Consider the following 60948-nt stretch of genomic DNA (forward strand, 5'->3'; position numbering starts at 1 on the left):
GACTCCAGGCACTGGAATAAGAACGCGTCTTTGTGACATCTTCATGCTACTCTGTGCAAAATGACAAGAGGGGCCACAGGGAAAGTCAGCTGTCCTTCGTCCTCACTCCATTGCACAGGCCCTTGGGGACAGGCTCTGGGAAAAGCAAAGCTCATGCTTTGGGAAGATGAGCAATAGCAATCGAATACGAGGAGGGTGTTTTGGAGGCTACAGAGAGGAAGGAGGTGCTCTCAAGGAGATTAAATCTAGCAGAATACATAGGTACACAAATCACTTTAAATAAGCACAAAGACAGCCTGACCTGTGGTGGCGCAGTGGATAAAGCGTTGACCTGGAACACTGAGGTCGCCGGTTTGAAACCCTGGGCTTGCCTGGTCAAGGCACATATGGGAGTTGATGCTTCCTGCTCCTCCCCCTTCTCTCTCTCGCTCTCTATTCCTCTTTCCCTCTCTCTCTCTCCTCTCTGAAAAATTAATAAAGTCCTTAAAAAAAGTTATAAAAAAAATAATAATTAAATAAGCACAAAGTCCGCGTGGCCTGTGGTGGTACAATGGATAGAGCCTCGACCTGAAACTCTGAGGTGGCTGGTTGGAAATCCTGGGTTTGCCCAGTCAAGGCACATACAACAACCAACTATGAGTTGATGTTTCTGCTCCCCTCTCTCTCTCTCCCCCCCCTCTCTCTCTCTATTTTTTTTTTTTTTACAGGACAGAGAGAGAGAATCAGAGAGAGGGACAGACAGACAGGAACAGAGAGATGAGAAACATCAATCATTAGTTTTTCGTTGTGCGTTGCGACACCTTAGTTGTTCATTGATTGCTTTCTCATATGTGCATTGACCATGGGCCTTCAGCAGACCAAGTAACCCCTTGCTTGAGCCAGCAACCTTGGGTCCAAGCTGGTGAGCTTTGCTCAAACCAGATGAGCCCACGCTCAAACTGGCAACCTCGGAGTCTTGAACTCAGGTCCTCCGCATCCCAGTCCGACGCTCTATCCACTGCGCGACCGCCCGGTCAGGCTCTCTCCCTTCTCTCTAAAATAAATAAATAAAATCTTTTTTTTTTTTTTTTTGTAATTTTCTGAAGCTGGAAACGGGGAGAGACAGTCAGACAGACTCCCGCATGCACCCAACCGGGATCCACCTGGCACACCCACCAGGGGCGACACTCTGCCCACCAGGGGGTGGTGCTCTGCCCCTCCAGGGCATCGCTCTGCCACAACCAGAGCCACTCTAGCGCCTGGGGCAGAGGTCAAGGAGCCATCCCCAGTGCCCGGGCCATCTTTGCTCCAATGGAGCCTTGGCTGCGGGAGGGAAAGAGAGAGACAGAGAGGAAGGAGGGTGGGGGTGGAGAAGCAAATGGGCGCTTCTCCTATGTGCCCTGGCCGGGAATCGAACCCGGGTCCCCCGCACACCAGGCCGACGCTCTACCGCTGAGCCAACCGGCCAGGGCCAATAAATAAAATCTTGAAAAAAAAAAAACAGAATAGCGTAGGATGACAAAAAGGCAAGAGGCCATCTATGAAAAACTCACAGCTAACATCATACAGTGATGAAGACTGGATGCTTTCTTCCTAGGATCAGGAGCAAAACAGAATGGCCACTCATTGCTTCTACTCAACACTGTACTACAGGTTCTAACCAGAGAAATGAGGCAAGAAAAAGAAATAGGGCATAGGGCATCCAGATTGAAAAGGAAGAAGTAAACTATCTCTAGGCCCAGATGATGTGAGCTCACATATAAAAAATCCTAAGGAATTCATAAAGGAATTATTAGGGAAAAAAAAGTTCAGCTAGGTTGCAAGACATAAGATCAATACACAAGAATCAATGTATCTTTGTATACTAGCAATGAACAAAATGAAATGGAATTAAACAGCTAATCCCATTTACAACAGTATCAAAAAGAGATACTACTTAGGGATACATGTAACAAAAGAAGTGCAAGACTTTTACACTGAAAATTACAAAACATCATTTGAAAAAAATTAAAGGAGACCTAAATAAGTGGAGAGACATCCCATATTCATGGACTGGAAGAGTTAATATTGTTAAGATGGCAGTACCAGCGCAAGCTCTTTCAAAATTCCGGCTGCCTTCCCCCCCCCCACATTTTGTTTTGCAGAAATTGACAAACTAATAATAAAATTCAGGTGGAAATGCAAGGGACCCAGAAGCACCAAGTCAAAATGGAAAAATAACAAAGTTGGAAAACTCATACTTCTTGATTTAAAACCTTACTGCAGAACTACAATAACCAGCCCTGTGTGGCATTAGCATAAGGACAGACATATAAATCTACGTAGCTATACACATCAATGGCGTAAAATTGAGAGCTCAGAAATAAATTCTTGCGTTTGTCGCCAGTTGATCTTTGACAAGAATGCCGGGACAATTCAGAGGAACTGATTGTCTTTTCAACAAACGATGTTGGGACAACTAGACATCCATATGCACAAGGATGGACTTGGACTCCTACCTAATATACAAGAATTGATGCAAAATGAATCATACACTTAAATGTAAGAGCCAAAACAATAAAACTCTTAGAAGAAAACTTAGGAGTAAATCTTCATGGTGTTGGACTAGGCAAAGATCTCTCACAAAGCACGTGTGACACCGCTTCACTTTTACTGAACACCTACACTAGCGCCTGTTTTCACTGACCAAAAGAAATCCCAACAGGATTTTTGCTTTTATGAAAAAAAGCTGTGAACATAATGTCTTTTGTCAAAGCAAAGCAGCCTAACGTGAACTTAGGGAAAGGAAGGGATACCTAGATGCCCAAGAGACCTGAAAACATATATCCACATAAAACCTGTACACAGATACTCGCAGAAGCATTATTCATAATAGCCAAAAAGTGGGAATTATGTCCACCAATTGAGTGAATAAACCAAGGGCGGTACACACCTACAGTTCTCTCCTAAGGAAAGAAGAACTGATACTTGCTACAATATAAACGAGCTTTTGTCTCAACTGGACCTGCAGGATTTTAATTTATGGAGGTGACTGAGTGATGACCCAGAGAGGTCAATGCAATTGAAAGGAGATGGATATCACTTATGGTTCCTGAGGGGAGGGCATACCACTGCCACACAGGGCCACATGGGGACGAGCGAGTTTGTGTCAGGGGGCAGGAGAAGCAAGCCAGAGCCTGTGTTGTGTTTTCTGCAGGAAAACCAAGGCAGGCCCAGGTGAACAGCTTAGGATTGGCCACTCTGAATGATTCTGGCAGGCTTTAGGAAGGGGCTGTCCTAATTACCGAGTACCTAGCCTGGGGTTGATCTAGGACAGGGGAATACTGGCATGGTATGGAAGAGTTTGATAAAAGGATGGTTGTTTGGGAGGTGAGCTCTGGACCAGGTCATCTGCACAGGAAAAGTGTGCTCCAGGGTGAGCCCTCTGCTGTCTTTTAAGAACTGGCCAGCCTGGGAGGGCAGTTCCTGCCAGTCAAGGAGGCCACAAATGCCAGAGCATCAAGAACAGAGAAAATTGCCTGACCAGGCGGTGGCGCAGTGGATAGAGCATCAGACTGGGATGTCGAGGACCCACCTGAGGTTGCCAGCTTGAGCGCGGGCTCATCTGGCTTAAGCAAAAAGCTCACCAGCTTGGACCCAACATCGCTGGCTCGAGCAAGAGGTTACTCGGTCTGCTGAAGGCCCACGGTCAAGGCACATATGAGAAAGCAATCAATGAACAACTAAAGTGTCGCAAAGAAAAACTGATGATTGATGCTTCTCATCTCTCTCCATTCCTGTCTGTCTGTCCCTATCTACCCTCTCTCTGACTCTCTCTCTCTGTCCCTGTAAAAACAAAACAAAACAAAACAAACAAACAAAAAAAAGAACAGGAAAATTAACCCGAGGCAGTAGCGCAGTGGATAGAGCATTAGCCTGGGATGCCGAGGGCACAGGTTCAAAACCCCAAGGTCGCTGACTTGAGTGAGGGGTCACTGGCTTGATCATGGGATCATAGACATGACCCCATGGTTGCTGGCTTGAGCCCAAGGTCACTGGCTTGAGCAAGAGGTCACTGGCTCAGCTAGAGCCTCCTGGTCAAGGCACGAATGATAAGCAATCAATGAACAACTAAAGTGCTGCAACTACAAGTTAATACTTCTCATTTCTCTCCCTTTCTGTCTGTCTCTGTCTCTTTCTCTCTCGCAAAAATATATAAATAAATAAATAAAAATATAATGAACAAAGTTCGCCCTCTGATGAATGGATGCCAAGTAGACAAATACAGAATCTAAGAAAACTCAGAACATTCTTGGAAACAGTCTGCTAAGTGAAAGCAGCCAATCACAAAAGACCACGTTGCGCCTGACCAGGCGGTGGTGCAGTGGATAGAGCGTCAGACTGGGATGCAGAGGACCCAGGTTCAAGACCCCGAGGTCGCCAGCTTGAGCGCAGGCTCATCTGGTTTGAGCAAAAATTCACCAGCTTGGACCCAAGGTCACTGGCTCAAGCAAGGGGTTACTCGGTCTGCTGAAGGCCCATGGTCAAGGCACATATGAGAAAGCAATCAATGAACAACTAAGGTGTCGCAATGCGCTAAGAAAAACTGATGATTGATGCTTCTCATCACTCTCCGTTCCTGTCTGTCTGTCCCTGTCTATCCCTCACTCTGACTCTCTGTCTCTGTAAAAAAAAAAAAAAAAAAAAAAAAAAAAAAAAAGACCACATTGCATGATTCCATTAATATGAAATGTCCTGAATAGGCTGGTCCATGGAAACAGGATGTAAATCAGTAGTTGCCTGGAGCTGAGGAGACAGGAACGGAGAGTGACTGTTGATGGGTGTGAGGTTCCTTTTGGGGGTGATGAGAATGTTCTAGATGGTAGTAACAAGTACAGAACTCTTGGAAATATCCCTAAAACCACTGCACACTTTAACTAGTTGACTTGTTCGGTATGTGCAAACTATATCTCAATAAAGTTATTTTAAAAAAAAGACAAGGGGATGCCTGACCTGTGGTGGCACAGTGGGTAGAGCAACGACCTGGAACGCTGAGGTCGCCGGTTCAAAGCCCCGGGCTTGCCTGGTCAAGGCACATATGGGAGTTGATGCTTCCTGCTCCTCTCTCCTCTTTCACTCTCTCTTTCTCTCTCTCTCCTCTCTCTCTAAAAAAATTAATAAATAAAAAAAATTAAAAAAAAAAGACTAGGGAAGAGAGGTGTTCAATACTGTCACTAATATCAGTGGAAGAGAAGTGTCGCCACTGCTTACGCTCGGATCTCTGGTCTCCCAGATTTTCTAGCTAGAGATGAGAATTCATGCAAGAGATCCAACGGATGCCAGTAAACAAGAGTCACCGACCGGTCATGGCTGAGCAGAACACCACCACAAGCACTCTGCTTAGCAACAGTATTCTAACGGCTGACTGGAGCAGGACAAGACTGGCGTGAATAGATCAGGTAGAGGAAGGGGCTTACTCATCAAAACGAGAGATGCATTGGAAAGGAAAGAATCAGCAACACCTGGAGGCTGACTACAGGGAGAGGGGGAAAGATGTGTCACAAATGATCCTGAGAGCTGTGAGCCTGGGGGGGGGGGGGAAAGGCTCTCCTTAACTGTCAGTGGTGATGGAGTTACCATTGACAGTTATGGAGACACCAGAGAGTGTGAGAAAGTATGGCCAAGTCGAGGACTCGTGGTTCAGTAATGAGAAGGCTACTTAATGAATAAGAATCTAAATATGCCTTTTGAATGGTCAAAGGTCACTCAAAAATATTTCAAGCAGTGTGTGACACAAAGAGCACAAGGAAAGTTATATGGGTAGTGGGTTTGCAGAGTTGGAGAATGAGTAACACATTGAGACTAAAGATAAAATATTTGGTAGTCATCTGTAGGTTTTGGGAAAACGTGAGCTTTCTGAAGGAGGTATCGAAAGTCGAACAGAGGAAATTAAACATTAATTAAGTCCTACTTTCCACCTACCAGCCCCGCTATGAGAAGACTGTTCAATAATGATTAGAAGACAGCACTGACTTTCTAGAGTTTCGTAGATGGGTTGAAGACAAGGCTAAAAAGAGATGCTGAACAAGAGTCTCAGAAACACAAGATGAAACGATTTTGTTTAGAGGGTTTTCTGGGGATTGAGAACTAGAAGGAAAAGGGGAAATTAAATTGAAGAGAACAGTAGCGTTCAAAGGATGAGAAGCTAGTCAACAGGAAAGAACTGGGCTACCCGATGGGATCAGAAATCAGCAGCTGGGACAACCATCTCAATACAACTTAAGATTGGAAACTTGGCCCTAGCCGGTTAGCTCAGTGGTAGAGTGACAGCCTGGCGTGCAGGAGTCCCGGGTTCAATTCCCGGCCAGAGCACACAGGAGAGGTGCCTATTTGCTTCTCCACCCCTCCCCCTCTCCTTCCTCTCTCTCTCTTCCCCTCCCGCAGCCAAGGCTCCATTGGAGCAAAGATGGCCCGGGCGCTGGGGATGGCTCTGTGGCCTCTGCCTCAAGCGCTAGAATGGCTCTGGATGCAACAGAGCGACGCCCCAGAGGGGCAAAGCATCGCCCCCTGGTGGGCGTGCCGGGTGGATCCCCGTTGGGCGCATGCAGGAGTCTGTCTGACTGCCTCCCCGTTTCCAGCTTCGGAAAAATGAAAGAAAAAAAAAGATTGGAAACTTTAAAAGCTGAAAGGGAGGTACTGAAGTTGTCTTTGAATATACTAGGAGAAAACATATATCCGTGTTGCTTCAGAAGGAAGAATTAGGTCCAATGGAAGACTTTCTAGGGAGATTTTCCCTCGGTGGGAGAACAGAGTTTCTAACAATTAGAGCTATTCCACAATAGAATGGTCTCACAGGGGAGAGTGTACTCGGTCTCTGGAAGAGTCCATTTCCAAGTGCAGGTCCAGGTCATGCCTGCATGTCAGGATGACACAAAAGAATTCACACTGTGGGGAGGAGGAAGAGTAAGTTCCCTGTAGCGCTAACCTCCATAATTCAAAGATGGAGTCCAGATTAGCAAAGGAATAGTTGGTGAATAAACCATCCAGATTCATATGGGTAGAGCATCTGGGTTTTCATAGGTACACATCCAGGTTTGTATGGGTAGACCACCCAGTTGGCATGGGTAGACCACCCGGCTTGGCATGGGTAGACTATCTAGGTTTGCATAGTTAGACCATCCGGGTTTGCATGGCTAGACCACCTGGGTTTGCAGAGATAGATCACCCAGTTTGCATGTGTAGACCATGTAAGTTTTCAAAAGTACACATCCAGGGCTGTATGGGTAGACCATGCATTTGGAGAATCTGTTCACTGTTCACAGCAGAAGGAATGGTAGCAGCAAGTCATGGAGGGGGTGGTTAAAGTCTCAATTGAGAAACCTGCAGTTTAAAGATTGGGGGGTAGGGAAACGGTAGAGAGAGAAAAATCAAAGGGAGTGGGATTTAGAGTGAAGTTAATTCCTCTGAGAGTGAAAACTGTCCAAGTGGAGAAACTCCAAATATTCTTGATCTTTTGGAAAAAACAGGCCTCATCAGTCATCACGGGTGATAGGAGGCCCAGGACAGGGGGAACTGAGAACTTCAACAAGAATAACTAGCCAGGAGGGTTTCAAAACAAACAGAAAGTAATCATGAAATAAAGAACATGTGGCACTGTCTGGTGCTGCAAGCGGAGCAGCCAAGGTCTTTGCAGCTCTGTCTCCCCCTGCTGAGTCACAGAGGGACAAGCGCTGGGGATACGGGGAAGGGCTTAACAGTGAGCTATTACTTTTGGAGGGGAGGAGGAGGAAAGCATTCATGTTGCTATAAAAATCTTACAAATTAGAATCACCATGATCCTGCCGCATTAAATGGGCTGGTTACCAGACTGTGCCCAAGCCAAAGAACAGGTGGATGTGGGTATGGATGTGGATGGAAGATGGGAGTGGAGGGCAGAATTGTGTCCTGCTTTTGGGCCATTCTTGCTAAAAGGCTCTTCTCTTAACTAGCCCATCCCCTTACCCACAGGCTGTTTCAACAGCCAATAAATAAGTGATGGCTGAGTCCAGGGCAGGGGGTGTACAGGAGGGGTTTGGGTCTCACTTTAACTGAATGAGGGACTTCCCCTTCAGCCATGACACAGGCTTGCTTCTCAAAAGTTCTGATCAATGACAATTTGGATGATTACACAGAACTTTTATAAAAAAAAAAAACCCACAAGTTTGTGCACAGATTCAGGTTCTATGTGAACCCATATAATAGTGCCCATTTCACACTACGGGCCTTTGGGGAAGGCTCTCTCTGTTACTCCACCCCCCGGCCCTACCCTCTTGGCTCCACATGGGTTGTTCTGTCTTTACTCCATTCGCCCTTTTAACATCTTTACTCTGTGAAACAAAGGCAGGTCATGTATGCTATTCATTAGGTACAATTTTTAAAAAATATTTTTAATTAATTTATTTTTTTCTTTTTACAGAGACAGAGAGTCAGAGAGAGGGATAGACAGGGACAGACAGACAAAAACGGAGAGATGAGAAGCAAAAACCATTAATTTTTTGTTGCGCATTGCGACACCTTAGTTGTTCATTGATTGCTTTCTCATATGTGCCTTGACTGTGGGCCTTCAGCAGACTGAGTAACCAGCGACTTTGGGTCCAAGCTGGTGAACTTTGCTCAAACCAGATGAGCCCGCGCTCAAGCTGGCGACCTTGGGGTCTCGAACCTGGGTCCTCAGCATCCCAGTCCGATGCTTTATCCACTGCGCCACCGCCTGGTCAGGCCAATTTTTTTTTTTTTAATGGAAATCAACTGCAAAACTGTTAGGTTCATGGAAACTTCCTATGGTGAAGTTATGAAAACAAACACAATGCTAAATAAATAAGCAAATGCACAGACACACACAAAATCTGAGACTATGGTATCCTGATGTCATTCTTTAGGGCACAGTAGTAACGATTAAACAAGGTGAAGGGCTTTAAAGTCCTCAGATGAAAGGTTTTACCTAAATACAATTATCCCATTAAAATCCACAACATTCCCATCAAACTGGGTGGCCCCTTTCATAAGCATTTCACTGAGGATAAAGTTCTGAGATAACAACTTCTTCATGAGAAAGGGGATTTAAAATGGTCTTTGAGTGATCCTGCTACTTCTTATCTACTTTCTAAAAGGACAAACAGAAAAAGCTACTTCTTTAATCAGAGGGCAAGAGCGGCAGTAAAAGGTTGACTAATGACATTTTAGAAGCTAGAGCCTCATTCCAAGTGAATTAGACATTCACTGGAAGGAAGGGGAAGAGCCAGGGCCATGGTCAAGAGGAGAGAGGCAGACCTGGCTACGGTGAGACCATGAGATAATCACACCTGGCCTGGCCTGTGGCAATGCAGTGCATAAAGCATCAACGTGGAATGCTGAGGTCGCTGGTTCAAAACCCTGGGCTTGTCTGGTCAAGGCACATATGGGAGTTGATGCTTCCTGCCCCTCTCCCCCTTCTTTTTCTCTCCCCTCTCTAAAATGAATAAATAAAACCTTTTTTTAAAAAAAAAAAATCACACCTGCCCTATCCAGGGGCCCAGAAGGAAGAGATGACAACACACTCCTCCCAGAGCCGCAGACCGAAGGACCAGGAACAAGAAGGAAGACATGCTCTTTAAAAAGCAAACCTGGGCCTGACCTGTGGTAGCGCAGTGGATAAAGCGTCGACCTGGAAATGCTGAGGTTGCCGGTTCGAAACCCTGGGCTTGCCTGGTCAAGGCACATATGGGAGTTGATGCTTCCAGCTCCTCCCCCCTTCTTCTCTCTCTGTCTCTCCTCTCTCTGTCTCTCCCTCTCCTCTATAAAATGAATAAATAAATAAATTAAAAAGCAAACCTGGAGCAGAAGGCACTGGGGAGAGGCTCCGGTGCAGTGCCAGGGACTCTGAGGGGCTCTGGAGGGCACTCAGTCAACAGCTGTGAGGCCCGGGACAGTTTATACACAAAGCCCTGCTATGTTGGATGGGCCCCAGGAAACTGGCCCTCGGGGATAGGGAGAGCTGCTGACTGCCCTTTATAGCTCGGAAGTCGACCTAGGGTAGTGTAAAGCCAGTGGCCGTGGCTACCATCACAGCCACCTGGCCCATGCAGGTTCGCACTGGATTTGGACAGTCGGTAAAGAAACAACGGAGCCAAGAACTGATGGGCCATAGTCTTTAATCCTAGCTTGCATCCGGCGGGCAAGTAAAAATACACACTGGACTCCAAAACCCACTCACATTCAGTGCTCACAAAGCCACTGACTTATCCGAGTTTCCTAGAATCAAAGGTTTCTAGCTCACCAGACTTATTCTCCTCTGTTCCCCAACTCCTTCCTTATCCCTGCACAAACTCTGCACAGACTGGCTTCTCACTCAACACTCCACCATCTTGGCTGCTTCTCCTGGCCTCCTCCACGTGGCCTTTCTCTGTTCTCTCTCTGCTCACTAATGCTAATCTCAGGAACCAAGAGCACAAGCTCCCATTCTGCCCCCCACTTTATAGTGTAGAAATCAAAACCTTTAATCCAATATACAAAATAGGGAAGTCTCTAATACAAAGTCACTTACCTGAGGCATGATGGGATTGTACCACCCCACATCAAAAAGGATGGGAAAGGCTTAGTCCTAAAACCAAACCCTAGGCTACAAGGATCCTGCCTGCCCACAACCCGCCCCCAACACACATTAATATCACCTGGGTAACGGTTTCCACGTGGGCAGCGCCATCTTTAACAAAGTGATCATAATATATTTTATCTGCCCAACAGATAGGATTAAGTTACAGGAGAAGAGGCCACATGGCATAAAGGAGAAAACACTGGAGTTAAGTCAAAAGGCCCGGGTTATGACACAGTCCCTGTTCTGTCACTTACCTGATTGTGTGACCCTGGGCAGACCACTCTGAACCTCTCTGAGCTGCCCTGCCTACCTTACAAAGCTGTGGTCTCAATGCTGATGGGAGGCCCACAGCACTGGGTGCTCACGTACGGAATTCCTTCCCAGGTATCAGACTTGAGATAAATGTATATGTGTGTCTGTGTGTGTCCGTGTGCACACACATGTATACTTATATACCTGAAGTTACATGTCAAGTTACATAAGTTACCTATAACATATAATCACGAGTTACATATAATACACATATATAAACATTTAAGTGATTTGTATCATTGTATTAATAAACATCTATATTTCATATTTAACGTGACTTATTTTGAATACATGCTGAAACAAACTGGTCACCAGAAATGCTCAGGGCATTTAATGAAAAGCAAAAGGAAAGATGACCCTGAATCTAAAAGTCCCAGAGGCCAGGTGGATGGGAAAGCTGCCATCTTGATTAAACAGCCACAGCGTCTCTGGACGTGGAACCGGCTCTTGCACTCACAACGTACCTGAGGAAATGACAACTTGTACAGACACAACCTGAGAATGAAATCAGGCAGTGAGATCAGTCAGCCTGGGGCAGACCGTGTGGTCTACCTGTCACAGCTGTAGCACTGTGCCCTGGGGATAAGGACAGACAGCAACCAAGCCATTTAGGCCAGGAGGCCGTGTCCCATGTCATGCAAGGCGAAGAAGGGTCGTTTGCAGGGTCAGGAAGTCACAGCCTGCTTTGCCCACCCTCCATGCTCTCATTTTCTCTCCACCTTTTCCAGCGGGATCAACATTTCCTCAGGACCGCAGGGACTGGAGAATAAGAACAGCTTTCTCCCCGGGGGAGTCAGATATAAAACTGGGAAAGACAGAAACCGCTAAGCACCAAATAAGTAATAGTGGTACTGTTAGCACAGGCAGGCGAGAGCAGGGAGGGCTAACGCGGCTGGCGGGGAAAGGTCTCCCGGGTGAGACGGTGGTTGGCCAAGCCTCGAAAGAAAATTAACATTCAGAAAGTGGTGTGTTAAAGAGGGGTGTTGCAGACCAGAAGTGTGAATCAAGACAAGAAGGATGCCTGACCTGTGGTGGCGCAGTGGATAAAGCGTCGACCTGGAAATGCTGAGGTTGCCGGTTCGAAACCCTGGGCTTGCCTGGTCAAGGCACATATGGGAGTTGATACTTCCAGCTCCTCCCCCCTTCTCTGTCTCTCCTTCTCCTCTCTAAAATGAACAACAACAACAAAAAAAAGACAAGAAGGTACACCACAACGTGAACAGTACTCAACTGTACCCTTAAAAGGGTTAAGGCCCTGGCTGGCTGGCTCAGTGGTAGAGCGTCAGCCTGGTGTGCAGGAGCCCCGGGTTCAATTCCCGGCCAGGGCACACAGGAGAAGCACCCATCTGCTTCTCTTCCCCTCCCCCCTCCTTCCTCTGTCTCTCTCTTCCCCTCCCACAGCCGGGGCTCCATTGGAGCAAAGTTGGCCCAGGAGCTGAGGATGGCTCTGTGGCCTCTGCCTCAGGTGCTAGAATGGCTCTGGTTGCAACAGAGTGACGCTCCAGATGGGCAGAGCATCGCCCCCTGGTGGATCCCGGTCGGGCGCATGTGGGAGTCTGTCTGACTGCCTCCCTGTTTCCAACTTCAGAAAAATAAAAATAAAAATTTAAAAGGGTTAAGGCCTGACCTGTGGTGGAGCAGTGGATAAAGCGTTGACCTGGAATGCTGAGATCACCGGTTCAAAACCCTGGGCTTGCCTGGTCAAGGCATAAATGGGAGTTGATGCTTCCTGCTCCTCCCCCCTTTCTCTCTCTCTCTCTCTCCTCTCTAAAATGAATAAATAGGCCCTGGTCGGTTGGCTCAACGGTAGAGTGTCGGCCTGGCGTGCGGAGGACCCGGGTTCGATTCCCAGCCAGGGCACATAGGAGAGGCGCCCATTTGCTTCTCCACCCCCCTCCCTTCCTCTCTCTCTCTTCCCCTCCCGCAGCCAAGGCTCCATTGGAGCAAGGATGGCCCAGGCGCTGGGGATGGCTCCTTGGCCTCTGCCCCAGGCGCTGGAGTGGCTCTGGTCGCGGCAGAGCAACGTCCCCGGAGGCGCAGAACATCGCCCCCTGGTGGGCAGAGCGTCGCCCCTGGTGGGCGTGCCGGGTGGATCCCGGTCGGGCGCATGCGGGAGTCTGTCTGACTGTCTCTCCCCGTTTCCAGCTTCAGAAAAATACAAAATAAATAAATAAATAAATAAATAAATGAAAATAAATAAAATAAAATGAATAAATAAATAAATAAATAATTTTTAAAAAAGGGTTAAGTTGGTAAGATTTATCACAATTTAAAAATTTTGTTTTTGAGAAAGGAAGGGAGAGAAAGGGGGGGAGAGACGGAAACCAACTTGTTCCACTTAGTTGTGCCATTGATTGCTTCTCATATGTATTCTGACCAGGGCTCAAACCGGCAACCTCAGAGGTCAAGCCGGGCCCTCGGGATCAGTGACCCCAGAATAGAACCGGCAACCTCAGCACTCCAGGATGACGTTCTGTACACTGCGCTACCCACTAGGAAACCACCACTTTTTAAATTAAAAAAAAAATTATTAAAAATAGGAAGATAAGAATACACACTCTACTGGTAGCCGGTAATATGCCAACCAGCTTGATTTTGTAGAGGGGTCACGTAAAGTGATGGGGAATCTTGTAAAGAAGTAGACTGATTGATGCAGGACTGAAACATCTCACGCCAGGTGGCTCCCTACTCTCTCTCCAAGGTTTCTAACTGCACAAGTCTAAGGACGGGCTTCACGTTTTTGGACCACGAACCCCCTATAATAAACTCCAAATGTCTGTGCACGTGCGAATGTTGATCTAGGGGGGAGAGTAAATGGCTTTCAGATTCTCAGAAGGGTTTATGGCTCAGAAAGCGTGAAAACCCTCACGCAGGCAATCAGCAGAGTGGTCTGCTGAGTTGGTACAAGCTGAGCCCCTTTCCGTCGGGATCCACTGTTCACTCAGTACCAGGGAGGATTTAACAAACGGATGCCAACTAAGTATGTCACAGAGCTATTATTGGCAGGTTATGGGAACAGCTCGACAGGGATAGTTGGCGATGCCTATCGGAGAAGGGCACTAGCAGAGGGTGAGCAGAGAAGAGAGCCCAGGAAAGGAACAGGAAGTAAGAAGCCTCAATAAATTAAAATGCCGTATAAGTCAAAGGAAAAATGCCCCGGGGAAGATGGAGTAGCTCCCAGCATCAAGTTCAGGAAAAGGATTAAAACAGAAGAAAATGTCAAAAAAAAAGAGAAAGGGGCGGGAGTCTTCAAATTCTATGACCTTCAGATGCACAGTTTCTGTCGGGTGATGAGGTAAGACATCAGAGGTTAAGGATAAGGTGTCCAAATTGGGACACTTGAAAAGGGAAGTGCTGTTAATAATTATGTCAGAACATTAGGCATAAGCCAGAACTGTCCCAGCAAACAGAGCTACCTAGTTACCTAGTTGAGGAGGAAGTGGGTAGTACAGCCAGGAAGGCAGCAGACAGCAACTGCAAGGACTCGGCTGTGAAAAGATAAATAGGACATGAGTCAGAAGAACCAGCAGAGATAAGAGGTTTTATCAGTTACTTATACAGTGGGCGGTAGGGAGGACTTCTGGAGGTTTTAAAAGGGAAGGGAAGGCCTGACCAGGCGGTGGCGCAGTGGATAGAGTGTCAGACTGGGACATTGAGGACCCAGGTTCAAGACACTGAGGTCGCCAGCTTGAGTGCAGGTTCATCTTGTTTGAGCAGAGCTCACCAGTTTGGACCCAAGGTCGCTAACTTGAGTAAGGGGTTACTCGGTCTGCTGAAGGCCCGCGGTCAAGGCACATATGAGAAAGCAATCAATGAACAACTAAGGTGTCGCAACAAAAAACTAATGATTGGTGCTTCTCATCTCTCTCCGTTCCTGTCTGTCTGTCCCTGTCTATCCTCTCTGACTCTCTCCCTGTCTCTGTTAAAAAAAAAAAAAAAGGGAAGGGAAGGAGTAGATGAGAGCATCCTGCATCCTCCCTCCCCTGGGACATCACGATGCACACAGAAGGCCCTCAGACATTTCCTGCATGAATGTTGACTCTGGTCCTCCAGCAAGCAGGAAGGAACAGAACAAGCAGGAAGCGGGAGGGGCCTTTCTTCCTTTGAATCTGTACTGAAGGGGAAAAGAAAATGCATAACAAGAAAAGGCCAGCCAGAGCATTTAATGTCTACCTAGTGAGCATCGGAGATCGAGCTGTCAGAGAAGAACGCAAGTCCATTTCCAAATGACCCTCATATGAGAAAAAAAATCAGTGAGAAAGTAATGTTACCTCTTGGGAGTTAACACTAATTCCTATGGAGAGCATCAGAATGAGAACAGTAAGGAGATACAAGCGTAGTGCAGCACACGTCATTCAGTGCGGGGCAGTTATTTATACTTTCATTTCAGATACACCTACGTTTCAAGTGGGTGAGAAAACTGTAGTAGGCGCTGGGATACGGAGGTGTGACCACACTGACTCGGGGAGGTGGAGGCCACACGCTGGAGGGAAGATGGAGACCAGGCTGCGGAGGAGACTGTGAACAGTGCAGAAGAGTCTATAGAACGTGCCCTCGGTGGCGGCAACGTTCGGCACAGCAAAGTGAGTCTGCGCCCCAAGTGCAGTAGATCAAACTTCAAGCCAGATCACCAAGCTCAGAAAGCCACCGAAATACACTGTGACCTGTGTAATCACGCAGAAGCATGGAGCGGGGAGGACTCTCGCAGCAAGTTCTTGCTTCCAGGACAGCTCTCAGCTGCCGGGGGCTGCACTGGGCGACAGGAGAACAAGACCGTGACCTTGCATGGTCAGCACACTGGACTGTCCATCGAACTGCCCCGTCCACCCAGGCTTTCTCTGTTTGTCTCAACATTTCTCTTCCATCTTCTACCGACAGCCATGAAGTCAGTGAACATGTTTCCCATTCTCTCTGTATTTTGTGTTCCTCTCAAAACGTAGAGAAAAAAAAACAAATGACCACACTGTTCTATAATCAGATACCCTGGGCCAGAGGAACGGTTCAACTGAGGCTGTCGGAAGCCTGGATCGCTGCTTGACTTCACTCTGAATATTTCCGTTCAAAGACGCTAAAAACTCCAATCTGCTAGGAGTGAACCTTTCTCTATGAAATGATTCAAACACAAGTTTTCCATACGTTGTACTTTCGTTAGAATAAATTATTCCAAAAAAAAAAAAGATGTGACCACACTGACCATGTGGAGGGAGGCAAAACTCTCAGCCAGATGCCAGGAAGAGGGAAAATAATCAAAACAGGGCTCAGCTACAGACAATCCTCAAATTACAACCAGGCCACGCATCCCAACGCAGCATCACCTCACACAAAGGGGGAGGGAGGGCCGACCCAGCCCCCGGAGGGGAGAAGCCTCCGGCGACACTGCAGGGCTGTGAACAGTCAGCAGGGAACACTCCATAGCGGAAGATCAGAGGGCAGGAACCACATTCTAAAACGGGGAGCTCAGACTATGCATTTAAATAACCAGATGGACAGACATTTATTACAAAAAGTCAGTTTATTTTCCCTCCTGTGTTTCATATTTTCCCTTTTTGTCAGTAATAAGCAATTAATTGATTAGAAATCTGCTTGATTAAATACCAATAACAAGTTTACAAACATACCACATTTCATATAAAGCAGGTTAAAAAATATTCCCTAATGCAAATTAGTCCTCAAAATTGCACATTTATCCCCTAGTTTGCTTACATAATTTAAAATATTTATACAGAATGGCGTTAAAATATTGCTAATTAGTATAGAATTCACAGCCTTGAAGATGGCTCTACAAACTTCTAAAGACTAGATACCTAAACACCCTCAGGCCCTAGTGGTCCATCAATGTGACTCAATGTCACATGCCTAATGCTTACTAGGACGGAGGGCTCTTCTTTTCCTCTAACTCTAGTGTTCTGCTGAGGTAACTCAAGGAACCCGGTTGTGACAGAGACCAATCCTCTGAAAACAGGGCTGAGCACATTAGCTTCCCAGGAGACCCCAGAAAGCAAGTCTGGGGCTGGTGCTTCAGTTGTGGGATATACGCTGTAAAGCTCACAACTGATGCACTTTCCAGTCCTTGAAAGGGTGACTCACCCTTCTGGGAGTCAGAGTTAGTTCTGCATGAAGATGGAGAGCCAGCAGACAATAACCTGGAGAGACCTCTGCTTCTGCGTGTAGTGTGGTTTTTCCCACCGAGGTTAACAAAGGCATTCCTGGTCCAAGGCAGGCTGCAGCTGGATCCAGCTGGGACCCTGGGTTAGGTTCTGATGCTTCAAAGGTGAGCCACTCTCTGCAGACTCGTTTCCGCAGCAAAATGCAACGAGCCTTTCTGTAAACGGGGCCCAACCGGGACATAATCCACACACAGCAGCCTCGTAGTCACTCAGCTTTCCCAGCTGGAGAACAACGGTCCAAATCCAATCTAGCCTTAAAGGTTGAAGAGATAAACCTCAACGGGCCCAACGAAAACGCTGGCAGGTTCACAGGCCATCTGTACATTCATGATACATCACTAAAATTCATCAGCATGATCCCGTAGTGTAGCAAAGCAGCCCAGCCTCCCTCCGGTCAGCGCCGCCAGCAGCTGACCCAGTGGACAGAGACTTGGCAGTCTGAGGTGACGCTGGAGCTCTCAACCCCAAAATAAAATGAATTAAAAGAAGTAAAAAAAAGTCCTGATGAGTCTCTATTATTTCTTGTCCGTGTGTGCCACGAGTCACTCCCTCAGTAGGTGGCCTTGTTGTCTTTGCATAAGAGAGCGTATTTCCCTCACTATTAACGGTGAAATAAACAGAATGGTACAACTTGTCTGTGAAGAGAAGAAGAGCATTAAATGTGCGGTAACTATTTAATTCTGTCAGAGCATCACATTTTGAACATAATAATGACTTCGGACAATTACATTCATTCTGACTTTGTACAAAAATAACTCTAATCTTCAATAAATTAGAACATAATTTTGAAAATTACGGTTAATACTACAAAATACTTAATGTTATATAGAGTCTCTTAAAGAAAAAAAAGGTACACAAATTAAATAATTTGCGACAGGTGGAACAGAACGTCGAATTCTGGGGCTCGGACTACAAACAGTGCTTCTCATAGATCCGGTTTCCTTCTATTACGATTTCTAGTATGATCGTAACAGCAAGCTCATCAAGAGGCATTTCCTGCTATTTGGCATGGACATCAGAAGCGGAGCAGAGACAGCAGGCAGGAGGCAGAAGACAGCATCCTTCGTGACAGCAGAGTACGTGAGCCTAGGGTAGCACCAGGGTACTCCAGGTGCTGAACTGCTCACGTTCCATGGACAAGACTGTAGTGTCAGGCCCTTGGACGACTGCAGCGACCTCCACTCAGGACGCCCTCGACTCAGGGACAGCAAATGATGCAAACCCTGGAGGATGAAGTGGCTGCTAGCTTCTCATGGAGACCTGTCTTGAGCACCAGCTCTCCAGCAATGGGACCATCTGCATCACGTGCTTATTCAACAGAAAACAACACTTCAAAAGCAAAAGGCCTTATTCTATATCGGTTATTTACCAGAAAGTACAAAATTCCAGCCAAGAATGTCTAAGGCCCAACATATATTTTCTCAAGAGACTTAAGGTTCCTTCTAGAACCTGCACACCACAGTGTTAATCAGAGAAATTCTTCCCTTTTAACTCTATGTGGCTCAGCGCACGCTGTAATTTCCACCAGAATTCCCAAATTCTATTTAGCAGACAGAGAGTACCCTGGAAGAGTACATTGATTAATGGCTGGTGAGACTTTAAATAAATTTTGTCATTTCTTTCTGGTTTTATAAATGACAGTACTCATTAGACTTGGGTCAAGGGCAAACTAAGGGCCCTTCCCCTCCTTGAAAAAAGAATATCTTTTAGACTAATACAATGTTACTTATCACAAAAGCAGCTTTAAAAGAAATCAGCAATTTTATTGGTTTAAGCAGTGATTTAAGTAAATGTTACAAACTAAATTAAAAAGAAAGCCTACCAGTTCAAAAACAAGGGGGCACACACTTACCATGAGAATGAAGAAGTAGAAAACCCACATCCATCCTAGGTTGTCCTGGATCAAAGACACTAAGTACTAAAAGGGAGAAGAAGAAATTACAATATAACCCTTCATACAGTACTCAAATGAAGTCGCTAAAAGTAGATTAAACATGGCTCTTCCAGAAAATGGAGAGAGTTAGGCTTTATATAACATTTTGCAGCTTATATAGCTTGTTCACACACATTTTCATGTATGCTGTTTGCGGTCTCTACTCTATAAGCTGGCAGAGTCCAAATACAAAAACTGCCTTACACGAGACCTGAGTTCAGAAGATTTATTTCTATTGACTTTGCTATTAAGAGAGGAAGAGGAGCCTGACCTGTGGTGGCGCAGTGGGATAAAGCGTCGACCTGGAACACTGAGGTTGCCGGTTCAAAACCCTGGGCTTGCCTGGTCAAGGCACATATGGGAGTTGATGCTTCCTGCTCCTCCCCCTTCTCTCTCTCTCCCCTCTCTCTATTTTTTTATTTTTATTTTTTTCTTCATTTTTCTGAAGCTGGAAACAGGGAGAGACAGTCAGACAGACTCCCGCATGCGCCCGACCGGGATCCACCCGGCACGCCCACCAGGGGCGGTGCTCTGCCCCCCAGGGGGCGATGCTCTGCCCATCCTGGGCGTCGCCATATTGCGACCAGAGCCACTCTAGCGCCTGAGGCAGAGGCCACAGAGCCATGCCCAGCGCCCGGGCCATCTTTGCTCCAATGGAGCCTTGGCTGCAGGAGGGGAAGAGAGAGACAGAGAGGAAAGCGCGGCGGAGGGGTGGAGAAGCAAATGGGCGCTTCTCCTATGTGCCCTGGCCGGGAATCGAACCCGGGTCCTCCGCACGCTAGGCCGACACTCTACCGCTGAGCCAACCGGCCAGGGCCTCTCCCCTCTCTCTAAAAATCAATTAAAAAATCAATCAATAAAAAAAATAAAAAAATAAAAAAAAATAAAAAAAAAAAAGAGAGGAAGAGGAACTTCCTCAAGTCACTTCTGTTTAATCATTCTTTCTTCCAATGAAAGGTACATATAATTGATGCTTTCAAAAATGATTTGTCTTGCCTGCCCAGGCAGTGGCACAGTGGCTAGAGCATTGGACTGGGCCGTGGAGGACCCAGGTTCAAAACTCCAAGGTTGCCAGCTTGAGCGCGGGCTCATCTGGTTTGAGCAAAAGCTCACCAGCTTGGACCCAAGGCCACTGGCTTGAGCAAGGAGTTACTCGGCCTTCTATAGCCCCCCTTCCATCAAGGCACATATGAGAAAGCAATCAATGAACAACTAAGGTGCTGCAACAAAGAATTAATGCTTCTCATATCTCTCCCATCCTGTCTGTCCCTCTCTCTGTCTCTGTCACCAAAAAAAAAAAAAATTTGTCGCCTGACCTGTGGTGGTGTAGTGGATCAAGCATCGACCTGGAATACTGAGGTCGCTGGTTCAAAACCCTGGGCTTGCCTGGTCAAGGCACATATGGGAGTTGATCTTTCCTGTTCCTCCCTCCCTTCTCCTTCTCTGTGTCTCTCTTCTCTAAAATGAATAAATAAAAATAATTAAAAAAAAAAAAATTTGTCTTTTATAAGTGTACCGCTCAATTTACAATTACGCTCTGTCCTTCCTGGCTCCTTCTGCCCTCTCTGCATCTGTGATCTGACTGATACCTCCTCAAATTCTGGCTTCCCATTTCTTTGACCACCGGGCATCCCTGAGGTTTTTGCCTATATTCATTCTCCTTTCCCACTTAAAACCTCATCACTTCCACGGTTGCAACTATTTTCTCCATACAGATGATCCTCAAATCCTTACTTCTGCAAAATCAAAACTCAGTGACCTGATGTGGTACACCCCTGGGAGAGGCATGACTCATGACCGCCCCAGACAAGAAACACCTTTCTGAGATAAGGCAGCATTTAAGCAAAAAACATCGATCTGAGTAGTTCTAACTACCTACCAGCTGGCCAATGTCAGCCTATCCGGCCAGGGCCTTACACTTCAGCATACAGCAGAATCAGCAGTGAGGCTTACGGAAATCCAGACCCCTAGGCTCTCTCTCAACTCAGCAAGTCCGTGGTAAGCTTCTGTTCTGTACTTCTAATGACGACCCCAGACGACTCTGATACAGACATTTATCAGCTGCCTTGGGACACAGCTGTAGGAAGCCAAGACGACGGCTCAGAGCAGCTGCAGAGCCCTGGCCCTTTGGGGGGGGGGGGATTCATGTGATATAAGAGAGAGAGAGAGAGAGAGAGAGAGAGAGAGTGTGTGTGTGTGTGTGTGTGTGTGTGTGTGTGGTGCAGGGTTTGCACATCAGGGGGATGATGAGAAGCATGTGTCTCATGGCCTCCTTCAGTGCCAAGTACAGGCTGGAGAGCAGGGGTGGTGGGCTGGGACTGAAGGCTGTATCTGATGAGGTGTGAACTTACTCCTGACAGGAAGACTCTGAGAGTCCAAGTGGAGAAAAGGAACTAAAAATGTAGAGGCAACCTCCATATCAGGTCGCATCAGCTGGACCTTAAAGCAGTGGTTTTCAGCCTTTTTACACTTGGGGACCAGTAAAAACAATTATTTTGGGGACTGCTAAGATAGAAACCACCCTGAGCATAAGTCAAGTCAACTAAGATCACTGGGTCTATAATCTTCATATTACATCAGGGTGGTGAACTCTTTTGCGACTAGCACAAAATTTCTGGCAGACTGGTTCGTGGACTGGCTGTTGAAAACCCTGCCTTCACACACTAAACCCCAGGCTGAGTACAGCACACGACAGCACGAGAGCGCCCCCTACTGTGGCCCAGGAGGCAGGTGTATCGATAGATTCTTCACCAGCTGAAGAACCACTGCACCCTCGACTCCAGTCCCGCCCCTCCCCACTCACCTGGCCCACCGCAGCACCGATGCTCCCGGTCCCATCGACAATCCCCGTGACCGTCGCCAGAGCCTCACTGCTCCCTTGGATCACTTCTTGACGACCCAGGTCGGCAGAAATAGCAGAGCTGATCATGTTAGAAGGCCCACCAATAAAAAATCCTAAAGTCAAACAGAACAAGTTCTTATCAAAACACTACTCACAACTCCACTAGGAATCTACTCAGGAAGGGAAACCCTGATCCCCCCATCTTAATCCATATATTGAAGAGAAACAGAAAAAATGGGGAAAATAATGACTAAAAATGGAAACTCCTAGGTAGTATCATCTTCAAAATAGATATCATCCACTTTTCTGAACTCCCTTCTCAAATTATGTGACATGCTAGTATATTTTATAGAAACCAACAATATGAAAAAAATATAGTGAACACATAGCCTTTCTAATTCTGTGAAGTGTGCATTCATTAATAGCTAATTGCATGAGCTTGTCAACTTCTGTCATTAGGCATCACTGAGCACATGACTACCAAATTCAACCAGACATAATAAACAAGTAGAGGGGAGGAAAAGCTATTGAACGGTGTGCTGGTCCTGTATGCCCCACTCTCAGGGGGGCTGGCCGAGGGGCGGGCAGGAGCTGGACCCGAATCAGCCAACATGACCCAAGAACTCCACGAGCTTCAGGCAGCCCAAGCAGCTCCCACCACGCTGAGTGCGATCTGACATTTAAAAGTAAGGAATTTGCCTGACCAGGTGGTGGCGCAGTGGATAGAGCGTCGGACTGGGATGCCGAGGAACCAGGTTCGAGACCCTGAGGTCACCAGCTTGAGCGTGGGCTCATCTGGTTTGAGCAAAAATTCACCAGCTTGGACTCAAGGTCGCTGGCTCAAGCAAGGGGTTACTTGGTCTGCTGAAGGCCCATGGTCAAGGCACATATGAGAAAGCAATCAATGAACAACTAAGTTGTTGCAATGCGCAACGAAAAACTAATGATTGATGCTTCTCATCTCTCCGTTCCTGTCTGTCCGTCCCTGTCTATCCCTCACTCTGACTCTCTGTCTCTGTAAAAACAAATTAAATTAAATTAGAAAAAAATAAAAGTAAGGAATTTTTCTGTAACGTGGTCCTGACTACACACAACTGTTTCATCGGGGGCTGGAGGGAAGACACACTGACCAACTCCAAGGCAGCAGGAAAGACTAGCTGCACTGGACCGTGGGAAAGCAGGTGAGCGGGTTCCCACTGTGGCGTCCTCCTAGGCCATTCCTAGAGTGCTAGGAGAAGCTGTTAGGACACCTCTGTCAGAGGGGCCGACTCTGTAACAAAACAGCAGAGGTCACAAAAGAGCAGAGAACAGGATCCAGGGGCGGTGGCTTTCCTTGTACCCTGACCTCTGCAATTAAGGGTCTAGTGTCACTCAAGCCGAGGAAAAACCAGTTCCCTTTCCCTCTTACTTCTACAGGAGAGAGCATGGTGAGACCGGGCCAGGTGACATACCTGTCACGGCCATCAGCAAGGCGTTAATGGACTTATTGTTCGGGGAACCTGTGAAGAAAGACACAAACATCAAGAAAGTGCATTACGTGAGCCTCCCTGGACGGTCCACACAGACCTGGGTCTCTGTGACCTCACAGATCATGCCCAGACACAACAAAGGGACACAACTCTTTCCCAGCCTCTTCCAACTTTTATTTGCAATGTCTGCCTCTCGCTGAGCTAATGGGACTTCTAAATGCTACAGGAAAAAACCTACTCCCATCTCAGCAGCGTCTTAAGGGACATACACCAAACTGACTAATTACCATCTTGCCTCTTCTGAAACCTTTTCCCTTTTATTGTTTTATTGGCTCTAATGCTGCCCCTCTGGAGCCTCCCTCACAGAAAGCATGCACACTCTCAAGCAAGCTTTTAAACAAATCAACAAAGCACCAGCAATGCCAGTTTCCTCCCCAACACAAATAAAACTCTGTGATGACACTTTTACCAGGTATTCACAGGACAACACAAAGGTCCCACGTCATGCCTTTGTAACCAATCTCAAGGATCCCCCCACCCTGGGCAAATGTCTTAGTCCTAAGAGATCAGGAAAGTAATTTAACTGCACAGGAATACTCACGACTGTATCCAACCAGGGACCCAACCGCCAGAAGCAGACTCAGAGCAAGAACGGGTGCCCGCCTCTGTAGCACATCCGAGATGAAGCCTTGCAGGGTCCCGCCTTTGAGCACAGAGAGCGCATCACAATCAGAATCATTCACAACTTAGCTCGGTGACCTGAAACTTGCTCACCAGCTAACTTCCACCTGCTATCTGGATCCGAGCACTGGTCTATCCAGAAAGATGGCTGCCTCTCCTAAAAAGTTTCCTCCACAGTTTCCTTTTAGGAAGATAACTGATAGCTAATCATCAAGAGGGCTGATTGGGGAAGGACATGGCAAATCAGACACCAAAATAAGTAAAAAGAGAAAATCAACCAAAACCACTCCACTGTCCCTGTTGTTTTCCCTTCTCAAAGCAGCTGTGGAGGCTTTTCCGGATTTTTCTGCTTTTTTACTTAAAAAATGATTAAGGACCATCCATGTTTTATAGACTATTAGTAGCAGCCAATAAATATTCACTAGAATTAAGCAGCAGTTATGGGTTTAAAATAATTAATAGGTCCTAATGTTTAAAGAGATGATATGAACCCTTCAAGCAACACAGTCACATTTAGACACAGCCCCATGTTAAGTTCTAGGGGCCAGGAGGCTGCTGGTGCAGCGTCATCAGACAGAAGGCCCCAGAAGTATGGTCAGCGCTAAGGTGGCAACCTCACCTTGGACTCTGGACGTAAAAAGAAGGGCAAACAAGTTCAAATACAACAGGAGGATACACTGGGTCCTTTCACGGGCTCAGGGTAGTTTAGTCTTACCACAAGTCAACATGAAAACATTGCAGAAAGGACAGTAAGGTCTTGTCATAGCTATTTATGTCATAGCCACTAAAATGCATTGTGCATCTGTCTTATTTAAAAGTTTCTTACTTCCCTGTTTATACTTCCAGCTTTAACAAAAAGTCACTACTGAAATCTGCTGTGTACAAAGCAGCTACAAAATAGTCACACAAAGTAATCCCTGCTCTTATTTCTACCAGTGTGATCTGACAATCCACACTCAGCTGTCAGGGACAGTGGACGCAAGGGTTCCATTAAGAGCAGGGGTCCCCAAACTTTTTACACAGGGGGCCAGTTCACTGTCCCTCAGATCATTGGAGGGTCAGACTATAAAAAAAAAACTATGGCCTGACTGGGCGGTGGCACAGTGGATAGAACATCGGACTGGGATGCAGAAGACCCAGGTTCGAGACCCTGAGGTCTCCAGCTTGAGCGCGGGCTCATCTGCTTTGAGCAAGGCTCACCAGCTTGGACCCAAGGTCACTGGCTCGAGCAAGGGGTTACTTGGTCTGCTGAAGGCCCACAGTCAAGGCACATATGAGAAAGCAATCAATGAACAATTAAAGTGTTGCAACGCGCAATGAAAAACTAATGATTGATGCTTCTCATCTCTCCGTTCCTGTCTGTCTTTCCCTCTCTCTGACTCTCTCTCTGCCTCTGTTAAAAAAACAAACAAAAAAAAAAAAACAAAAAAAACAAAACCAAAAAAACCCATGAACAAATCCCTATGCACACTGCACATATCTTATTCTAAAGTAAAAAAACAAAACGGGAACAAATACAATATTTAAAATAAAGAACAAGTAAATTTAAATCAACAAACTGACCAGTATTTCAATGGGAACTATGCTCCTCTCACTGACCACCAATGAAAGAGGTGACCCTTCCGGAAGTACAGCGGGGGCCGGATAAATGGCCTCAGGGGGCTGCATGCGGCCCGCGGGCCATAGTTTGGGGACCCCTGGTTAAGGGAGATCACAAAGGGAAATGTCCCAAGACAAAAGGACTGAGAAACAAAAGCCCATGAATCACAGACTGCCACAGGCTGACTCTTCTTTTCTAGAGATGTGGGTTTTAAGTGTTTGGCTGTTCACTGGTAGGACAGTTTAGGAAAAATGGCTGTGGAATAAATAATGAAACTTGAAATGATGTCAGATGTCATAACCCAGTAAAAGATGACGAGTGACTATCACAGAAGGAGACACATCACGGGCGTTACCTATAATTCCTCCCACGTCGTACCAGATGGACAGCTTGTCAGCTTCGGCCTCCTTCCATCCAAAGTTGTTGCTCAGGTAAAAGGGAAGCCAGAAGAAAAAGGAGTAATTCACTAACTTCAAGCAGGCGTAGGCCAGGGAGTACTGGAAGGAAAACATTCAACTATCAACAAAGAACAAATTGTTCAGGACCACAATTTCTAATGCAATTAAAAAGCAAAACAAAACAGAGGACTCTGGATGAACACTACTTGACTGTAAAATTAAACATTTCTACAAATTCCCACTGGGCTGACTTCACCTAGCCTCCCTCTTCTCTCTACCCCATGAGCTTCTAGAAAGGCTCACAAGCAGGCCTTTGCGACAGAAAACAACGGACAACCACTTCCCAACTCCCCCCCAATCTCTTCTCCTGCCAGTCCCCAGGTAGAAGCAAACCAGTGTTTGTACAAGGCAGGGCACATACTCATAAAGTATTTGTTTATTTAGACAAAGATTAAAGGTATTCACGCCACTAGCACGAACCATAAGCAAATACACCCAGTAAATATCACAGCTTCTATTACAAGCAGCCAAACTATTTTGGTTCTACTTCCTGCAAAGTTAATACTGTGAATGACAGAGAGCAACATGACTAAACTATAGTTTCAAGATCTAAGAAAAGCATCAGTGTTACAACCACTTTCACATTAGTTTCCAAAAGCTTTCTATTCCCACATCCAGGGGGAAGGCAAAGAATATCTTTGGTGTCTCAAAGGAAAGGACATGATTGTCACAGCCTCGTGGCTCTACTTGAGGCCAGCAGTGGCGCTAAGACTCCTATATTCAACACGTTATTACCAGGAAATCCTGCAGCATCAAAGGAAAAAGGGGAGGAACAGACAGACTGACTTCAAAGGGTGTCTGGCTAGTATATTCTTCTCCCTGGGGCCGCCAGTTACTCCCTGGTATCACTTGTTTTCACACCGCTTCCTGGGCCAGGCAGCACCACCCCGCAGTGCCGGGTCCCAATCAGGAGTGCATTCTGCCCAGACAGTCTGCCACACAGACAGAGGAACGAGGCTTTCCCTCTACATCCCTACACAGATTTCCCTCTACATCCCTACACGTCAGGGAACAACAACTCAGGAAATACAAAGGAATAGTGAAAGATTCTGTACTGAGTCACAACAAATTTAAGTTCTGTCTCAAAAGTACTCCATTACCAGCGGAATATTTTAATAACTGGCTAAAATACTAATCCTTAGCATAAGAACAGGCCTAAAGGAACTTGCATTCCTCTTATACATCATCCTTTAAAGAATTGTGGAAACCTGCATTTTAACTCACACTTAACTATATGTTTGCAAATGTCAGTTCCTTAGCTCGGGGCAAAGGCAGAAGGGGAGTGACAAGCATGAACTAGACAACCTGCAGCCTGAATCTAGCTCAGGGGCTACACTCAAAAAACACGACTGCAGAGTAAAATAAAATCAGGTGCATGTTCACCATACGATCACCCAGTGTTCTAGACCCCAGGCAAGACTGGTACGCTTTCTAGTCCACAGGGAGGGGAACCGAGACACAAGGATGGGCTGGTGACTTAGCCCAGGCCTCCCACAGAGTTAGTGAGCAAGCTGGAAACATAACCTAGGCCTCTTAACTTCCACTCCCGCACTAGAGCACCAGAAACATCAAGACAGAAAAACTGCAGCAGAAGGGATTTAGTTGAGATGTTAGAGAAGTTCTCATGACTGTTAAGGCTATGGCAACACTGGGACGCACTACCCAGACACACTGGAGTATTCTGCTCTGGATCTTGTCATAAAAGGGCAAACCACTCGCTTCCTAGAATAAGACTACCAGCAAACAGGGCAGATTTAATGACCCATTCAAAACCCCTCTTGGCTGACATCTAATCGTATAATACTGCAACAGGCCAAAAAGAATATATTTTAAAATGCCAACCTTGGCCCTGGCTGGTTCACTCAGCGGTAGAGCGTGAGCCCGGCGTGTGGAAGTCCCGGGTTCGATTCCTGGCCAGGGCACACAGGAGAAGCACCCATCCGCTTCTCCACCCTTCCCCCCTCCTTCCTCTCTGTCTCTCTCTTCCCCTCCCGCAGCCAAGGCTCCATTGGAGCAAAGCTGGCTGGGGTGCTGAGGACGGCTCCATGGCCTCCACCTCAGGCGCTAGAATGGCTCAGGCCGCAGTGGAGCAACACCCCAGAGGGGCCGAGCATCACCCCCTGGTGGGCATGCTGAGTGGATCCTGGTCCGGCGCATGTCTCCCTTCCCAGCTTCTCACTTCAGAAAAATATATATAAAAAAAATGCCAACCTTGCTTCATACTCAAATGCTAGGTCAGGGTCAGCACACTGGGGTGTGCAGCTGAATCTGTACACCCACCCATTCCATGCGTACACGGTTTCTTTGCTCTAGAGTTAAGTAGTTGTGGCAGAGACTATGTCCCCCCCACTCCAAAGCTGAAAACACTATCTGGCTCTTTATAGAAAAAATCTGCCCACGTCTGCATTAGATATCAAAAATTTCAAGTGGCACCAACATAAACATAAGCAGAGGGGCACTATCCAGCATTCCTCTGAACAGATCTTTCTAAAGTAAAGTATCAAAGAGAAGCTAGATACCTAAAGCCGCCCTATCCTAGGTAGAGTGGACCCCGGGCTCTGGGAACGCTGGCTACACCCTGGGGACCCGCAGGCTCCTTACCGGAATGACGCCAGGCAGGCAGCACGCCTGGGAGAAGCCTATTGCCTTAACTTCGGCCACGGCGCTGCCTTCCTGGACAGAGTAATTGGGCTCACAGGCATCTTCGCTCTCAGCACCACTGATTAACGGCCTGTGTGTGTCTTCTTCAAAAGTTTCTTCTACCTCAATCCCTGGGAGACCTGGAACAACAGGGATGGCCACCACTCACAGACCACCCTCAAGGTGTCTGGCCCTATGCTTCGAGTGGATCATTATTTACGAGGCTGACATTATTTTAGTTCCATTTTATGGATGAAGCAACAAGGTTCAGAGGCCAAGGTCAATGACTGTTAATTAAGGTCACATAGCAACAAACCCTGGGTTCTAATTCTCCTTTACTGGCTTCAGTGCAACGTGTTTTCAACTAAACAACACAAGCTCCCTTATGTACAAGAAGTTAACTACCCACTAATAAACTGACATGCCCCTTTAATAATACTGAAAAGACAGAATCATACATCTACTGTCTTATGTGGTTTTGCTTATATGAATTCTGTATTTAACCAGAGATAAGTTTCACACTAAATTATCTTTATGGAGGAAAATAATCTGGCTCAAGAAGTGAAATCAGAAGCACATCCGTGCTAATTTCTAACCAGTGTCTCAAATATAAAACTCATTCCATATCTGAGAATTCCCTGAATCTGCCAACGGTGAGCGTCACTCCCTCACACGCGCATGGCTGCACTGGGCTTAGCTGGACACAGGACACGACCCTGCTCTTTTAAGCCACTGACAGGAGCATCCAGTGCTCCCGAGAAAGAAGAGACTCACTGTTCTGGCCTAACATTTCTCTCGGCCTATAATAGGAAGGCGTTCTGAACTGCAGCAACAGCGTGTCCTTACCAATTTCTTCAGGTGACACCAGGAGTCCAAAGAAGATGATGATCCCACCAGCAAACTGCACAGCCGCTGTCACCAAAAAGGCATACTGGAGGAGAGAGGGCGGGGCTCTTACACATCTGGGGTGTCTGTCAGGTCAGAGGCACAGTGAGAGGTGGGGCAGGGTTGGGGAAGGGACAGGGTGGGAGGAGCTTAACGAATACTAACGGGATAAAGGTATAAGTGGAATTTCTTTTCATACATTCATAAGCTGTTTCTATTGACTTTCATCAACTACACACTCAAGTTCTTTAACTTTCTTCTGCGCTGTTGGTCTTTTTATCAATTTGTAGGTGCTTTTTTAAAGATTTTATTTACTGATTTTAGAGAGAGGAAAGAGAAAGGGAGAGAGAGGAGCAGGAAGCATCAACTCGCAGTAGTTGCTTCTCGTATAATGGGGCAAGTCCAGGGTTTTGAACCAACAACCTCAGTGCTACAGGTTGACACTTGATCCACTGCACCACCACATGTCAGGCTTCCGTTTTTTTGTTTTTTTTTTAAGATTTGTGGGTGCTTTTTCATATTAGGAAGATTAGCTCTTTATCCATAACATGAGTTGTAAATACCTTTTCCCAATGGATTGTCTTTAGGCTTAGGTGTTTTCCAGAAATAATGTTCTGTGATCCGATTTTGTCAAAAGTATGTTTACTTTTAACAGAAGCCTTGCCATACCCAGGCACAGTTCAGTTCAAGGTGGTTTTAAATGGCCACAGTGTTATTTCCATGTATGTGCATGTGTGTGTATGTACACACATATGTACATACTTGAGAAGCTAGAAATAAACACCTACCTCATAGCCATACTGGAGGACAGAGGAGGCCAGGCACGCGCCCAGAATGTTGCCCACAGAGGCACAGGCACTCCAGAGCCCGAACACAACTCCCCGTCTAGGAAGGAGACGGTGGAAACACAAGACAACAGAATAGGAAGGGATTAGATCTGCAGTTTAAATACAAAATGGCCCAAACAATGAAGGTTCACATTACAGAGAATCAACACTCTATTTTAGGATTTTTTAAGTCACCCAAACGGCAAACCATTGGGTCTCTTCTAACTCTAAGAGGTTTTTTTATACTAAAGTTTAATTTGGGGTTCATCAAAAGAAACTATTAAGAGAATTTAAAGACAAGGCACAGACTGGGAGAAAATACTGCATATCACTGATCTGATAAGACTTGTAACTGGGATATAAAAAACTCTCAAAACTCAATATTAAAAAAACAGATAATGCAATAAAATGTTAAAGAGTATGAATCTATAATATCTCAAAATAAGAAATTCTTGTAAAGGCAGCAAAAGATCTTGATACTTCACATATAAACAATATGACGCAAACAAGCACACGAAAAGATGCTCCACATCACCAGACATCAGGGAAATGCAAATTAAAACCACAATGAGGTATTACTATACAGCTACAAAACAGCCAAAATAAAAGACCAAGCATGTCAAGTGTTGGCAAAGGTATACAGCAACTAGAACCCTTTACACTCTGCTAGCAGAAATGTACAATGGTACAACCACGTGGAAGAAACTGGCAATTTCTTAAAGAGATACAAACACACCTATCATGTGACCCAGCCATCCTACTCCCAGGAATAACCCAAGGGGAATGAGAGCATATGTCCATACAAGGATTCGTACACAAATGTTCACAGTGGCATTGTTTGTAACAGCCAAAAACTGAAACAACCCAGATGTTCATCAACAGGTGGACAGACCAATAAACTGTGACACAAGGGGTTACTATTCAGCTATCAGTAAAAAAAGGAACGGACTATCAATACACTACATGAAGGAATCTCTAATTATGCTGACTGAAAGAAAACAAAAAGAAGTACAGACTGTATGATCCTGTGTACATAAAGTTTTAGAAAATAACTGAAGTGACAGAAAGCAGATCAGGAGTTGCCTGGAGAAGGCAGTGGGAAGGACAGGGATGGAGCTGGGAGGGAGAAGGATGGAGCCAGGAGGGGTGGATGATGGAGCTTGGAGGGGTAGGGAATGAAGCCAGGAGGAGTAGGGGATGGAGCCGGGAGGGGGGCGATGGAGCAGGGAGGGAACTGAGAGGGAGGAGGGGGGAGTCAGGAGGGAGGGGATAGAGCCAGGAGGGGTGGAGGATGGAGCTGGGAGGGGTAGGGAATGAAGCCAGGAGGGGTAGGGGATGGAGCCGGGAGGGGGGCGATGGAGCAGGGAGGGAACTGAGAGGGAGGAGGGGGGAGTCAGGAGGGAGGGGGATAGAGCCTGGAGGGGTGGGAAGGAACTGCTGTCTCTGTGTTACCGAGCATAAGGGGGTGATAGACTGTCTATTATCTTAACCATGCCTGACCAGGTGGTGGCGCAGTGGATAGAGCGTCGGACTGGGATGCGGAAGGACCCAGGTTCGAGACCCCGAGGTCGCCAGCTTGAGCGCGGGCTCATCTGGCTTGAGCAAAGAGCCCACCAGTTTGGACCCAAGGTCGCTAGCTCCAGCAGGGGGTTACTCGGTCTGCTGAAGGCCCACGGTCAAGGCACATGTGAGAAAGCAATCAATGAACAACTAAGAAGTCGCAATGCGCAACGAGAAACTGATGATTGATGCTTCTCATCTCTCTCCTTTCCTGTCTGTCTGTCCCTGTCTATCTCTGCCTCTGTTAAAAATAAATAAATAAATAAAGTTTTATTATCTTAACCATGACGACGGTTTTATGGGTGTACTCATGCTATAACCCATCATACATGTTAAACGTGGGCAGCTTACTGTATACCTCAATAAAGCCATTTTTAAAAGATGGACGGGTCGAGGAAGAGTCTGGTGGAAGGGAAACTAGCTTTTACAACAGCCTTGGAGAAAAAGAGATTAGCTCTGAACATTAGCAATGGCAGTAAGGCTGGTATAAGAAAAAGAGGCTAAGAAAGTTAACTCTTTTTTAAAGATTTTAATTATTATTATTTTTGGCAGAGACAGAGAGAGTCAGAGAGAGGGACAGACAGGGCCAGAAAGACAGGAAAGGAGAGAGATGAGAAATATCAATTCTTTGTTGTGGTTCCTTAGTTGTTCATTGACTGATTTCTCATATGTGCCTTGACAGGAATGGGGGGGTGGCTACAGCAGACCGAGTGACCAATTGCTCGAGCCAGAGACCTTGGGCTCAAGCTGGCGACCTCGGGGTCTCAAACCTGGGTCCTCCACATCCCAGTCCAACGCTCTATCCATTGCGCCACCACCTGGTCAGGCAAAGATTTTAATTATTGATTTAAAGAGAGGAGAGCAAGAGAAAGAAAGAGAGAGAGAAAGGCAGGGGAGCGGGGGAACAGGAAGCATCAACTGGTAGACGTTGCTTCCGGTATGTTCCTTGACTGGGCAAGCCCATGGCCTAGACTGACCGGGGACCTCAGCACTCCAGGTTGCCGCTTTACCTACTGCGCCACCACAGGTCAGGCAAAAAGTTCACACTTGTATTTTATCTATTTGAAACATATTTAATAACACACTGTGGTTTGGTCTAGATTATCTAGCTCTTGAAACATTTTTTTTTTTTTTCCATTTTTCTGAAGCTGGAAATAGGGAGAGACAGTCAGACAGACTCCCGCATGCGCCCGACTGGGATCCACCCGGCACGCCCACCAGGGGCGATGCTCTGCCCATCCTGGGCGTCGCCATGTTGCGACCAGAGCCACTCTAGCGCCTGAGGCAGAGGCCACAGAGCCATCCCCAGCGCCCGGGCCATCTTTGCTCCAATGGAGCCTTGGCTGCGGGAGGGGAAGAGAGAAACAGAGAGGAAAGCGCGGCGGAGGGGTGGAGAAGCAAATGGGCGCTTCTCCTGTGTGCCCTGGCCAGGAATCGAACCCAGGTCCTCCGCACGCTAGGCCGATGCTCTACCGCTGAGCCAACCGGCCAGGGCTTGAAACATTTTTATAACCTCAAGACAGAAGGAATCTTAGATAGGAACAGGGAGTCTGGGGCTGCTACCTCCAGCTGTGTGGTTACACACAAGTCACCGCTGGGGCTCAGTGTTCCCAGCAGGGACAGTCTGCGCCCCCAGGGCACGTGCAGCCAAACAGGAAAGGGTTGGGCGCTGCGCAAGTGTTCATATTGTGCTCCTGAGCCTCCTCGATTGAACAAACTCTGACCCTAGCAACCAGAGGGAGGGGACTGGCTCATCCAAGGTCACAACCTTTTGAGGGCACTGTCCTCAGTGAATCAGTGCATGCCCCAGAGCCCAACTTCTTTCACCTGGAAAACAAATGATTTGAACAAGCTCATCTCTAATCCCCACTGCTGAAACACCCCGTTCCTCTAAATTATGTAAGATCTGTCCAGAGGGTTCTGGAGGAGAGTCAGAAGGCCAGGCTCTCAAGAACACTCGCTAGACAAAGACATGCTCTTACAAGAAACTGGCTGAAATAACTATGGTTTGAGTTGTCACCATCCTAATGGCACTTTGTGGTTTATTGTCACGTTAACAGGAAGTCACCTCTCAACAGTTCATAGGGAATTTCAGTCATTGGTGTTACTTATGGCTTTCTTGAATTCTTCTCTCATTGGAACTGACCCACAGAAATAAGAAAGTGGTCAGCCTGCCCAGTCACTGCCATTAAATACCCAGTGTCACCCAATTTCTAAAAACCTATAAAAATAATCTCAAAATGATCCATGTCAAAGTAATTTCCTTTTAGCGATAGATTTCCGGTGGTGCTGCATTTCTCTTTGCTCATTTATATTATCTAGTTTGTCCACAATAAACGAGTCACTTTTGTACAATTTTCAAGAATCATGAGTGGAAAAAATTACCTTAAATCTTAAAAATAAGCAGCACGTCAGCATCACCCACTCCAGAAGAAAATGAGAGTATGACAGGGGACAGTGCCTCTGAACACCCACTCTGTCACACCAGAGGTGCCACAGGCACAGCAAAGGAGAAATGGCCAGCACACTGAAGTCTACTCCGGAGTGTGCTGGAGAGGGGTAGCTTCCTCTGACCACAGACATTTTATACACGAACTCTCTGAATGTCACAGATCAACAGTCAGCCAGCATCACTGCCAGCCACTGTGAAACCCGGAGCAGGACCCCGAGCAGAGCTGGTCAGAGCATGCCCCGCCCCTGTGCTGGGGGGACAGTGGTGCGGACGCAGCCCGGTGTAAAAGTGCAAACAAACAAAAAAGACAGAGCCATAGATAAAATAAATGTGCATCTCACAACACACAGATATTTGCCTACGAGAAATGATAGAAATTCAATGTAATAATATTCCTAAAATTGGAGGATCGCAAATAATAATAAACAACAAAGCCAATTCTTTGGGTATCTCGGCTTATTTCATCCTGTAAATTCAGTATGGCTATTCCTCCCGGTGGCCTATAGATTCTCTAGCAGGTGCCCGTCCTCACATCTCGGCCCACACCACAACTCAAAACACAATCGAATAATGACTTAAAGGTTTAGGGGGAAACACCCCAAAGTTTGGCATTCTCACCTGCATCTCATTGGAGCCTTTGTTAGGTGACTTACGGCAAGCCCTATGGGTCACTTTTGGCCTCAGTTTCCTTATCTTAATAGAAGAAGGCTAAAAAAGGCCACCAAATCTCAAAAGGGAGAGGAAGGCCAACCCCACAGGAAGATACAGGATGGGATGGCACATGAGGTGCCTGCTCTCGAAAGGGGAAGATAAAACCTGGGGCGTGCTGCCTTAGGCGCACTCAGAACCTGACCCAGAACCAGCCTGCGGCCAGAGCACGCTGTCAAAGCGACGAGCCCACACCACTCCCAGTGTACTCTGGTGTGAAACCTCTCCCTGAACCAGCCTAACTTTCTTTAACGAAAGGAGGACGTGGTCGTGTCAAGGGCTCGAGTCCACTGACAGACAAGTCTGGATAACCCGATACTACAACCACTTAAAAAGAAAAGCAGAAGAGGAGGGATGCGCATACCCAGCTTTCCCGAACCAGTTGCCCATGACGGCAACCACGCAGGGCCAGCCGGTGGACTGTAGCAGGCCGTTCACAATCCACAGACCGCAGTACAGCCACTTGTTGTAGAAGTGCAGCCACTCCGTGACAGTGCCAAAGACAAACACCTTCGAGAAGGGAGAGAGAGGGACATATGACATCCACACAGACCCTGGGGGACGCTCACTGCCCAGCACACATACATCTCTGCGGGAAGAGACTACAGGGAGGGGATATTCAGGGTCCAGACCTATGCGACATGGGCTGACCTTGCGATGTGCCTGCTCCAAGCAGCACGGGGTGAGTGAGACAGCCACCAATCCGCCACCAACCAAACAGGCACAGAGGTCAGACAGCATAAAATTCATAGCGATCATCCCTCCAACAAAGTCTCCAACTCCTTGACCTTTTTTTATATCTATAGTTGACCCCTGAATGACATGGAGGCTAGAGGTGCTGACCCCCAAGCAGTCAAAAACCCACATGACTTTTCAATTCTCTAAACTTAACTTCCAATAGCCCACTGAATGGAAGCCTTACCAATGATACTTTGTATGTTTATGTATTATATGTTGTATTCTTACAATAAAGTAAGCTAGAGAAAAGAAAATGTTATTACGAAAAGCTTAAGAGAAAATATATTTATAGCATCTACTGAAAACAGTCCCCATGTAAGTGGACCCGGCGGTGTAAACCCATGTTGTTCAAGGGTCACCCTCATTTCCGTTTCCTCTTCCTCGGGCCCTTGCTTGTGGAGGACTGTTATGGGGACTGAGTTCAGGTGGGTAAGTCAAGTTCGAGCCAGGCCAGGTACATCGTGGGAACTGGGAAGTGCCAGCTATACTGTTATTACCACTACTGGGTGAATCAGAGATTTGTGGGCTCAATGATTCGGTAGCACACACGTGACTACTCTTCTAAAGGGATTTTTCTCGAGTAGGCATTCATTTGTAGTTAAAGACTCTTTGGGAATATTGGCATGGGTACATATAGTACTGTAAGATTCCAGTTATATGACACAGTGAACTGAGCAAAACAATCAGCACAGAAATGGCCAGTGGTCGCCGGGCCCTAGGGGAAGGAGACGTGGCGGTTACATGACTATACTCGCTCGTCAAATTCAGAACTCTACCCTAGAAAGTTTACGTACATTAATTTTTCCAAAAAAAATCTTTTCAAAGTATGTTTTAAAAACAGGTTTTGAGCCCCGGCCCAATAGCTTGGTTAGTTAGAGCATCGTCCCGATATGCAAAGGTTGCAGGTTCAATCCTTCATCAGGGTACATACAGGATCAAATCAGTGTTTCTGTCTCTCTCTCCCTTTCTCGCTCTTTAAGATCAATAAATTTTAAAATTAAGTATATAAATAAAGCAGGTTTTGAAATTGAATGTACATACATGTGGGTGAGCAGCTTGTGAATAAAATAGTTCAATCTCTAAAATGTCAAAGAAAACACTTTTCCCTATATACAAATGGCAGACATTGAAAACTAATAATAGAGTCTACTAAACTCCATGCCTTCATTCCATCAACAGAAAAATTTCTCGCCCAACCCCTGTAAACAAGTAGAGCTGACTCAGACCTGGACGTGGCCCCTATACTGTGCCAGGCACTGCTCCAAGCGCCTCACACAAACCTCACCAAACCCTCACCACAGCCCCAGGGGCTGGGCACGGCTGGGGAAGCTGGAGCAGAGACCACAGCTAGGGGACTGCAGGGGATGGGCGGACACCCGGCTGCTGTCTCAGTGTTGAAACACTGTGCTCCAGCCTCCCGGGGAGAGCAAGGCTGGTGCCGACGCATGCAGGCCAAGCAGCAGACAACATTCATGCCTTCAAAGACATGCAGGCGTGGGAGTGCGGAAGGGGGACGGTGACTCTGGGAGGGGTGTCAGTGAAGGAAGGCTCTATGAGAGAATGTCATGGCCGGTGACTTGAAGAAGACGTTGAGGGAGGCAGACTTTGGAGAGCTGGAGAGAGGGCCGTGAGAGGCAGGGAGAGCAGCAAGGACTGGACGTGTTCGTGCCATGGGATGTGTTTGTAAAGGCGGCTGGGACCTGGTTCTGGAGAGCACGGAACCCCATGCTGTTCACTCTGACCTTGTTGGTGACTGAGAGTCAAGGAAGGAGCATGATCCAAATGACACTTTTAAGAGACTCCCCTAACTGAAAAGGCAGGCCAGGGATTCAAGAACCAGAGATTAATTTGACTTTTCTACATACAGAAGTAGAGGGATTGCTGGGATTCTGAAACACCTGATGATAATCATCATCATCAATTTTTTAGAGCTTCCAAACTTACCACTAATGCAGAAGAGCACATGCCAAAGGACAGGACGCATCGTAAGTTGAGCCGGTCCCCGACAATACCGCTGATGAAGAGGCCCTGGAAACAAAGCATTTTATTTTACAGCCCTGAAAAACAGCACAGCCCGAGAAAGGAGGCCTGCAGAACAAATGGGCAAGCAGTGCACTGGCACCACCTAAAACTGAACCTCAGCCTCATGCCAAGACAGCTGTCTCTACCCGTCTCATAAATGTTCCATGAAACTGGGCTTCTGCACACTTCACGCACACAGACATCCTACGTCAATGCAAAGTTATGTTCTAGTTGATCCCCTAACTGCCTAAAAGGAGATAGGGAAGAAAACATAAAGACTTATTCCAGTAAAACAAGGACACAAATACATTTCATTTTCTAGTTATCTAGAAAAGGATCCCTCTTTGCCATCCGCATGCTGAATTAGGCTGCACTCCAGCGTGTTCTATAGGACAGGCTTCTGCCTGATCAGTCTGACCCCTGCGTTTCATGACGCCACAACGCAAGGGGGGAAGGCAGAGGCAACAATCAGCTGACCGCAGGTACAGGTGTTCTGCCTTCTGCTCTCATGGACTAGCAGGAATTAAAATGCTCAGCTCAGCCCTGATCGAATAGCTCGGTTGGTTAGAGCATCATCCCAATATGTCAAGGTTGCAGGTTCAATCCCCAGGCAGGGCACATACAGGAGCAGATCGATGTTTCTGTCTCTCTCCCTCTCTCCCTTCCTCTCTCTCTAAAACCAATAAAATAAAAATTTTTTTAAATGCTCAGATCATCCTGATCAGGCAGTGGCACAGTGGATAGAGCATCGGACTAGGATGCAGAGAACCCAGGTTCGAGACCTCGAGGTTGCCAGCTTGAGCACAGGCTCATCTGGTTTGAGCAAGGCTCACCAGCTTGAGGTCACTGGCTCAAGCAAGGTTCACTCAGTCTGCTGTAGTCCCCCCACCCCCCATCCCCCTACCCTGTCAAGGCACGTATGAGAAAGCAATCAATGAACAACTAAGGTACCGCAACAAAGAATTGATGCTTCTCATCTCTCTCCCTTCCTGTCTGTCCCTATCTGTTCCTCTCTCTGACTCTCTCCATCTCTGTCACAAAAAAATAAATACAAAGTAAAAAAGCTCAGATCATGGCAGCAAGCAGACTAAATAGTCTGCTTTCTTCCATAAATATGTAAAATGTACAGAAGTCCTTCCTAAAAACATAACTTGTGATACAAGTGTTCCTAATAAATTGACTATATTACAATCTAAATGATAAACGTCATAATAAATGTTTCTCTGTCATTATCGACAAGCCTGCAAGCACTGAAGATCTCTGCTCTAAAGCTGCCGTCCACACAGTCCTACACCACACACAACAAAAGGGTGAAGGAAATGGCCCAGGTATGTTTCAGACTAGGGAATCAATTTACTCTGTGCCGCTCCAACCGCCTGCCCAGCACCTGGAAGCTACAGAGAAACGCACAGCTCAGCAGAAAGAACCACACCACCACTGACTTTTTACCCCCAACCCTATGTGACCCTGTGGGCAGGTATTAGCATCACAACTCTATACATGAGGAAATTAATAACAAAAAGGTTAAAAGTGTGAACCCAAGTTTAACACTGCTAGCTGGCGTGGTAGAACTGGTTTTTCCACTTGACTCCTGCTGCTTCTTAAAATACCTCACAAAAGGCTCAAAGAGCAGCCCCGCTGGGAGTGCCCAAGACTCTGGGCTGAATGGCCACATGCTGGGACCTTGTACCCAAATCACCTGGGGGGAGGAGCTGGGCTACAGGATCTAAGGCCTGTTCCAACCTGTAACTTACTTCCTTATAGAGAAGATACTTCAATAATTACCCAAATAAACATTCTGAGACGGCTCGGATTCACCCAGTGTTTCACATCACCTGCACTTTCAAGCTTATCACTGGCCATAGTTACAGGGCAGGACACAGATGCTGGGGGACAAGGCAGCCTGTTCCCACTGTGCCCGGGAGCCACTGCTCCTGGTCCCCACAAGCGACATTGGCTGCCTGGTCAAAGAAAACAACCTCAGAGGGTGGCAGCTCCGCCATCCCACTAGTTGTCGGGACTCCGCCCTCTCCTGGGGCTCCGCTCCCCTTGCTCCGTCCAGCCCCCTGCCCACTGCTCTTCCCTACCTCTACACACAGGAAAACCCCAGCCCAGTCTGCACACCTCCTCTTTGTCCTCACCAGCTCTCTTGATGACCTCACCCAGTCTCATAATTTTTTTAATTATTTTTATTTATAGATTTTATTTATTCATTTTAGAGAGAGGAGACGGGAGGAGGGGGGAGGGAGAGACAGACAGACAGACAGACAGAGAAGGGAGGGAGGACCAGAAAGCATCAACTCCCATATGTGCCTTGACCAGGGAAGCCCAGGGTTTCGAACCGGCGACCTCAGTGTACCAGGCCGATGTTTTTACCCACTGCGCCACTGCAGGTCAGGCCAGTCTCATAACTTTAAAAATCACCTTCAAGAGGACTCTGAAATCTTTACCTCCACCTGTACGTCTAGATACACCGACCTCACTTGCCCACAGCGGGGCTCAGTTCAAACACCCACTTCCTTGTGAGGTTTTCCCGGGCACCCTATTTAAATGACACCCCCCACCAGAGCTAGCTAGTCCCTGTCCCAACTTACTTTCCTCCACAGCACTTACCACTTTTAAACATACTTTATAATTTACTTGTTTATACAATTTTCACTGTTTCTCTGTCAGCTTCCACTCCAAGAATACAAGCTTTATAATGGCAGGAATTTTTCCTGTGTTGCCCACTGGTGATCTCACTGATGGGAAAAGTGCCTGGCCCATGCTAGGAGCTCAATACTATTTGTCGAAAGAATGAATGGATGAGCCTGACCAGGCGGTGGCGCAGTAGATAGAGCATTGAACTGGGATGCGGAGGACACAGGTTCAAGACCTCGAGGTCGCCAGCTTGAGCACGGGCTCATCTGATTTGAGCAAGGCTCGCCAGCTTGGACCCAAGGTCACTGGCTTGAGCAAGGGGTTACTTGGTCTGCTGAAGGCCCATGGTCAAGACACATATGAGAAAGCAATCAATGAACAACTAAGGTGTCGCAACGAAAAACTGATGATTGATGCTTGTCATCTCTCTTTGTTCCTGTCTGTCTGTCTCTATCTATCCCTCTCTCTGACTCTCAGTCTGTCTCTGGAAAAAAAAAATGGATGGATGAAAGGATACAGCCTGACCTCTGGTGGCACAGTGGATAAAGCATCGACCTGGGAACACAGGTTGCTGGTTCAAAACCCTATACTTGTCTGGTCAAGGCATATATGGGAGTTGATGCTTCCTGCTCCTCCTCTCTCTCTCTCTCCTCTCTAAAAATGAATAAATAAAAAAATAAAAATAAATTTTTTTTTTAAAATAATACAGCCCTGGCCGGTTGGCTCAGTGGTAGAGCGTCGGCCTGGCGTGCGGAAGTCCCGGGTTCGATTCCCAGCCAGGGCACACAGGAGAGGCGCCCATCTGCTTCTCCACCCCTCCTCCTCTCCTTCCTCTCTGTCTCTCTCTTCCCCTTCCACAGCCAAGGCTCCATTGGAGCAAAGTTGGCCCGGGCGCTGAGTATGGCTCTGTGGCCTCTGCCTCAGGTGCTAGAGTGGCTCTGGTTGCAACAGAGCAACGCCCCAGATGAGCGAGCATCGGCCCCTGGTGGGTGTGCCGGGTGGATCCCAGTTGGGTGCATGCGGGAGTCTGTCTGACTGCCTCCCCATTTCCAGCTTCAGAAAAATACAAAAAAAAAAAAAGAATAATACAAAATAGAAATGTCAGCCAATGCTGAGTGCTCCTAGGTCAGCAAATTCAAAATGTCTGACGGACCTCATGGACTCTGGTGTCACTTCCTCTGACATTGTTTTTCAGAAGCCCTGTGAGGCTGCCACTTACCACGGCATAGGAGAAGAGAAAGATGGTGTCCAGTGTTCCCAGGAAGAGCGTGGCTTCCTCCGCACTGGGGAACAAGTGGTTGCGGCTCCAGATCTGCAGCAACAACAAGAATGTGTCAGTCCTGCTGGTACCTATCCATGCTCTGTTCCCCAGAGCACCTGCACACACCGTTCGGCCCGCTCCCACAGAAACCCGCTGATGCTGAAAGGGTGAGGCGGTTTTCAGGGCTGGGAACACAGGCGAAGTCAACGCCATCTGCGTGGTACAGCAGCCCCACCCTTATCCACTGTTTTACTTTCCAGTTTCAGTTACTTGAGGTCAACTGAGGTCCAAAATATACAGTATTTAGAGGAGAAAGCACCTGAGCCCATATTCACATAGCTTTTATTACAATATATTGCTGTATGTTCTGTTTTACAACTAGTTGTTGTTAATCTCCTAGCGTGCCTAATTTATAACTTAAGCTTTTTAGAGGTATGCTCGTATAGGAAAAAGCGTATAGTACACAGGGCTTGGTACTGTCCATCTTTTCATACCTCCACTGGGGTCTTGGAACATATCTGCTGGGGACAAGGGGGGACAATTGTACTAAAAAGTTTTCTTTTTCCCTTTAATTTTTCCATTGCTGGTACAAAAGCTGTGGTGGGTCAGACCGCTGTGTCATGGCACGAGCCAAGCTGTATTACATTAATCACTGTATCCTGTATTGCCACACTCAGTTTCACTTATGAATGTCCTTGGTAAAGCAGTAAAAACTACTGACTGTATTAAATCTGACTCCTGAGCACTTTGTTCTATCCTGGGTGACAGAAGTGAAAATCTACACATAGCGTCCTACAGACCAGCCTGAGATGGTTGTCCTGGGGAAAAGGCTTGGCCAACTGTGGGAGCTGCAAGGGGGGACGTCAGTTTGACTTGAGAGAAAGACTGACAGACACAGGGCCCAGTTCTGAGCATGCAGCAGATCTGAGTATCTGGCAGACATTTCCTCAAAACAAAAATGAAACCAGCCTGTCACTTCACGATTCATTCAGGGTACAAGGTAGACAAATGGATCTTAATGTAAGATTATCATTTTATTTATTTATTTTTATTTTTTTTTTACAGAGAGAGAGAGAGATAGGGACAGACAGATAAGAACGGAGAGAGATGAGAAGCATCAATCATTAGTTTTTTGTTGTGACACATTAGTTGTTCATTGATTGCTTTCTCATATGTGCCTTGACTGTGGGGCTACAGCAGACAGAGTGACCTCCTGCTCAAGCCAGCAACCTTGGGTCCAAGCTGGTGAGCTTTGCTCAAACCAGATGAGCTCGCGCTCAAGCTGGCGAGCTCCGGGTCTCGAACCTGGGTCCTCCGCATCCCAGTCCAACACTCTATCCACTGTGCTACCACCTGGTCAGGCCTTAATGTAAGATTATAAAAAGTTAATTAATACAGTTTCAGATTCCACATGCAACCTGTAAGAAACTGCCACTTGCCTATAAGAAACTGCCACTTGCCAAATTCAGGTATTGTATCAAAAACAAATACCCACAATTAATTGAAAAGGCTGGAAAAATACTTCCCTCTTTTCCAACATGGATCTGTGGGAGCCAAACTCTCCTCAGAGACCTGAAAGGATCATGTTGCAAGAGACGGAAGTCAGCAGCAGACAGGAAAGCCCACCGTCTTCTATTCCGCCACACATGAAGAGATTTACAAAAATGTGTCAATCAATGCTACTCTCCTCATTAACTGAATATTTTGGTCTTGAAAAAGTCGTTTTTCATTAAATGTCATTCATATTAACATGTTGTGGGTTGTTTTGAAAATAACTTAAAAATTAATGTATTTTTTCAATTTCTCAGTTTGAATTTCTAAAACAGTACATATCTATAAATATAAACCCACATAACCGAAAAGTTCAAGAACTGTTAGACTAAATGATTTCTGGGATGTATTGTTAAAGAAGAAAAATTTTGGCCCTGGACGGTTGGCTCAGTGGTACAGCATCAGCCCAGATGTCCTGGGTTTGATTCCCAGTCAGGGCACACAGGAGAAGCACTCATCTGCTTCTCCACCCTTTCCCCCTCTCACTTCTCTCTCCACCTCTCTCTTCTCCTCTCCTCCCACAGCCATGGCTCAACTGAAGCGAGTTGGCCCCAGGCACTAAGGATGGTTCCATGGCCTCCGCCATCAGGCACTAAAAAATGGCTAGGTTGCAAAAGAGCAAGGGCCCCAGATGGGCAGAGCATTGCCCCCTAGTGGGCATGCCAGGTGGATCCCGGTCATGGCTCATGTGGGAGTCTTGTCTCTGACTCCCCTCCTCTAACTAAAATTTTTTTAAAAAGGGAAATTTTGCCCTGGGCAGTTGGCTCAGTGGTCGAGCGTCGGCCTGGTGTGCAGGAGTCCTGGGTTCAATTCCCGGCCAGGGCACACAGGAGAAGCACCCATCTGCTTCTCCACCCCTCCCCCTCTCCTTCCTCTCTGTCTCTCTCTTCCCCTCCCGCAGCCAAGGCTCCATTGGAGCAAAGCTGGTCCAGGTGCTGAGGATGGCTCTGTGGCCTCTGCCTCAGGCGCTAGAATGGCTCTGGTTGCAACAGAGCTAAGCCCCAGATGGGCAGAGCATCACCCCCTGGTGGGCATGCTGGGGGGGGGGGGAGAGGGTCCCGGTCAGGCGCATGCGGAAGTCTGTCTGACTGCCTCCCCATTTCCAACTTCAGGGAGAAAAAAAGGGGGGGGGGATTTTGACTTAAGAATAGTAAAAAAAAAAATCACAATTAAGAATGAATACACAGCCTGACCAGGCAGTGGCACAGTGGATAGAGCATCGGACTGGGATGCAGAGGACCCAGGTTCGAGACTCTGAGGTCACCAGCTTGAGCACGGGCTCATCTGGTTTGAGCAAAGCTCTCCAGCTTGGACCCAAGGTCACTGGCTCAAGCAAGGGGTTACTCAGTCTGATGTAGCCCCATGGTCAAGGAACATATGGGAATGCAATCAATGAATAGCTTAGGTGTCACAACGAAAAACTAATGATGGATGCTTCTCATCTCTCTCCGTTCCTGTCTGTTTGTCCCTATCTATCCCTCTCGCTGACTCTCTCTTTGTCTCTGTAAAAAAATAAATTAAAAAAAAAAAAAAAAAAAGAATGAATACACACACACACACACACACCGGTACATATCTTTAAAAGAAAGTAAAACCTCAAATTATAAGAGCACATACAAAGTATTATTCTAATGTATTGCAACTCGTTTCTGGGTGGCTGATGGCACTAGAGTTTTATTTTAACAGCACATCACATGCTGCTCTCCTGATCGATAAGAAAGCAGCTAACACAGCTATTTCAATCAGTAATTCAGCATGCCAATCAGGCCCTAAATATCTCCAATTAGTGATTTTGCCACATTTTTCCTCTAACCACAATCTTCGATCCTGATGCTGTCTGGACTGAGTAGGACCCAGGATTAAGTCCTGTTGGGCACACACCCTTGTGACCTAGAAACCCAGGGCCTTAAATAGCTGCTGCAAGTTTCAAGGTTTCTTTATTCTTGCAAGAAGCCACCCAAACTCCCACAGGTGTGGCTTTCCCAGGAACTGACAGATGGCAAACAGCTTTCTTCTGTCTCGACGACAGAATTCAGCTGAAATACACTTCTGCTTGCCCACTTTAACAAGCACAAACAGAACAGAACCAAAAACTAAAACAACAAAGTAGGACTAAAAAAGAAAAAAAAAAGATTCAGAAAATAAGATAAAACAGAAAAAAGCCTGGTGAAGAAAGTTTATGTCAGTAACGCGGCTCCGGTCAAGATGTCATACCAGCGGGTCAGAACTGGTCCAAGTCCATACTTGTAATGAAAGTCATCGACAAAGGGGCTGAAACGCTCCGCGGTTCAGCTGGCCTGCGAGCCTGTGCATTACCATGTGACGGTACCGGCCGTGTGTACCTCGGGCTTTCTGTGCTGCAGGGGCAGGGGCTGCACTAAGCCACGACACTGCTACATGTCAGGACACTTCCTGGAAGCGTGAAATTGTGGGCGCACTCGAAAGGTCACAGTGAGGATGTTTGTCACAGAGTAAGGGCTGTGCGCGGAGGTGGGGGAACTACCAACACGAACAAGCATCCTGGTGTGCAGAGGGTGACCTCCAGAGACCTGTGATGGGGTGGGGAGGGTGCTCGCCGCCGTCTAAGCTGAGACCCTAAGAAGCAAGGCGGTGGCTGAGGAGGGGAACTGGGACCCCGCTCCCCTCTCCAGAACAGGACTTCGGACTCTCTCGTACTATTCTCAGGGCAGGACTGCACTGTGTAGACAGGTTACCACTTTTTAATTTAATAGAATAGAACAAATTTTTGTTTACAATTTTCAGGCAAGTTGTCCTCAAATATTAGATTTAACCGTTATCTCTTTATTATCTATAAACATAGATTTCATGCTATTTTCATTTAATATTTCCAAAGTTTGTCCACATCAGTGGATTCATTATAAATTCTAAAGATACAGAGACTGTGTACCTAAAATAGCTACGTATAAAAACACAAGTTATACTAAGTACATTTTGAGAATGCTAGTTAGGGAATTTCAAAAGGGTTTCATAATGTATCTGAACCACGTATTTTCTAGAGTTCAGACTCATTTTGCATATACCATGGGGCCTTCCCACCCTGGACAGGGGTCTCAGAGGGGAGCTAGGGCAAAGGCGTTACCAAGCCCCGAGCACAGGAGGGCAGGGGACGCTGTCCCGGCCTCTGCACCCCCAGCAGCAGGCGTCAGGGAAACCACCCTGCACCTGGGAGACTAAGAAAGAACGCACAGTCTGCACTGCTCTGTGCGAGGGCTGGCACACATGTACACAGCTCCTGGTTAAGTCAGCATTTGACTCCTACACAACCAATCCTTCCAGACCACTTACTGCATAGTTCTAACACACCAGAACGGTGAAACCTATTTTAGCAGCAGAGTAAATAAATACCTAAGCAGAAAAATGAATGCAAGTTAAAACACGCTAATAATGTAACGGTTCCTGGCAGGAAAGAGTTAACATGGCTGGCCTGAGATTGCTAACCTTCAAAAGACGGACCTGCAAGGCTGGCCCTTGCCTAGCACCTGGAAACTTGGACCCCAAGAGGGTTCCCAGGATCCCCTGCTAAGACTGGCTCGCTGTGCCTACGTGTTCAAACAATGGGGTTTATGCTCACCACCTGCTTGCCTTCTGGGAGCATGGAATTTCCATATGTGCCAGGCAGAGTGGCTACAGGAGGAGCCCCAATAAAAACTGGGCACTGAGCCTCTAATGGGCATCCCTGGAGGACACGTTCCAGCTACTGTCACACCTGTGCTGGAAGAATTAAGCACATCCTGTGTGATGACTGGGAAAGGACTCTGGAGCCCTGTGCCTGGTTTCCTGCAGGCCTCACGCTGTGCTTCGCCCTTGGCTGACTCTGCTCTGCAGCCTCTCTCCATAATAAACCACAGCTCTGAGGACAACTCTATGTAGAGTCCTGTCAGTCCTAGTGAATCATCAAACCAGTTACCGAAAACCCAAAGGCAGCCTTCGGTGGTACAACCAGAAATCTAGTGCTTAAACCAAATGCTACTGTTCTGTGTCTCAGTCAGACTCTACCTGAAATACCTCCTTTAGTGCTCAGTGTCACTGAACTGCAGGGAAGGAGACAGGGATGTTTTACCCTAAACAAGAAAAGCTCAGGGAGACAGGTTTTCTTCAGCTATTCAACAGGCCATTGTGCAGTGGGAACAGACAGCATACACGGCTCCAAACTAAACAACAAAACACTTTTACCTCAATGGAAATACTTCAAAAGAACTTCCTAGTAATGAGAAAGGAAGAAGTGTAATTGTCCACCTCAGAAAACAAGCAGCCGCTTCTCCCTACAAGTTTTAACACAGAAGCTTGGCAGTCACCTTGCAACAACCACAAAGAAAGATTCAGTACCAGCTGGAGGTTAGGGAGCAGGACCTCCCAACGGCCAGTCCATCCTGAAGGTTTGTGATGAGTCAGCTGGTCATTTACAGGTACTCACTGCGCACACGACACTAGTCAAGATCAGTCGGAAATCTAGCCCTCTCTTTTTAACGTCTTTCTTTCAAAAGCTCCTGATAAGTTAAAGTGATGGAAAAATTGTTCAGGAGTACTCTACTAGAATGTCCGCTCCATGAGGACAGGGGCTTTTTTTTTAATGTTTATTTCATTGATTTTAGAGAGAGAAGAAGGGAGAAAGAGAGAGAGACAGGAACATTGATCTGTTTCTGCATCTGCCCTGACCGGGGATCGAACTGGTAACCTTGCCAGAATGGTAAGAAATAAGCTGGTCAGAATGGTGCTGACCCAGGGCAAGCTAAGAAATCAGGCCGAAGAGTCTGGATTTTATGCCATAGGAAACAGTAAGTCATTTCAGAGTCCTAAGCCAATGAATGGAACAAAACAGAAGACCTTAGGAAGAATTCAGCGGTGGGCACGGTTCCCGTCTTAAATTCATCCCAGCCCTTTGGTCTACTTACCTCTGCAGGTTCAATCGATTTGTTAAAAGCACTTGGAGTCCACTGCTTAGAGATGCTGACTTTAACATTGCTAAATGTTTTTCTGGATGCATGAAGCAATGAGTAACTACAAAGGAGAAAAATTCAGCTGAATGAATAGCAAAGAAAATGGCATTCAATAATATCACAGGTATATTCCTATTTGTTTTGCTCAATTTTAGAATTTTCTTCAAAAAAAGAGAAAGGAAATACAGCTTTACAAACTGCTTTATCAACTGAAACAGTCCCTGCCAAACAGAATAAATAATTAACTGGTCGTCTTCAATATGAGCCCCCATGTGCACTCATAACTTATCCCTGTACCTAGAAGAAGATGGGGATGTGGCTGAGCCCAATATGCTTTAAGTTATGGTTGCAGTTTTGTAAAAAAAAGTTTAAGTCTTTAGAAAACACTGGCTGCTCACTGCCCTAGCCATTTGGAAGCTTTTTCTTTGGGTCCTGACTTTTCCTCGTACTGCAGCTTCCCCCCACCCCTTACAAATGGATATCCCCTAAACCAAGCATCCAAAACTCCCTATCAGTTCTTACATAGAGAACTGTCTTCCTACTTTCTACCTTAAAATAAAACATAAAAAAACCAATCTACTCCATTTATGGTACCTTCAATAAAGAAGAAAATCTATTCAGAAGAAATAATCAAAGCAGCTGAGTCACAGCATTAAGTTTATGCCATCAACAGACCACTAGGGAGGGCCACAGACTCATCAACACGTCTCTTTAGCCAGGCTGACCAGTCAGGGACCGCACACGAGTTACCCAAGTTCTGCATGACTTGGTCTCACACCCTGTTTCCTGCTCCAAGGGGCACAGGGTGGCCCTGAATATGCACACCCTTTGTTCTCAGGCTCCTGGTTTTTACAAATAAAGGGCTCTATATTAGATCTGGGTTACTCAACCACAACACCTTCGCTATTTTGGGTCCCCCAAATTCTCTAGCGTGGGGCTGTCTTGTGCATTGTTGGATGTTTGGCAGCATTCCTGGTCTCTACCCACTAGATTCAACTAGCATGACAACCAAACATGTCTTCAGACATTGCCAAATATAGGCAAAACAGCCCCAGAACGACTCTGTCAGAGCTACCAAAAGGTACAAGAGGAATAACCAGCCTCCTCCACAATAAGCACTTGCCATGCAATTGGTATCTCCCTGAAAAGAGAAGCAGCAGAACACCTGTGGCCGCCCCTCACCTGAAGAAGGTGAGCAGGAACACAGCGACGTGATGGTGGCTGAAGCGGGACAGCAGAGCTCCTCTCTGAAACCCATCTGGCCAGGCCATGTTCTCCTCGACCTCCCTTCCAGCCTCTGACCTTCAAGCCTGCGACAAGAATGATTTACACCATTTCTTCTTTCTGGAAAGGCAAAACACATTATTAACATTACTCCAAATGGGCAAATGATTAAAAAATGAAATTATTCAGGTTTATAACCACTCAGCATAAAACCAGGCCTGGAAAGAAAAAGCACGTGGGCTAGCTGACACCAGAAGACCAGGTGGGTAGTTATGTTCATAGCGGTTAGCTAGCTCTTTAAAATAAAAAAAGGAACAGCCTGACCTGTGGTGGCGCAGTGGATAAAGCATTGATCTAGAACGCTGAGGTCACCAGTTCGAAACCCTGCATTTGTCTGGTCAAGGCACATACAGGAGGGGAGTTGATGCTTCCTGCTCCCCCTCCTTTCTCTCTCTCCCTCCTCTCTAAAATGAATAAATAAAAGTTGATTCTGACTTTTTTTTTAATAAATATATAAATAAAAAAGGTACCCTGGACCAACGATTACATCCTAACAGACAGAATTCTCATACAACCTGATAAGGAAATCACTAATTTTAACAGAGGGAAAATGAACAAAGGAAATAAACAGGTAACTCAGAAGAAATGAAATGGCTATTAAACTTAACAAATAAAAGTTCCAGTCTCACTAGGAATATAAGAAATGCTAATAAAGGCAAGAAAATGTTTGCAGAGTTATAACAGGCTGTGGCCAATGCAGCTCAAGGTCCAATGGTTTTTGACATCACACGTGATGCTGATGAAAGGGAAATTAGTATGGTACTACAGAAAGACAATCGCCAAGGTCACCAGAGCCTTTCACACAAAAGTGTCATTTCCAGGGTTCTATTCCTAAAGAAATACAAGATGCATTCAGGTCTAATAAACACAGTTAGTTTTCACAGAGAGTCAAAGGAGCATTTCCATTTTACAGAAATAAACTTGTGTCAGTCGTAAGGGACTTGGGGAAGGAGGCAGGGCCGCTCCTCACCGATCTCCCTCCAACCTTCCAAAGACGGTCCTCTCTGAAGGCCGCATCCACGCTCTGACGGCCCAGAATAATGAAGCCTAACGTAAGCATCTAAACTTGACATCTCTACTTACGAGTCTGCAAAAACAACCTAACTATGCAATAAGGGTGGAACGATTAAATAAATTATGATATATCCATAAGGCCAAATACTTCATCATTTAACATAACGAACTAATGTTTTAATAACGAGAAAATGTCAAATGAAAAAACTAGAACATAAAATAAGTATAATCAACTCTATGTTTACATACTATTGACAAATAAAAAAGGAATATACTGCCTGACCAGGCTGTGGCGCAGTGGATAGAGCGTCAGACTGGGATGCAGAGGACCCAGGTTCGAGACCCCGAGCTCGCCAGCTTGAGCGCGGGCTCATCTGGTTTGAGCAAAAAGCCCACCAGCTTGAACCCAAGATCGCTAGCTCCAGCAAGGGGTTACTTGCTCTGCTGAAGGCCCATGGTCAAGGCACATATGAGAAAACAATCAATGAACAACTAAGGTGTTGCAACGCGCAATGAAAAACTAATGATTGATGCTTCTCTTCTCTCTCCGTTCCTGTCTATCCCTCTCTCTGACTCACTCTCTGTCTCTGTAAAAAATAAAAAAATAAAAAAAGGAATATACTAGTTTTCCTTAGGTAGCAGGATTATGGGTAATTTTTAAAAAATTTTATTGATTGATTTTATTGAGAGAGGAAGGGAGAGAGAGAATGAGAAAGAGACAAGAACATCAGGTCTGTTCCTGTATGTGCCCTGACCAGGGATCAAACCGGTAACCTCTGTAACCTCTGTATCCTCTGCAGCCTCTGTGCAAGACAAAGCTTTAACCATCCGAGCTATCTGGCCAAGGCAGGATTAAGGGTAATTTTAATTTTCTAGATCCTTTCCTAAAAATTCTGCAATAAATGTGTATATTACTTTTATTATCAAGAGAGGAATATCCAGAGCACTGTAAAAGCCCTATTACTCATCTGCATAATAGGAAAAATTAAACTAACAAAATGACTTACATGTCGACAATCAAGGTAGGAGACAACTCAACACTAAAATTAGCAAATCGGCCTGACCTGCGGTGGTGCAATGGGTAAAAGCATCGACCTGGAACGCTGAGGTCGCTGGTTCAAAACCCCAGGCTTGCCTGGTTAAGGCACATTGGGAGTTGATGATTTTTGCTCCTCCCCTCTTCTCTCTCTCTGTCTCTCTCTCTGTTTCCTCTCTCTAAAAAATGAATAGGCCCTGGCCAGTAGGCTCAGTGGTAGAGCATCGGCCTGGCATGTGGAAGTCCCGGGTTTGATTCCCGGCCAGGGCACACTGGAGAAGTGCCCATCTGCTTCTCCACCCCTCCCCCTCTCCTTCCTCTCTGTCTCTCTCTTCCTCTCCCGCAGCTGAGGCTCCATTGGAGCAAAGTTGGCCCGGGCGCTGAGGATGGCTCTGTGGCCTCTGCCTCAGGTGCTAGAGTGGCTCTGGTTGCAACAGAGCTACGCCCCAGATGGGCAGAGCATCGCCCCCTGGTGGGCATGCCGGGTGGATCCTGGTCGGGCGCATGCGGGAGTCTGTCTGACTGCCTCCCTGTTTCCAGCTTCAGAAAAATACAAAAAAAAAAAATAATAAAAAATAAATAAAAAATCTGTAAAAAAAGTTTTAAAAAAACAGCAAATCGACAGGGCTCTGCTTTCAAGGCTGTGCTCCTGACTGACCAAGCAGTGGTGCAGTGGACAGAGCATTGGACCAGGATGCAGAGGAACAAGGTTCGAAACCCCAAGGTCACCAGCTTGGGCGCAGGTTCATCCAGCTTGAGCACGGGATCATAGACATGACCCTATGGTTACTGGCTTGAGCCCAAGGTCACTGGCTTGAGCAAAGGGTCACTTGCTCTGCTGTAGTGGCACATATGAAAAAGCAATCAATGAACAACTAGGGAGCTGCAACAAAGAATTGATGCTTCTCATCTCTCTCTCTCTTCCTGTCTGTGTGTCCTTATCTGTCCCTCTGTCACCAAAAAAAAAAAAAGAAAAAAGGCTGCACTCCCTATAACTGCTGTGATACTTCTGTTTTCACTGGCCCCAGCTTGGTAGATGTAGCCCATTCTTCATAAACATCACGTTTTACTTACTGGCTGTGAGCCGTTGGACATGTCAGTCAATGTGGATCCCAAATGATCTTCTGTAAAATGGCCTCTCTCCTCTAACAGTTATGAGACTAAAATAAACAAGGTATGCATGGAATTAACCATTTAGCCACTGATCTGTCCAGGATTAATACCAGGTCAGAGGAAGGTAGCTAATTGCATTTAATCATTCCCCCAGAAAAATATTAACAAAGTTACTAACTGAATAAGACTATACAATTCCATTTACAAAATGTGACAAATAAACTTCCTGTCTGTAATTCCAGGAAGTTACAAACCGTAGAGCTGTGTTGCAGCTAAATTTATCTCCATCCTCAAAATTAAACATGCAATCTAAGTGGAGAAACAACTGGGAGCTTTAACTGTTCTCAATAAAGCATAGCCCTTTGAACATAGTCACATCTCAAATAACTGTACTGAGTACACAGGAAAGGTAATAGGTTATGGAATTCAATAATTTAGCAGGAAAAGTAATTCTAAAAATGTACGCTCCAACAGATTAGGATCACGTCACTGCAGCAATAAGGGTTGTGTATTTCAGGGTTGTACGGCTACATTAATAGTTTTAATGACTAAGAAGCTATTTGAGACCATCTGGACTTAGTTTCTAAATAAATCTGTCTTTTCCTTGGCTACAGTGATGGGGGAGAAAGGCTCAATATGTACATCGAGAAAATGGTTATTCATTTGCTACTGACAGAATTACTTTTTTTTTGTATTTTTCTGAAGCTTGAAACAGGGAGAGACAGTCAGACTCCCGCATGCGCCCGACTGGGATCCACCCGGCACGCCCACCAGGGGTGACGCTCTACCCACCAGGGGGTGATGCGTCGCCCCGGAAGGGGGGGTGGAGAAGCAAATGGGCGCTTCTCCTATGTGCCCTGGTCGGGAATTGAACCCGGGTCCCCCGCACGCCAGGCCAACGCTCTACCGCTGAGCCAACCGGCCAGGGCCCAGAATGGCTTTTAAAATAAATACTATTATAACATCTGGTCCTATGTAATTATGACAACTAATAATAATAGCACCTTGCCCTGGCCGGTTGGCTCAGCAGTAGAGCGTCGGCCTAGCGTGCGGAGGACCCGGGTTCGATTCCCGGCCAGGGCACATAGGAGAAGCGCCCATTTGCTTCTCCACCCCTCCGCCGCGCTTTCCTCTCTGTCTCTCTCTTCCCCTCCCGCAGCCAAGGCTCCATTGGAGCCAAGATGGCCCGGGCGCTGGGCATGGCTCTGTGGCCTCTGCCTCAGGCGCTAGAGTGGCTCTGGTCGCAATATGGCGACGCCCAGGATGGGCAGAGCATCGCCCCCTGGGGGGCAGAGCGCCGCCCCTGGTGGGCGTGCCGGGTGGATCCCGGTCGGGCGCATGCGGGAGTCTGTCTGACTGTCTCTCCCTGTTTCCAGCTTCAGAAAAATGAAAAAAAAAAAAATAATAATAATAATAATAATAATAATAATAGCACCTTGCACTTCTATGCCCTACATCACAGAAGTGATTTCTGATTATCTATGAAATCTGGGGCCTGGGAGGCATGTAGGGTTTTTGCCAAGTCTGAATCCATCAAGCACATCCTACGTTCTGAAGACCATTTTCCTTCCTGCCCTAAACACAGACTAAACAAATGTGTAAATTTCTCAAGTATGTGTAAATGCTTTTTATAGCTTAATAAAGCCAAAATTCATTTAGGTGTTTTCGAATTCACAGGTAAATAGTCATTTAGTACTTTCTCAATCAATGGATATTGAATATACATACAATTATCATGTGAGAACAAGAATTACCTTTTTTTTTAAAAGATTTGATTGATTGATTTTACAGAGAGGGGAGTGGAGCAAGAAGAATCAACTCATAGTTGCTTCACTCTAGCTTCTTGTATGTGCCTTGACCAGGCAAGCCCAGGGTTTTGAACTGATGACTTCAGCATTCCAGGTTGACACTTTATCCACTGTGCCACCAGAGCTCAGGCAAAGATTTTACTGATTGATTTAAAAAAAATTTTTTAATTTTTATTTATTAATTTTAGCAAGAGAAAGGGAGAGAGAGACAAAACATCAATCTATTCCTGTATGATCAAACCAGCATCCTCTGTGCTTTGGGACAATGCTCTATCCAAACAAGCTGTCTGGCCAGGGCTACGTATTGATTTTTTTAGAGAGAGGACAGAGGGAGAGGGGGGGAGGAGCGGGTAGGGGAGGGGAGGACAGGAGAGGGAAAGAGAGAGAGAAATGGGGGGAGCACCAACTCACAGAGGCTGCTTCTCCTATGTGCCTTAACTGAGCAAGCCCATAGTTTCAAACCCGTGATCTCAGCATTCCAGGTCGACACCTCATCCAGGTGCCTCCATAGGTCAGGCAAGAATTATCTTAAAAAAAGGAAAAGAAAAATCTTATTAATAATAAGATCCTTCCAGTGATCCATGTTTTACTTTTCAAAGCAAGTTCATAATCACACACTCATCTGATTTAAACAAAGCTTGCTTTTGGGTTCTAGAGGACCACCCATACAAGGTACTCTCCAAAATGGAATACACTGTATCATCCATGCTGAATAAAAGATGGCTTTGCATGAAACGTGTCCAGAGAGGAGGCAATCTTCCCCCTATAAACAGTGCCTTGCAATATAAAACAGTCTAAAATTTTCACTCTCTATAGATGTGCAGAGTCCATTCCAACCCAAACAGTAAAATTTAACGTTGTCTTGTACTTAAAAGACTATGGAAGAAACAGACTGCAGCATGGGAAGCGGAAAGACTGGCAAAAGAAGCCAATCTAGCACACATCTCAGCTAGCCCCATCTTCACCCCACCCCAACCTGCTACCACGATCTCTGGAAATCTAGATAAGCAGTGAATAAACGTCTTATCATATCAGAGAACTCCTGCTGCCCCCAGATAACCCACTTCCTCTGAGGTCTCCCAAGGAGAAGCAATCTTTCTTCTCACGCCCCCTTTTCCTCCTTGCAAAACTCCAGCTCCTCTGAAACTCACGCCCTGGGCTTTACTGTCCAAGGCACTGACAGATGTCATCACTGCCCTGTCTCCGCAGAGCTCCTGACTCACTCTTCCTCCACACCATACCTGCATCTCAGTGCCACACCCAGGGGGCATCTATCACAGCCCTGTCCTCTTCACCACTGACTGTTCCTCTATCCCACAATAAAGTCCCACTCCACACTCAACATTTGGTCCCTGTCATCACCAGTAATCATCGCCTCCCCAAACTAGTTCAAACACCCTTTCCTTCCAGAAAACGGCCTTCTTTCATACTCCACACTCCGACAGTCCCTTTACCCCAGCAAGGCTACCAACTCGGTCACTCACCACTTTTTCCATTATCCATTACCCTCCTCTCGTCCTCATTCCCTTCTCTACCAACTTAGAATCTGAACTGTCTCCCCTGTGGGACTTCTGCCCCTTGCCTGCCTCTGCCCTCCGTCCCTGAGTCCAAGCAGTTGAGTTTTGCCAGAGAAAAATCACAGGGGAGGCCAGTTTCACTTTTTAGATTCAAAACCGCAAACCTCAAAGGGCATGAAACACTGCCCAATAAGTCGGCACTTCCCTAATCATTGTGCTTCCTCAACCTCGAAGACAGCCAGCTGTTCCCTACTCTGGCTTTCAACCTCCTCCGCATTCTCCATCTCCTCCTTCATCTAGTACCACAGCTTTCTGCCAGCGGCTCCCAAGTCTGCCGCTCCGACTCAGACAGTCCACGGGTTCCCGACAGGACAGCCAACCCACACATGGTATCCCCCCCTGCATCTGGACAGAATTTTTCATCCTCCCTCCACATCAACTCTCCCCCGCTGCCTCACCTTAACAAATGGAGTCACCATTGCTCCGCCACCCACTGTAACCAGGCCTTATGCTGTTTCTCCTTTTCTCATCCTGCACCTGTAATCCATTACTAAACCCAGTCCCTGTAACCCAGCGGTTCTCAACCTGTGGGTCACGACCCCCGTTTCCGATGGCTTTAGGCGACCCCTGTATTTTGGTCGTTCGACCCCCGTTTCCGATGGCTTTAGGTGACCCCTGTGTTTTGGTCGTTCAACCCCCGCCGGGGTCACGACCCACAGGTTGAGAACCGCTGCTGTAACCTGTTATGTACAACCTAAATCCCTCCCTCCCTCTCCACCCCTGCTGCCACCACCAAGATAAACCATCCAATCTCCCACCAAGCCTACCACACAGCCTCCTAGAAGGTTTCACTATTTCTACACCAAACTTCCATCCCCCACCCATCACTCTCCACATTTTAACCAGAAATACATCCTAAGGCACACCTCTGCTGTCACTCCTCTGCCGGCTTTCCAAACCTGAGATAAAAACACATGGCCCGCCTGACCTTTGGTGGCGCAGTGGATAAAGCGTCAACCTGGAAGCACTGAGGTTGCCGGTTCAAAAAATCCCTGGCTTGCCTGGTCAAGGCACATATGGGAGTTGATGCTTCCTGCTCCTCCCCCTTCTCTCTCTTTCTCTCTCTCTCTCTCCCCCCTCTCTCTAAAATGAATAAATAAATAAATTAAAAAAAGAAAAAAACACATGGCCCTTTGCCATGACCTTCAAAGCCTGTACGCCAGTCCTCTGTAGTAAAGCAGGAAGGGTAAGGGGCGGGACGGTTGACAGCTGGGGTTGGCAGAAAGAGCCTAACGATAGAGGGGGTTGTCAGAGCAATGACTGGAGAGATTGGGCTTATTTTTTATTATTATTATTAATTTTCAATAGGTCTTATAGGCATAAGGTAGAAAGTTCAAAAGACACCAAAGGGTATACAGTCACATCTCCCTTCCTGTTCTCATCACTGTGTTACCAGTTTCTTTTGCATCCTATGCATTATGGGCACTGCCCTCTCACATACTCAAATGACACAGGGCGCACCCTAATCTGTACTATTTTTTCCCTGCATTTATCAGAGGCTGGGAGTCTGTCCACATCCTCGCCTACAGAGCAGCCACATTACAGTCTATGGGACATCTGGGCAGTCCCAATCCTTTGCCAGTATACACCATGAGGTGCTGGCACCTCCCCTTTCTACTCTCTGCCCACTTTGCCCCACCCCTGCCTGCAACCGTGCCTCCACGCTCCCTCTCATCTCCCCACACTCAACCCCTTTCTTGTCCCTGAACCCACCTGGCCCTTCCTTGCTTTGGGCCTTGGCAGGGGCCATTTAGCAGCCTGAAACACTTTTTTCCTGATTCTTCGCCAATGGCTTGCTCTTTCCTTTTCTTGGCTTTTCCTCAAGTCATTTTCCAGAGCAGTGATTTTCAACCCCCAGTCCGTGAACTGGTCACAAGAAATTTCATGCCAGTCTGCAAAAGAGACTGATGGCCAACCCCAAATGCTTTTAAAGTGCAAGCAGCGTGCTGGGTACTTGCCATGTAGTTCTCACATCTTACAGATGAGAAAACAGATTTTAGAAAATAGTATCTTTCTCTCAAGAGATGAAGCGAACATTAAAACCCAGACCTGACCCTAGCTAGCCCTTAGGTTATACTGTATATGAGGAAAACATTAAAATATAAAATATCCCAAAAGTTGGGTAAAACACAGTAATTAGAAATATCTCATCTTAAACTTAGGGATATAAATCCAGAATGGGAAAAAAACAACGTACCTTATTAGTAACAGTGGTTCCCCTACACACTCCACTGAAATGAGAAGGTATTTGATAGACAATTACTTTACTCCCTAGACACCAGTTTCATGTTTGCAAAGTACAAAGATTACGTGTACTCAAAGTATAAAGAGGTAAGTGACAAAGTATTAGATGGATGATTGAGTTTCCTATTTCGACAGTATTGTTTATGCTGTAATTTAGAGCCTCAATCGCCGACACTTATACAAGTATCTTTTTATCCCACTTTATCTCATTTGAAGCTGGTAACCTGTACCGCATAAACCCTTTTATTCAAAACTCAAGTCTTCCTGTAATTGTCCTCTCTTCTCCGATGGTTTCATTACCACAAATGTAAAATACCTAGCATTTATCTGTAAAACTCTCTCATCTTTCCCCAGGGTGCCCCAAACCACATTCTTCCTACCTATTTTGAACACATTCCAAAGGCAACTAGTCTTCAAGATGAAATCCCTCCCTCTCCCAGACAAAAAGGACTTGCACTCATTTCATTGTCACTGATGAACAGGGACAGAATCAAACCTTCCCCAAAACGCTTGATCCTCACAGGTAGAGAGCAACAGATCACTGCACTGACTTTTAATTTTACAAAAGGAGGGTTCCCGAGGTCATTTTCTGATGGAAATCAAAGAAAAACATAAGAATGATGTCACGTGGCCCTAGCCGGATAGCCCTGTTTTAGAGCATCATCCCAAAGCACGGAGGTTACCGGATCGATCCCCGGTCAGGGCACATACAGGAACAAATCGATGTTCCTCTCTCTCTTTCTCCTTTTCTCTCTCTCTCTAAAATCGACAAATAAAAAATAAAAAAAAGAATGATATCATGTGAAGCCAGGTGTGGCCCACAAAGAGGCTTTGTAAAGTTCGAGCTGGAATCCAAGACCCTCCACTTAATTAAATGCTGTGAGCCTCGATTTCCCATTTAAAGATCGAATGAGATCATTTACAGAGCTCCCAATACAGAGCCGGGCACACAGGACACAGCTAACACATGGGAAAGAAATAACTCAAGTGCCAAGACACCGAAGAACGGAAGTGGCAATTAGAAATGAGATTTCTGCTCATCCCAGAAACACCGCCTTCTCTCTGTAAACATTTCGGTACAAGTTGCCAGGACCTCGCCCACAATCTATTAAAGCCTCGAGGACACGCTCCCATTGTCCTCTGTCAAAAGTGAGAACAAACAGACCACGTTCTGCAAATAAGGATACCGAGGAAATGACGAATAAGCAATCTGATCCAATTCCCTGGCTGAGACCCTGATACCCCAGAAAACAAAACCGGGCACCCTTCTCTGGCCGCTGCCCATCCTTCCCCAACCTGCCCGAAAAGGAACCGGTCCTCCTGAGCCAGGCTGGAGGCTGCAGCCGCCTGTCCTCCCCGGGCCCCGCTCTCCAGGTCCCGCAGCGCCGGGGCGAGCACCAGGCCGCGAGAGGAGGGAGAGGGCGGCCCGCCCGGCACAACGCGCCACACCCACCGCCGCCACCCTCCGCATCCCGCTCGCCCTCCGGATCCTGAAAGCCCCTCGGGCCCGCCACCCAGCCCCGTGCGGCGATCCCGACCTTGCCGTCCCAAGCCGGGCTGCGACCCCTTCTTGGTTCGCGCACCCAAGTCCCAGAGGAATCGCCGCTCCCCGACCAGCCGCTCCGCTCACCCCGCTAGTCCCCGCTGCTCGCTGGCCGCCTCCGCCGCCACCTCACCCCCGGCGCTGCGGCCAGGGTTTCCGGGCGCCCACGTGACCCGCGCAGTCACCGGCAGACTGCTGGGAGTTGTAGTCCGACCCTGAGCGCCGGGGCTGAGTGGGAGGGGGCTGCTTTAAAAGACAGAGGTACGTTTCTGGGCGCCCTGAGGGATTCCAATGCCGTCCAGGATTGTGAGGGGAAAAGCCTTAAGCAGAGAGAAGATACAAACCGAGAACTGATGTAGAAACCACCATTCTCTCAAAAAGCTGTATTCTGCTCATTGTTTTAATAGAAAGCAACGTGTTGCCAAGCATACTGCTGACCAGACACGAGGGCGTAGGCTTTAGATTGTTGTTTAATAAATACAGTCGCCCGTAGTCCACCAGTACCTTTCACTGTTCTACGTCCCACCACCCACCCAAACAAGTAAATGAATGTTCAGACCCTGGCAGTCTCAAGCAAAAATTAAAGGTCTTACAACACTCAACTTTGAACAAGGGTCCTCTGTCCTCCTGGGCTGCTTTCAACTGTTGGGGAAGTAAAAAAGAATTAAAAACAAAATAGCAGCCTTGGCCGGTTTGCTCAGTGGTAGAGCGTGGGCCTGGCGTGCAGGAGTCCCGGGTTCGATTCCCGGCCAGGGCACACAGGAGAAACGCCCATCTGCTTCTCCACCCCTCCCCCTCTCCTTCCTCTCTGTCTCTCTCTTCCCCTCCCGCAGCCTGGGCTCCATTGGAGCAAAGTTAGCCGGGGCGCTGGGGATGGCTCCATGGCCTCTGCCTCAGGCGCTAGAATGGCTCTGGTCGCAACAGAGCGATGCCCCGGATGGACAGAGCATCGCCCCCTGGTGGGCGAGCCCGGTGGATCCCCGCGTCCGGCGCATGCAGGAGTCTGTCTGACTGCCTCCCTGTTTCCAACTTAAGAAAAATACAAAAAAAATAAT

The 60948-nt window shown here is 46.8% G+C and overlaps 1 protein-coding gene across 9 annotated transcripts; it reads right to left on the minus strand.

Annotated features, from left to right (window-relative positions):
• Positions 1-17450: 17450 nt before the first annotated feature.
• SLC37A3 (solute carrier family 37 member 3) lies at positions 17451-60052 on the minus strand. 9 transcript variants are annotated; one of them, XM_066262449.1, is made up of 17 exons: positions 59981-60052; positions 54941-55056; positions 52683-52768; positions 49457-49618; positions 48230-48335; positions 41724-41816; positions 37787-37870; positions 35469-35614; positions 30346-30442; positions 29519-29603; positions 28634-28812; positions 25930-26071; positions 23895-23996; positions 23276-23323; positions 21786-21937; positions 18902-18967; positions 17451-17684 (listed from the first exon to the last, which is right to left on the minus strand). In XM_066262449.1, the coding sequence occupies exons 4-17, from the start codon at positions 49543-49545 to the stop codon at positions 17592-17594; spliced, it is 1482 nt and encodes a 493-aa protein (XP_066118546.1). In that variant the 5' UTR covers positions 49546-49618; positions 52683-52768; positions 54941-55056; positions 59981-60052; the 3' UTR covers positions 17451-17591. The 9 variants fall into 9 exon arrangements, with proteins under 9 accessions (XP_066118546.1, XP_066118538.1, XP_066118541.1 ...); XM_066262441.1 differs by lacking the exon at positions 17451-17684 and adding an exon at positions 17709-18272; XM_066262444.1 differs by lacking the exon at positions 17451-17684 and adding an exon at positions 17709-18272 and having other exon boundaries at positions 59889-59995.
• Positions 60053-60948: the final 896 nt, after the last annotated feature.

The sequence above is a fragment of the Saccopteryx bilineata genome, chromosome 2 (genome assembly GCF_036850765.1).
Source record: "Saccopteryx bilineata isolate mSacBil1 chromosome 2, mSacBil1_pri_phased_curated, whole genome shotgun sequence".
In the NCBI taxonomy this organism is placed as follows: domain Eukaryota; kingdom Metazoa; phylum Chordata; class Mammalia; order Chiroptera; family Emballonuridae; genus Saccopteryx; species Saccopteryx bilineata.

Coding starts and splice junctions, on each gene's coding strand:
- SLC37A3 (XM_066262441.1), bottom strand. CDS start 49,545: ATGGCCTGGCCAGATGGGTTTCAGAGAGGAGCTCTGCTGTCCCGCTTC. Junction 21,938..23,275: donor CTTGCTGATGGCCGTGACAG/GTATGTCACCTG, acceptor GTTTGACTTTAG/GATTTTTTATTGGTGGGCCT. Junction 18,968..21,785: donor TCGGTGCTGCGGTGGGCCAG/GTGAGTGGGGAG, acceptor TCTCCCTTTTAG/TACTTAGTGTCTTTGATCCA.